Raw genomic sequence first — 70,871 nt, forward strand, 5'->3', positions numbered from 1 at the left:
ACATCATTTGAACTCCTGAATCAAGTCATACCTGAAACCAGACTACCCCTACACTCTTCAAAAAAGCCCCTTTTAGTTTAATCCAGCTTAAAGAGGGTTTTCTGTTTAGTTGTGTCTTTTCTTCCTTCTTTGAACTTCACCTTTTAAGCCTGATGTCCTTAGGCATCATTATTTTAATATTTATTGAATTATCCAGAATTGAATGGTCTAAACTGTCTTTTGTTTAGTTTTTAGAACTTCATAACCCTTTTTTGAGCAGTCTTCCCCTTTAGGGGCTTATGCCACGAATCATTTGTATCATTCACCAAATTTGTCTATAATTCCCATCTTTTTTAGAGCATTTAAAATCTCTTTCTAAGTCAGTGCTTTTCACCTGTGGATTGACTCTGGTGGACTCTTCTGCGGCTGCTCTGTTTCTCTGAGAGACAGACAGACAGACAGACAGACAGAGAATAGATCAGAATACAAATAGTTGGTCAGCCTTCTCTGAGGCAGGAAATCCTGCCAGGTACATATGTCATCACACTTGATCTTATAATAACCCCATCAGAGAAATATTTAAATGTTCATCTTACAGGTGAAGACAGAAGTCACTTGCCCAAGATCACTCCAAAGGTAAGAGAGAGAGCCAGAGGTCAAAAGCAAGTCTGCCTGACCCGAAAGCCTTTCCATTCTTTCTACTACCCCAAAATGCCCCCTCTGGGCTATTTCCTCAGGAAGACACTCTGGGGCACCTCTCAGGGTCAAGTTCTGAGAAGCAGCCCATGTGGGCAGGTGGGAGCTTAAAGAAAGGGTAGGAGGGGTTGATTCAGTTTCCCCAGGGAAGAAGCAAGCAATTTGGGACCCAGAGGGCCCAGATGCCCCAGACGTACACCTCTGGGAATGTGCTGAGCTGTCCCTGCCCTGCCTCTGTGGCGTCCTCCAGACAGCTGTCAGTGTCAGACAAGCTGAGGGACGCAGAGCCTACAGCTGGTACCTTACAGGAATACGGAGGAGACCAGAAAAAAGGGGTCAAATGTGCCTGCTGCCTGCTTTACCCCCACCCTTATCTGTCTCCACACCTGGGACCTGACCATGCAAGAGCCTACCCACCCTGGGTGGATATCAGTCCCTCACTTCCGTTCCCACCCAGAGAGCTGAATGAAGCCCTTGGCTGGACATCCCCAGATGCAGGACAGAGATCACCTTCTAGCCAGCGGCCCAGAACCCAAAGTCTGGCTCTTCACTGTCCTGTTCCAATAGGGAATCTGAGAAAAGCACTGAGGATACCCTTTGCAGGGAGGGGGGTGTTCACTTATTAGAGCGACAGGGCTGCTTCTTTTATTTAATGACAATCGAAGTTGAAGCTCGACAATGAACATTTGTTTCTTTAGTCCCAAGGATGCCTTTGTCAGCCAACAGTAACACATCCCGGAATGCCCAAGGCAGATGGGCCTTGGACCCTCCTGTCTGTCCCAACTTCTCATCCACCTCCTGAAACACTGCATCCAGGCCCCCACCAAAAGAAGCCTCTCTCATCACGCTCATGCCAATAACCATAAAATGACTCCCTTCTATGGGACATCTAGTATACCAGGCAGTTTACATATGTTATCTGTAACGTGAACACCAGCCCTTAGATGGTGGGTGGGACTGTCCTCATTTTACATATGAAGAAACTGAGGCTCAGAGAAACTAAGAGATTCTAAATCATATGGGTGGCCAGTAGGAAAGTCGGGACTTGGCTCCAGGTTGGCCAACCCTCCCCTTTCTGTTGTTGCACACTGCCACTGGAGGGGTCACAAATATATACTCTCATACCAACTAGGTCCCTGGAGCCAGGCACAGACATGCAGTGGATGGGTGGGTGGTCCGCGCCCTATAAGCCCCTCCGGTCACCTGCCGTGTTACACACATAGATGTCAGTCTGCCCCCCTAGACAGGGAACACCTCTAAGAGCCATGTCTAACCTCCCTCCCATCACATGACCCCACATTCCCTACATGGTGCTTCAAGTAGGGACGTAGGGACATCTGCCTTATTTGTGACTGTGCAGCATTCATCCTTGGAAAAGCTTCTCGTTTGGGGAAATTCCCTGTCGGTTCTGCCTTCCCAAGTCTATTTCAGAACTCGGTTCCCAGGCTCCCTTGCAGCAAGGACACAGGTGCAAGGCGGGGGCTCTGCCCTGAGAGTCCCCAGTTCAGAACTGAAGCCTGGGCAGCCACAGGCACAGACTTCTGTGTTGTGGTCCAGCTCTCCGGGTGGCCTCAGTTACAAGGCCAACTTCCGGGGGCAGAAGAGACCAAGGTTGCAGCGAAATAGGCTCCTGGGCTGTGGCTGCCTTCATTTAACCCATGGAGCCAGATGGGCAGCACAAGCCTGAGTCCCTCTGGGAGCCTCACCTCAAGTGTGTTGCTCCCGCCCGCCCAGTGACTCTGTGCATGATCCCATGTAGTTTCATAAATCCCTTTTCTGCTTAAACCAGCAGGAGTGGGTTCCAACGTTGCAACTGAGTAAATGCTTGGCAAAGAAACATTTAAAAACCACCCATCAGGGAACCTGGGTGGCTCAGTCAGTTAAATGCCTGCCTTCGGCTCAAGTCATGATCTCAGGGTTCTGGGATTGAGCCCTGTGTCTGGCTCCCCACTGAGTGGGGAGTCTGCTTCTCCCTCTCCCTCTGCCCCTCCCCCCCACTCATGTTCTCACTCACTCACTCTGCGCTCTCTCTCTCAAATAAATGAATCAAAAATCTTTAAAAATAAAAAATAAAATAAAACCACCCTTCACCCTGGAGGCTGCACGGTGCACTGGCCCCTCCTCCTCTCTCTGCATCCTCGCTAGATGCCCAGGTCCCTCTGCAGCCCGTGGTTTTGTGGCGCCTGGCACATGAGAGACCCAAGGAAATTAGCTACTGATTGCTGTATTGCTCCTACTTACTGCGTCCCAGGATCCCGTGAGCTGCTTTCTGAATTTCCCATCCATTAAGTTCTGTTCATGTGCCAGGCTCTGCTAGAGGGCTTTACAATCATTAGCTCATCTCATCTTCAGAGCGCCTTGTAAGGTGGGTAATATCCTCAGCATCTTGCAGATGACTAAACTGAGGCTTGGTGACATGAAGTGGCTTGTCCAAGGTCACAGTCTGAAGCAGCAGGGTCAGGCTTGTACCCAGGACCGCCTGACTCCAGAACCCGCACATCCTACCCACTCTACTCCACCATGCCAAGGGTGGCTGAGGGGTGGGCATCTGGCCTTAGGAAGTCCGGGTGCCAGCAGGGGAACCTGGCCAGCTCCTGAAAGCCCGACTGGAGCTGCACAGGTTAGAGGCCCCGATGCTCTGATTCAAAACAAGAAGACTTAAAGCTAATATTCTTTTCTCTCTTAAAAGCAAATGCTACAAAGAATCTCTGACCACCTATATATATATACAATGGAATATTATGCAGCCATCGAAAGGAATGAGATCTTGCCATTTGCAACCACGTGGATGGAACTGGAGGGTGTTATGCTGAGCGAAATAAGTCAATCAGAGAAAGACGTGTATCATATGGCCTCACTGATATGAGGAATTCTTAATCTCAGGAAACAAACTGAGGGTTGCTGGAGTGGGGGTGGGGTGGGAGAAATGGGGTGGCTGGGTGATAGACATTGGGGAGGGTATGTGCTATGGTGAGCGCTGTGAATTGTGCAAGACTGTTGAATCACAGATCTGTACCTCTGAAACAGATAATGCAATATATGTTAAGAAAAAAAAAGAAGAAGAAGAAGATAGCAGGAGGGGAAGAATGAAGGGGGGAAATCGGAGGGGGAGACGAACCATGAGAGACGATGGACTCTGAAAAACAAACTGAGGGTTCTAGAGGGGAGGGGGGTGGGGGGCTGGGTTAGCCTGGTGATAGGTATTAAATAGGGCACGTTCTGTGTGGAGCACTGGGTGTTATACACAATGAATCATGGAACACTACATCACAAACTAATGATGTAATGTATGGTGATTAACATAACAATAAAAATTTAAAGAAAAAAAAAGAATCTCTGACCACCTGCGGCTCTTGTCTGAGGCCACACAATGGTTTGGACATTCCCACTCTCAAAGGCTCTCTCAAACTCAAGAGGCTCAGAGCAACAACGATCTTTGTTTTTGCTGGAGAAGCTGGACCAAGGGCCGATGGTCCCCATGTCGGACCGACTGCATCCCCCCCAGAAGCGCATATATTGAAATCAAATCCCCAGTGTGATGGCTTTTGGGGGTGATTAAGTCATAAGAGTGAAGCCCTCAGGAATGGGATGAGTGCCCTTGTAGGAACAGACCGGAGAGCTGGCTCACCCTCTTTCTCATGCCACATGAGGATACGACCAGACGTGAGCAGTCTCACCAGAACCCGACCTGAACTCGGACTGACAGCCTCCTGAACTCTGAGGAATACATTTCTGTTATTTATAAGCATTTATGGCATTTTGTTATAGCAGCCCAAACTAAAACAGCCCCCCCGCCACCCCCATCCTCAGGTCTTCTCCCCACGACCTTCACCTTTCAGGGAGGGATTGCTGGGCAGGAAGGGCAACACAGGTAGGGAGCGCCTCCCACTGGATAAATCTCATGTGTTCTGACGGCTGGTGGTCCCCAAAGACCGGGGTCGGAGAGAGAGGTAAGGACAGGAAGGGCTGCAAATGTTCTTTACAACATGCGGAACCTGTTCTGACACAGGGTCTATTTGAGGAGGGGTGAAGCTCTGCTCAAGGCTTGTTAGTGTGAACACAGACTGGGCCCTGGAGAGACACAAAGGAGATGTCAGGGATGTGTGCCCTCTGCATGCAAAGGCCAAGGTTAAAGCGCCTTCCGGCTTGTAAACTGGAGACCATGGGCTGAATCCATCTTCTGTGTTTTGTTTGGCTGGCAAAGTGCTTCCCCACCCCCTCAAAAAATTATTTTTAAATAATTTTCTAAATTATTTCTTTTAATTAAGAGATTTCAAGGTCTAGTGAGCCCCGGGGCTTGATTAGTACTTGGTCCTTTAAGAGTAGGAAGTGTGAGGACTTAGGCAATTTACGCATGCATATACACCTTTACCAGAAACTCCCTCCTGGACAGAGATTCAAGAGAAATTGTCATGCAGATCTGGAAGGAGAGGGTGAGGCTCTCTGCTGTGGGGCTGTTCAAGGGATGGGACAGGGAGAGGGGATGTTTGGAAGCAAACTAGGCTTCCATTGCTGAGGGATGAATAAATGTGGTAGACACAGCAATTAGAATCAACAGCCTGGCTAGATCTCTAAAAACATAAAATGCTGAGAGGGGGGAGAAAATAGAATTAGGTTTTTAGCACAATACTATCTACATAAATTAAAATCCATGCACATAATATAATATAGGTTTCATAAAATCATAAAAATAAGAGCAAGTATATTGATCATATCTGGTGCAGAGGAAGGAGCCAGCAATGGAACAGGGAAGTCATAAAGAAATCCACTCAGATCTCCCTGCATGGGCCAAAGATGCACATCGGTAATCGAGAAGTGGGTTTAAATCACTTCTGAGTTTCCTGAGATTGAACCCCAAAAGTCTGGATGGAGGTTCATCCCTTAGGGGCCAGGGGAGAGGGACTAAAGACTAAAAGAAGGGCCCTAATATTTCTCCATAGGAGTGGCCAACAATGCGCCCAGACTCCCTGTACCATGCTGCCAAGGACCTCATTCCTTCCTTCCTAAGGATAAGATTCACCTCACAGCTGTCTCATTCATCGGCCCTGCTTTTGGCAAGCTCGTGGCCTGATGAGTCTGGAAAGTGATCAGGTGCATACCAGAGCATCTAACGCAGCTCCCAGAGTCAGCAAGCCTTACCAGGAGAGGTGACAGCCCAGCAGACTCGAACAAAAGCATAGGCTCACTGAGCAATTCTGTCTGTGATTTGCCCCGGGGGACTATGGGCAGGTCCCTTCCCAATCTGAGCTTGTAATCAATGGAAAAAGAAGACTGAGCTCTAAATTGATGGGCAAGCGGGGGGGGGGGGGGGGTTGCTAAATTGTAGGGTTCCCTGGACGTACCTAAGGAGCCACTATAATATCCCACGTGACCCAGCAAGGCTCCAGGCCCGCATCCCAGCCTCAGTTTACTTTTTGTGATGACCACAGAGATGCGCAGTCCAGGTCCCCCTTCAAGGAAGGGTGTGGTGCCCTTGCTGCCCGCAGTGCCCCTTCAGCATCCACGTCAGCTGCACAGAGCCATCATCAGAGGACATGCCCTTGCCAGGATGGCCCACCTCCAGCAACTGACCAAGGAGGCGGGTGGAGAAAAGCCTCTGCCATCCCAGCCCTTCAGAGAGCTATGCTGGACCACCATCAGCAGCAAAGCCCCCTTGGGGTGAGCCTGGGCTGTCCCAGCCTGACTTCCCCCTCTGCTGCATTCTGCTTCCTCCCCTCCCTTCCAAACAGTCCCCATCCCACAGACCCTCCTAGATCAACACCTGGCACACTAAACTTTTCTCAGAGCCTGCTTCCTGGAGAAGCCAGCCTGAAACACTATTTGATATAGTAAAATCTGCCAATAAAGTACCCAACACAAGAATATCAATGTTATTTGGTATCGGCCAGTGGTTATTAGTCCACTGCCAAAAAAATAACAAACATCAGAACCAGCAGACGAAATCCCCCTGGAGCCACCACAGCTGGTGAGAACAGCCAGAGTTTCCGTCATCACACGCCCCTGCCCGATGGGGCACAGCTGCAAAACCCTGAGCTGAGTACCACCCGGAGTAGGTGTTTCTGAACTGCTAGATAATAGTTTTAGTGTTATTTTCTCTAATAAGCTCTCTTGGGTATTTCCTAGTGGTTTCATTTCTTAATTACTCTCACTCGGTGCAGAATTATTGATTTATGTACACAGTTCGATTTTTTTTTCTTTTTTCTGCTTCAGGATATTGTTTTCTATGATAGTCAGGTTTACATGAAAAACTAACGTGGTCACAGCCCCCTGAGCCCCCAGGGCCTGACAGGATTTGTTGTTAAAAAATAAATAAATAAATAAAAGAAAAAGGAAAAAAAAGAGAAACCAGTCAGGAAGGTGAGAGGGAAATAGTAACATCAATCCTCACTAATTGAGCACTTACTGCATGCAGGAGTTGAGCTGAGAGCTTGACAAAGTATAAGCTCACAAATATCTCCATGTAATACCATCAGATGGAAGAAGAAGATTGAGCTCTAAATTGGCAGAGGAGGTGGGTGGGGGGAGTTGCTAAATTGTGGACTTCTATGGATGTACCCGAGGAGCCACTCCAATATCCAGATGTTGAGGAACAACATCTGGCACTATGTTGGGCCAGGCATGGCTAAGGAGGTGTTTTGTCACCTGGACCACCTGGACACCTGTGTCAGCAGCCAGCTGCAGAGCACTGTGATCCCCACTGTGGACAAGGGGTCCTTGGACTTACAAAAGCAGTTCATGTTCCTGGGGTCCTGGAAGCTACAAATAGCAATCCTATGAGATGGGTCCTTAATAATCCCACCGAACGCATGTAAAGACTGAAGCTCAGTATAGTTGAATGACTCGCCCAAGCTCCCAGGGCTAGAAAGTGGCGGAGCCAAGACTTGAACCCGCATCCTTCTGACTCCCAAGCTCAGACACAAGGCCCACACCAGCCGCACCTATCAAGTTACACTCCAAAACTCTGGAGGCCGAACTCAGGTTCTAGCTGCCAATTGTGCAAGGGGTGAGGTAAGTTGTAGCCTGTGGGCCTAGAAGAAAGGCCAGCTAAAACCGACCGTGATCAGAGAGTATGGCCTTCTGGTGAATTCACCCTGGGAGAGACCCTGAGGCTTTATATGAAGTGTGGGAGCCAGGTATTTGAGAGACCCCTGGTCAAGGGTGTGTCCCCAGCAGCTCTGAGTGCAGAGGTCCCATGATCCAGAAGGCTAGGTCAGCCCCTGAGGGCCCCAACCCCATCTACCCACCATCATAATTTTGCCCCAAAGAGGAGGGGCAGCTCTGTCATGGAAGCCCATCCCTAACTCAGGACAGCCCTGCTCCTGCCAGCAGTAGGGTTGCCACAGCAACCATTGGCGGCAGCTGGGTTTTCACTAAAGAAGAGGGAGGAAGATGGGAGGAGGGAGAGGGGAGCAAGGAAAGTTTTGGAGGGTGTTGTGATTAGCCTTGTTCTCTCCCCTGTGTTCCCCCGTGAGGGGGAGAAGGGCCCGAGTCAGTTCAGAGAATTGGGAGCACAGAGGGTTACCACAAGACTTCCCAGGTACCTCACACTTGGGCACACAGAGAAAGTGGTCAAATTTGCACAGTGCATTGGGGTAAACTGGAGGTAACTTGGGAGCATCTATAGGAAACCAGGTGGAAAAACTTATTCCATTTTCTTTATATTATATAATTCTGATAAAAGTACGATGGAATAAGGAGAATATTAAATATTGAATATGTATAAAACTTTCCAATAAAATCTTTTCAAAAAATTTAATGAGAACCTTGAGCTTTCTTCCATGAACATTTTTTTTTTAATTTCAGGCTTTACATGTGAAATGCCATACGTAATTCTGGGTGGGGCTTTCTAATGAGGATCTCTTGAAATTCTTGGAAGTGACTATTGACAGGAAACTTTTGTTCACACAGTACATGATAAAAAAATGTAAAAGCATTTTATAACTTCAAAAATGTATAACACTTGAAATTATATTAAGAGAATCTAACAGCTCTTCCTTTTCTTTCTTTGACAAATGTACTGTTGAAATTTCTTGTGATGATGTGAATGGATTATGAACACAAACATTTCATACGAAGTATTTCAAAATAATGATGAAGTTCTAATTTGTCAAGTGTGCATGTATTATTGGAACTCTCTCTTTGCAGCAAACATGGATGCCACTAAAAGAACAAATCACCTGCAAATGGGCTTAAGTCACTACCTTACATAAAGACAGGGGTTTGGAGCCTTCTCCCAGAGCAGCTCTACCCTGGAGATCCTGCCCAGCCTCGTTATCTCCCCCTTCATAACTTCGCCTGCATTAGACTGGGCACTGGGCTTCCAGGAATGTGAACTTCTCTTATAAGTCCAAGGACCCCTTGTCTATAGGGGGGATCATAGTGCTCTGCAGCTGGCTGCTGATACAGGTGTCCAGGTTGTCCCAGTGACGAAACACCTCCTTAGCCATGCCCAACCCAACATGGTGCCAGATGTTGTTCCTCAGCATGAAGCCTACTGGAACCACAGTGCCTGCTCTGCTTCCCTCTGGGAGACCAGGATGCCTGGGCCCTATCTGGTTAAGGGGACCAATCATCCCAGTTTGCCTGGGACTGAGAGGTTTCCAGGGATGTGGTTTTTTTCAGCGCAAAAATTGGGAAAGCTCCAAGCAAACCGAAATGAGTTCGTCATCCTACAGGGCCACCTGAAGGCTATAAAAATCATTTTCTCACTGCAAGCCTATAATCCATTCTCTGCACACACACACACACACACACACACACACACACACACACACACACACACTGGAGAGCTCTGGGTTAGAGCAGTATTTCTCAAACATTCATGTGCATATGAATAACCTGGGGAGCTTATCAAAAATGAAGATCCTGAATCAGTAGTCTGGGTGGGGCCCAAGATCTACACTTCTTTTTTAAAAAATATTTTATTTTTGGCGGAGCAAGATGGCGGAGGAGTAGGAGACCTGGATTTCGTCTGGTCTCAGGAATTCAGCTGAATAGGGATCAAACCATTCCGAACACCTACGAACTCAACAGGAGACCGAAGAAGAGAGTAGCAACAACTCTCTGAACAGAGAAGCGACCACTTACTGGAAGGTAGGACGTGCGGAGAAGTGAATCCGAGGCGATATTCGGGAGGATAGACGGCGGGGGAGGGGGCCTCCGTCGGCCGCTTCTGGCAAGTGATAGAACCGCGGAGCACAAAATCGGAACTTTTAGAAGTTGGCTCCGCTGAGGGACGTCGCTTCAGTGGCTAAGCAGAGGGTGGAACCCTCGCCGGACAGTGTGATCTCAGGATCCTCGGGGTCAAGAAAGACCGAGGGTGCCTGAGTGCATTAGAGCTCCCAGGTATCGGAGCGGGGAAGCCGGCTGCAGAGACGGAGCCGAGGCGCGGGCTCTCAGCTCGGGGTTGCCATAAACTGTGATCCGCGGCACAGTCGGGCCACTGCTCCTCCAGCAGGGACCCAACAAGCGGCAGATCTGGGGAGACTCCCCTTCCTCCCCCGGGAGGAGCGGCGCGGGAGCACACTGCAGGGATCTGCTGGGTTTGGAGACTCCACACAGGTCGGGAGCCAGAGATAGAAACTCTCAGTCAAAGGCCGGGTGAGCACGGAGAGCGGCCAGAGACCGGGGACACAGGAGTGACTGCTTTTCTCTGGGGGCGCACTGAGGAGCGGGGCCCCGAGTTCTCGCCTCCTCCGAGCAGAGATTAGGAGGCCACCATTTTCACTCTCGTCCTCCAAAGCTATACGGAGAGCTTGCAGGGAACCAAAGCTCCTGAGAGCAAACCCGAGCAGATTGCTTAGCCCGGACCGATAAGGGTGAGGCAATTCCGCCTCCGGCAAAGACATTTGGGAACCATGGCAACAGGCCCCTCCCCCAGAAGATCAGCACGAACAGCCAGCAAGCCAAGACCAAGTTTACCGATCAAGGAGAACGGGAGAACTCCAGCGCTAAGGGAATACTGCACATAGAATTCATGGCTTTTTTACCATGATTCATTCAGTTTTTCAAAGTTAATTTTTTTAACTGTTTTTTTTTTGAATTTTTCTTTTTCCATTTTTCAACCAACATCTTATCAATCCCTTTTTTAAAAAAAATTTTTTTTTTATTTTTCTTTTTTAGAGTCATATTTTATCCCTTCATAGTAGTTACCCTTATTTTTGGCATATATATATAAGTTGTTCTCTCTTTAAAATTTTGAGATACAGTTTCTTCTAACAGATCAAAATATACCCTAAATCACTGGTGTATGGCTTTGTTCTAGTCTCCTGCCTGATCACATTCTCTCCCTTTTTTTTTTAAATCTTCTTTCTTTTTTCAAACAACTTCTTATCTTATCAATTCCTTTTATAAAATCTTTTATAATTTTCATCTTTACAGTCATCTTTCATCCCTTCATTGTATCAACCCTTATTTTGTACATATATAAGTCTTTCTTCCTTTAAAATTTTAGGAGGCACTTTCTTCTAACAGACCAAAATACGCCCAAAATCCAGTGTGTGGCACTAGCCTGATCATATTTGATCATATTCTGTTTTTTTTGTTTTGTTCTGTTTTTGTTTGTTTTTATCTTTTTCTTTATCTTTTTTTTTCTCCTCTTTCTTTTTTCTTTCTTTCCCTTTCTTTTCCCCTGGTTTGAGGTCTTTTCTGATTTGTATAGAGTATATTTGCTGGGGACATTGTTAACCTGTTAGCATTTTGTTCTCATTCATCTATTCTCCTCTGGACAAAATGACAAGACGAAAAAAATACCCTCAGCAAAAAGAACAAGAGGTAGTACCGTCTGCCAGAGACCTACTCAATACGGGTATTAGTAGGATGTCGGACCTAGAGTTCAGAATCATGACTTTAAAGATATTAGCTGGGCTTGAAAAAAGCGTGGAAGTTATTAGAGAAACCCTTTCTGGAGAAATAAAAGAACTAAAATCTAACCAAGTCAAGATCAAAAAAGCTATTAATGAGGTGCAATCAAAAATGGGGGCACTAACTGCTAGGATAAATGAGGCAGAAGAGAGAATCAGGGATATAGAAGACCAAATGATGGAAAATAAAGAGGTTGAGAAAGAGAGAGAGAAACAACTACAGGATCACGAGGGCAGAATTTGAGAGATAAGCGATACGATAAGATGAAACAACATTAGAATAATTGGGATCCCAGAAGAAGAAGAAAGAGAGAGAGGGGCAGAAGGTATATTGGAGCAAATTATAGCAGAAAACTTCCCTAATTTGGGGAAGGAAACAGGCATCAAAATCCAGGAGGCACAGAGAACCCCTCTCAAAATCAATAAAAATAGATCAACACCCCGACATCTAATAGTAAAACTTATGAGTCTCAGAGACAAAGAGAAAATCCTGAAAGCAGCTCGGGAGAAGAGATATGTAACCTACAATGGTAGAAACATTAGATTGGCAACAGACCTATCCACAGAGACCTGGCAGGCCAGAAAGGACGGGCATGATATCTTCAGAGCACTAAACGAGAAAAATATGCAGCCAAGAATACTATATCCAGCTAGGCTGTCATTGAAAATAGAAGGAGAGATAAAAAGCTTCCAGAACAAACAAAAACTAAAGGAATTTGCAAACACGAAACCAGCCCTCCAAGAAATATCGAAAGGGGTCCTCTAAGCAAAGAGAGAGCCTAAAAGCAGCATAGATCAGAAAGGAACACAGACAATATACAGTCACAGTCACCTTACAGGCAATACAATGGCACTAAATTCGTATCTTTCAATAGTTACTCTGAATGTAAATGGGCTAAATGCCCCAATCAAAAGACACAGGTTATCAGATTGGATTAAAAAACAAGACCCATCAATATGCTGTCTGCAAGAGACTCATTTTAGACCCAAAGACACCCCACATTGAAAGTGAGGGGGTGGAAAACCATTTACCATGCTAATGGACACAAAAAGAAAGCTGGGTGGCAATCCTTATATCAGACAAATTAGATTTTAAAACAAAGCCTGTAATAAGAGATGAAGAAGGACACTATATCCTACTTAAAGGGTCTATCCAACAAGAAGATCTAACAATTGTAAATATCTATGCCCCTAACATGGGAGCAGCCAATTTTATAAGGAAATTAATAGCAAAATCAAAGAAACACATTGACAACAATACAATAATAGTGGGGGACTTTAACACCCCCCTGACTGAAATGGACAGATCATCAAAGCAAAAGATCAACAAGGAAATAAAGACTTTAAATGAAACACTGGACCAAATGGACTTCACAGACATATTCAGAACATTCCATCCCAAAGCAACGGAATACACATTCTTATCGAGTGCCCATGGAACATTCTCCAGAATTGATCACATCCTAGGTCACAAATCAGGTCTCAACGGATACCAAAAGATTGGGATTATTCCCTGCATATTTTCAGACCACAGTGCTTTGAAACTAGAACTCAATCACAAGAGGAAAGTCGGAAAGAACTCAAATACATGGAGGCTAAAGAGCATCCTACTAAAGAATGAATGGGTCAACCAGGAAATTAAAGAAGAATTAAAAAAATCCATGGAAACCAATGAAAATGAAAACACAACTGTTCGAAATCTTTGGGATACAGCAAAGGCAGTCCTGAGAGGAAAGTATATAGCAATACAAGCCTTTCTCAAGAAACAAGAAAGGTCTCAAATACACAACCTAACACTATACCTAAAGGAGCTGGAGAAAGAACAGCAAATAAAGCCTAAACCCAGCAGGAGAAGAGAAATAATAAAGATCAGAGCAGAAATCAATGAACTAGAAACCAAAAGAACAGTAGAACAGATCAACGAAACTAGGAGCTGGTTCTTTGAAAGAATTAACAAGATTGATAAACCCCTGGCCAGACTGATCAAAAAGAAAAGAGAAATGACCCAAATCAACAAAATCATGAATGAAAGAGGAGAGATCACAACCAACACCAAAGAAATACAAACAATTATAAGAACATATGATGAGCAACTCTATGCCAGCAAATTAGATAACCTGGAAGAAATTGATGCATTCCTAGAAATGTATCAACTACCAAAATTGAACCAGGAAGAAATAGAAAACCTGAACAGACCTATAACCACTAAGGAAATTGAAGCAGTCATCAAAAATCTCCCAAGAAACAAAAGCCCGGGGCCAGATGGCTTCCCAGGGGAATTCTACCAAACATTTAAAGAAGAACTAATACCTATTCTTCTGAAACTGTTGCAAAAAATAGAAGTGGAGGGAAGACTTCCAAACTCGTTTTATGAGGCTACCATTACCTTGATCCCAAAACCAGACAAAGACCCCATCAAAAAGGAGAATTACAGACCAATATCCTTGATGAACACGGATGCAAAAATTCTCACCAAAATACCAGCCAATAGGATCCAACAGTACATTAAAAGGATTATTCACCACGACCAAGTGGGATTTATCCCTGGGCTGCAAGGTTGGTTCAACATCCACCAATCAATCAACATGATACAATACATTAACAAAAGAAAGAACAAGAATCATATGATCCTCTCAATAGATGCAGAAAAAGCATTTGACAAAGTCCAGCATCCTTTCTTGATCAAAACTCTTCAGAGTATAGGGATAGAGGGTACATACCTCAATATCATAAAAGCCATCTATGAAAAACCTACAGCGAATATCATTCTCAATGGGGAAAAGCTGAGAGCTTTTCCCCTAAGTTCAGGAACGCGGCAGGGATGTCCACTATCACCACTGCTATTCAACATAGTATTAGAAGTCCTAGCCACAGCAATCAGACAACAAAAAGAAATCAAAGGCATCCAAATCGGCAAAGAGGAAGTCAAACTCTCACTCTTTGCAGATGATATGATACTGTATGTGGAAAACCCAAAAGACTCCACCCCAAAACTGCTAAAACCCATACAGGAATTCAGTAAAGTAGCAGGATATAAAATCAGTGCACAGAAATTAGTGGCATTCCTATACACCAACAACAAGACAGAAGAGAGACAAATTAAGGAGTCGATCCCATCTACAATTGCACCCAAAACCATAAGATACCTAGGAATAAATTTAACCAAGGAGGCAAAGGATCTGTACTCAGAAAACTATAAAATACTCATGAAAGAAATTGAAGAAGACACAAAGAAATGGAAAAATGTTCCATGCTCATGCATTGGAAGAACAAACATTGTGAAGATGTCAATGCTACCTAGAGCAATCTACACATTCAATGCAATCCCCATCAAAATACCATCCACTTTTTTCAAAGAAATGGAACAAATAATCCTAAAATTTGTATGGAACCAGAAGAGACCCCAGATAGCCAGAGGAATATTGAAAAAGAAAAGCAAAGCCGGTGGCATCACAATTCCGGACTTCCAGCTCTATTACAAAGCTGTCATCATCAAGACAGTATGGTACTGGCACAAAAACAGACACATAGATCAATGGAACAGAATAGAGAGCCCAGAAATGGACCCTCAACTCTATGGTCAACTCATCTTTGACAAAGCAGGAAAGAATGTCCAATGGCAAAAAGACAGTATCTTCAACAAATGGTGTTGGGAAAATTGGACAGCCACGTGCAGAAGAATGAAACTGGACCATTTCCTTACACCACACACAAAAATAGACTCCAAATGGTTGAAAGACCTAAACGTGAGACAGAAGTCCATCAAAATCCTAAAGGAGAACACAGGCAGCAACCTCTTCGACCTCAGCCGCAGCAACTTCTTCCTAGAAACATCACCAAAGGCAAGGGAAGCAAGGGCAAAAATGAACTATTGGGATTTCATCAAGATAAAAAGCTTTTGCACAGCAAAAGAAACAGTCCACAAAACCAAAAGACAACCGACAGAATGGGAGAAAATATTTGCAAATGACATATCAGATAAAAGGCTAGTATCCAAAATCTATAAAGAACTTATCCAACTCAACACCCAAAGAACAAATAATCCAATCAAGAAATGGGCCGAAGACATGAACAGACATTTTTCCAAAGAAGACATCCAAATGGCCAACAGACACATGAAAAAGTGCTCAACATCGCTCGGCATCAGGGAAATCCAAATCAAAACCTCAATGAGATACCACCTCACACCAGTCAGAATGGCTAAAATTAGTAAGTCTGGAAACGACAGATGTTGGTGGGGATGCGGAGAAAGGGGAACCCTCCTACACTGTTGGTGGGAATGCAAGCTGGTGCAACCCCTCTGGAAAACAGTATGGAGGTTCCTCAAACAGTTGAAAATAGAACTACCATATGATCCAGCAATTGCACTACTGGGTATTTACCACAAAGATACAAATGTAGGGATCCGAAGGGGTACGTGCACCCCAATGTTTATAGCAGCAATGTCCACAATAGCCAAACTGTGGAAAGAGTCAAGATATCCATCCACAGATGAATAGATAAAGAAGAAGTGGTATATATACACAATGGAATATTATGCAGCCATCAAAAGGAATGAGATCTTGCCATTTGCAACAATGTGGATGGAACTGAAGGGTGTTATGCTGAGTGAAATAAGTCAATCAGAGAAAGGCATGTATCATATGACCTCACTGATATGAGGAATTCTTAATCTCAGGAAACAAACTGAGGGTTGCTGGAGTGGTGGGGGGTGGGAGAGAGGGGGTGGCTGGGTGATAGACACTGGGGAGGGTATGTGATATGGTGAGTGCTGTGAATTGTGCAAGACTGTTGAATCACAGATCTGTACCTCTGAAACAAATAATGCAATATATGTTAAGGAAAAAAAAAGAGGAAGAAGATAGCAGGAAGGGAAGAATGAAGGGGAGTAAGTTGGAGGGGGAGACGAACCATGAGAGATGATGGACTCTGAAAAACAAACTGAGGGTTCTAGAGGGGAGGGTGGTGGGGGGATGGGTTAGCCTGGTGATGGGTATTAAAGAGGGCACATTCTGCATGGAGCACTGGTTGTTATGCACAAACAATGAATCATGGAACACTACATCAAAAGCTAATGATGTAATGTATGGTGATTAACATAACAATAAAAAATTTTAAAAAATATTTTATTTTTAAGTAATCTCTGCACCCAATGTAGGGCCCAAACTCACAATCCTGAGACCAAGAGTCACATGCTCCACCAACTGAGCCAGTCAGGCACCCAAAGTCTACATTTCAAACAAGTGCCCAGGTGATGTAGAGGCCGCTGGTACGTGGACCACACTTTGAACTGCAAGAGCTTAGATCACAACACTAAAACCACAGGCAAAACTCCATCACTCTGAGAGGATATTTGCAGCCAGCAGCCCCAGAAGAACCAGCAAGAGAGCAGAGACAGGCCATTGAAACCCCTCCCCACCATTTGAAAACCAACCATTCCCAAAGACCCACAGATTTGGAAAATTGTTCTATGCATTAGACAAGTGTCATTTATGAGGGCAGATTTCCCATTACGCCTAGACCTCTCTGAGTCAAGATCTGTTGACACCTGCTGGCATGGGTCATTACAGAGAGTTTCAGGCAATGGTGAATTCATTAGGCAAGGTCCCTGACCTCATGGTGTTTCCAAGATGGCTAATGAACCATTCATGCAACCAAAGCTGTGTGCACATCTTCATTCATTCCCATGTTCACTCATTTATTTGCCAAATACTGCCTGAGAACCTATGTTCTAGGTACTGAAGAAGGATACTAAGTGTGACCCCAGTATAGCAGTTTGGGGTAATACAAAATGCTAGATACATGGGATGACCCTCCCATTTGAAAACAACTAAAATATCTGTTATAAAATAAGAAAAATCTTCTTCAATGTAAAATAAGCTGGCAAGAAAGTAAATAATGCACAAGGCAAAAAATGCAGGGAATGAAGGCAAGAACCAAAAACGTAAGGAGAGTGGCAGCTGTGTTTGCCCAGAGAGCATTCACTGAACCCTGAGAAACACAACTTTGGTTTCTCTGGTGTCCCAGGGCTAAGATGACAGAGCCCAGGGTCTGCCCAAGGTGGAGAGTCTGATAGGAGTTCCTCCTCTCAAATAGCTGAGACTTCCAAGGGTTACCCTCTCAGGCTAAGGACAGATGAGAAATACCAACAATCCCCTCCTTCATGGGGACCCGGAGAAGAATGGACTGTCTTAAAACTGAGCCCTAAGTAGCAAGTGGAAAAAGTACTACTGAGAATTTGGAAACCTCAGGCATCCCTTACAAAAGTTTATAACCTGAATTCACACAACCTGGGTGGTCCCCAAACTCCACAAACCAAGAATTTTATTTACCATGGTTGCTGACAGTAAGTGGCCCCAGTGGCCTAGCAGATGCAAAAAAATGAAAACAAATATTCTTTGGAAGAATTCTCTGCAATCCCAGGTCTCACAAATTTCCATAAATAGAAATCCAAGGAAAAATGCACAAACCACAGTACAGAACTAACCAAATACACAAGGAAACAAGGCATTCTGACCGAGAGCCAACAGAAACAACTGACAACAGAACAAACTTGCAAGGGTTTCAGGTACTGGACTTATCATACAACTTGTAAAATAATTATGTGCGCTATTTTTTAAAGAAATAAAAAATAATCTTGAAAATATGTTCAGGGAGCAAGAAACAGGAAGGAATGACTAAGCAGACTTGAAGAAGAAACAAAGTTAACATCTAGAAATGAGAAGTATTACAACTGTAATCAACTACTGGGTGTGCACGCTTAACTACAAATTAGACACAGCTGAAGAGAGAATGGGTGAACTGGAAAACAATTAACAAAAAAAAAAAAAAACTACCCATGATTAAGCACAAGATGTAAAAAGATAGGAAATTAAAGGGAAAAATAAGAATGAAGGCTAGAGTGAGTACATGTAACATATGGCTAATTAGAATTCCAGAAGGAGAAATGCAAGAGAATGAAGCAGAGGCGATATTTTTAAAACTAATAGCTGAGAACTTTTCAGAACTAATGAAAGACATCAGGTTCAAAAGCCCAATGAATCCAAGTAGATTAAATCAAAAGAGATGCCTACACTTAGGTTCATCATAGTAAAACTTCAAACTCCGAAGTTAATGAGAAGGATTTTTTTTTTTTTAAGTCAGAAATAAAATACTGATTGTCCTTAAAAGGAGCAACACTAGGTGATGGCTGGTTCTCATCTGTAGCAATGGAAACCAGAAGAAAATTAAATGTCATTTTTTAACATGCTGAGAAAATAAATAAATGCCAACCCAAAATTTCATACCCCAAGAAGATATCTTGAAAGATCAAGTGTTAAAGACATTTTCAAATATACAAAAATTGAGAATTTGCCACTAGCAGACCCTGTATAATGGAAAAAAAGAAATTCCAGAAAGAAGTTCTAAGAGGAAAGAAGAAGTGATGTGGGTAAATCTAATCAAATATTGACTAGCTTAAATTATATAAAAAGTAACGTATCAAAAGACTTTTTTAAATACAGAATTAAAATACATGACAAGGGACTTCTCCTTCTGCTCACGAAGGATTAAACTGCTTCAGGATTTTCCCTATTACCATAAACAATTAGGAAAATATACCAAAAGGTGGGGGTGGGGAGAGAGAGAAACAAATGTTTTCAGATATTGGAAAAACAAATAGCATGGGACTATGCCCCAAAAGAAAAGAAACAAATGAGATGTGCACTATGACTGTCCCAGCAAACTTTCTGGAAACAGTTTGCAGATTGCAGTTAGCAGACAGGTAATGCAAACAAAGTTCAATGGTGTCACTGAGTTGAATAGATGGATATCAAGGTTTAAGGAAATCAGTGTGGCTAAAATTTGTGAAGCAGCCTGCCAGAGAATAGGGACATGCACAGAGAAAGAAAGAGAGAGACATCCAGAGAGCTGCAGTGGGGTTCTCTTTGAATCTTGGAATGAGTACTGTTCTGTATATGCATAGAGTGAAACTCCGTAAGGTCAAGAAAAAAACACTGGAAAGTAGCAGACTACATAAGTCCAGGAACCCACACAGAGAGGGGAATAGTTCATGTTCCCACTATGCAGAGTGGAAACAATTCACAATACATGGGACATTGGATAGGATCCTTAGAAGGGTCACAAGTTAGTAGTTGGCACTAAAGTACCTCTGCTTTGGGGCCATCATAATAAAGCTTAAAATTATCCCTTGAAAGGATCAGAAGGATCCCCAGTAACTTAATTTTGTGCCAGGAAAAAAACAAAAAAAAAAAATCCAATACTCTATAAAGGAATCCACCCAAATCCAGCATTTGACACAGAAAATGCATAATGTCCATATGTCAGTTTATTGCTTCTTAGCTCTAAATACACCCTTCATTGTGCTGCTTTACGATACTGGAGCTGGACCCTGAATACTTGGTACTATGCTAGATTTTGTCTTTAAAGGATGCTGAGGCAGGTGGGGAGGTGTCACTGCAAGATCATTGCTGAGAAAGGAGTTTCTCTTCCTGGTTCTGGTGTAGTTTATCCCCATGGCTGTCAAGCTGTTTAGGAGGCCTAGTGGCACTCGTTCCCCAACAAGTTCTCCAAACACCTAATAGACCACTTCCTGAACCAGCACTGGCCCCCTGGAACCCTGGCCTCCTGTTGACCTGACAGGTGGATCCTGCAGACCAGGTAGGACCCAGCTTCCTCTTCTAATGAGTGTTTCAGCCTTCAAGTATGTTGCTGAAATGGAAATCTCTGGCATAACTCTCTGGCAAGTTTCTTCTCCATTGGCAGGCTGTGTGTTCATATGGCAGAGACACCCTCTCCAACAAGGTCTGACTCAAAGGGGGCAGGGCTGGAGATGTCTCTTTCAAGTTCTTCATTTCTTCCTGTCAACACTCCCTCGGCCCTAGAGGAAGGGCTTCCTGCATTCGTTATTCCTATATTCCTTAGAGTCCTCCTTTACCCCTTGTAGTAATTAACCACATTGGACTAGTTAATAATTACTTGTATTAAATTATCCCTGTTCAAATTACTGATGAGATTTCTGTCTTTACCTGGCCCTTGACTGATATATCCAGCATGCAATCAAAAATTACTAAGCTTACGGAAAAGCTAGCATTGAGTAAATATGATCACAACCAGGAGAAAAAGAAATTAATTAATAAAAATGACCCAGAAATGGCTGAGAGCATAGAATTCGTCATCAAGGACTTTAAAACATTATAAATTATACACAAATGTTCAAAGATTTAAAGGAGAACATGGACACAATGAGGACATAGAATGGAAATTTATAAAATAAAAGGACCCAAGGGCCACAGGGTGATGAAAAATACAAATCTGAAATGAAAAAAATATGCTGGATGGGATTAACAGTAGATTAGATACTGCAGGAAATAAGATTAGACAACTTGAGAAGGTAGCATTAAAAACCATCCAAATTAGGCACAGAGAGGAAAAAGGCTAGTGGGGGGAAATGAACTTATATCAGTCATCCATGAGACAATGTCAGGGTGCCTTACAAATGTATCATCAGAGTCTTGGAAAGGGCAAGACAGAAAAAAATATTTGAAGAAAAAAAATCGCTGAAACTTTTCCAGGTTTGGTGAAAATTATACACCCACAAATCAAGAAGTTCCATGAACCCCAAGCAGAATAAAGATAAACATACCAAAGCACATCATGATCAAAACTCCTGAAAAGCAGTGACAAAGAGAAAATCTTAAAAGTGGTCAGAGAAAAGAGATATTGTATACAAAGGGGAAAAAATTAAAAATTATGGAAGACTTCTCACAGAAAGAATACAAGGCAAAAAAGAATGAATCAAAATCTTTGAAAACAACCTACTTAGAATTCTAAAGCCAACAAAAATCTCTTGCAAAAATAAAGACTTTCAAACAAAATCTGGGAGAATTTATAATCAGTCAGCCTCCACAGGAAAAAAAAAAATTAAATTAAAAGTTCTTCACGGGGGCGCCTGGGTGGCTCAGTCCATTAAGCGTCTCCCTTTGGCTCAGGTCGTGATCCTGGGGTCCTGGGATGGTGCCCTGCGTCAGGCTCCTTGCTCAGCAGGGAGTCTGCTTCTCCTCTCCCACTGCCCCTCCCTCTGCTGTGTGCTCTCTCTCGCTCTGTCTCTCAAATAAAGAAAATCTTTTAAAAAATAATAAATAAATAAATAAAATGAAAGTTCTTCAGGCCAAAGGAAAATGATACCAAGTGGAAATTTGGATTTGTACAGGGGAATGAAGAACTCTCAACAATAAAAGAGAAACAGACCATTGGTACATTCAACATGAATGAATCTCAACCGTCACCTAAGTGAAAGAAGCTAGACACAAAAGGCTATATATTGTATGATTCCATTTACACAAAATTCAATAAAAGATAAAACTATAATGACAGCAATAGTTCAATCGTTGCCCAGGGCTAAGAATGGAGAAAGTAGATAGGCTACAAGTGGGCACAAGGGAAATTTGGGGTTGATAAAGAGGTTTTATATCTACAGTGTGATCATGATTACCCAACTACACATTTGTCAAAACTTATCAAGTGGTTTTTCCACCAGTCTGAATGTATGAACTGTCATGCACACTAGTTGCATGAAATAAAATCTTTCCTAATTAAAAAAGAAAAAGAACTTACCAAGCAGTATACTTAAAATGAGTGAAGTTTAGGGGCATCTGGGTGGTTCAGTTGGTTCAGCATCTTCCTTTGGCTCAGGTCATGATCCCAGAGTCCTGGGATCGAGTCCCACATCAGGCTCCCTGCTCTGTGGGGAGCCTGCTTCTCCCTCTCCCTCTCCCTCCGTGGTTCCCCCTGCTTGTGCTTCCTCTCTCTCTCTGTCTTTCTCTCAAATAAATAAATAAAATCTTTTTAAAAAAGAAAAATGAGTGAAGTTTATTGTGTGCAAATGATAACCTAATAAAGTTGATGATTTAGAGAAAAAAAAACAGAAGACCATATATAATGCTTTAGCTTTAAAAATGCATCACAACAACCACAGAGAAGTTTAAAAGAAGGCCAGTGGAATTAAAGCGTATTTAAGGGATTAAGTGTGTTCTTCGAGAGAATGGTAAAGATATTGATTAACTTTAGATTTGGATAAACAGAGAAAAGAATTTGTTATTTCTAAGGTTACCATTAAAGGAATAGAAATGAATATGTAATTTCTAATCAGTGCAGGGGAAAAGATGTAATAGATAAAATATATATATACTAATGAAAAGGAGAGGTAAAAAGCATATAATGGGTGAGACAAACAGGAAGCACAAAATAATATGGTAGCTATAAATTCAAACACATCAGCAATTGCAAGACATGTATATGGTCTGAAAGCGAGAACCATAAATTAAACAAATTCTAACCAAGAAGGCAGGTGTTGCTATATTGACATCAGACAAAATGGACTTTAAGGCAAAAGCATTGCCGGGTAAACATGAACACTTCATGATGATAAAAGGTACCCAGAAATACATAACAATTTTAGAATTGTATGCATTTAGGGGCACCTGGGTGGCTCAGTCAGTTAAGCGTCTGACTCTTGATTTCAGCTCAGATCGTTATCCCAGGGTCTCAAGATCAAGCCCCGTGTTGGGCTCTGCTCTGAGCATGGGTAGCCCGCTTGAGATTCTCTCCCTCTGCCCCTCCCCCTGCTTGTGCACACGCTCACTCTAAATAAATAAATAAAATCTTAGAATTGTATGCATTTAAAAATCATAAAGAAAAAAATGACAGAACTTATGTGGAAATAAATCCATAATCATAGGATGAAATCATTAACAAACCTTTCTCAGTAATCACTTGAATAAACAGAATTTTTTTTTCAATCAAGAAAGGCATTTTGCCAATCTGTTTAACCTGACTAAATGGACATATGTAACCTACACTGCCGATTACTACAGAAGATACATTCTTTTTGATCATTGCCCCCATGCCAGAGCTGGGGTACTGAGGCTCAGGGTAAATTTCTGATTTGTCCAAGATGCAGTCTCCAGTTGAGTCTCCTGTCACGTAAATCCCTAATTTTCTGCTTTTCCTGGATGGTTCAAAATGCCTCCTGCTCCCCTCGGGGCAAAGGCTTGGTCTCAAAGCCATATCCGGCTTCCCAAAGCCAGCTCAAGGCCAGGGTGACCTTGCTGAAGGCTGAGGTGTTACCAAAGAAGGAAGAAGGCAGGAAGCAATACCGGAAGAAGGCATTGTTGCCTGCGGCTGTGATGCTGATGTTTGCCAGAGGAGGAAGCCTCCAACGGTCGGGTGTGGTTGGCTGGCTTTTCCCAGCCCCACTCCAGGATGCTCGAAAATTCAAGCTTAAGAAAACATTATAACCTTCATCGCTTGGAGACAGCGGGCTTCCCCGGGTCTTCAAGAGGAAGAAGATGTTCTGGGCCCCCATGCTAAAAATGATCCTTTGTGAATGGGAAAAGAGCATGAATGCAGATACCCTAAAGGGGGCAGAAAGGTCAAGTCCATCTAACCTAGAGGTGGTGGCTAAGCAGCTGGTTTGGAGCCACCCCAGGAAGCCATTTCCCCAGGAAGTGAGATGATCTTGGGACTATGGCCCAAGATGGCAGTTCAACTCATTCAACTTCTACTCCTGAGAGCTACTCCCCCAAGGGTGCCTGGAGTCTTCAGGTACCGTCTTGCAGGTATGCCAGTTGTCCCTATGCTTGCCAGTCCATGGGCATTTCTGGTTGTCCTCCCATTTCTCTCCCTCGAATTAGCCCTCAGTTCTAGGCCTTGGCTGATAAGAGAACAGCATCAGCTGCCATGTCATGTCATTCCGGTGTAACTTCGTGCACTGGCAACACTTCAGATTAGGAGAGCTTACCAAGCACACGTGGGTGGCTCAGTCAGTTAAGCATCTACCTTTGGTTCTGGTCACGATCCCAGGAGCCTGGGATTGAGCCCCGCATCAGGTTCCCTGCTCAGTGGGGAGCCTGCTTCTCCCTCCGCCCCTTCCCCCTGCTCGTGCTCTGTCTCAGATGCGTGTGTGCACACTCTCTCTCTCAAATAAACAAATTAAATATTTTAAAAATAAATAAATAAATAAATTTAAAAAAATAAATAGAGAAGCTTACCAAAAAAAGCATTTGTTCAGCACATGTTCATTGAGCAGCTATCATATTCCAGGCACGTTGCTGGGGACTGTGGGCAAAACGGTAATGACGATAATGCTGTTGATGAGGATGATGATGACCCGATGCCATAACAGCCAGCATTTCCTGAGCACCCCCTGTGTGTCAAGCACCATGCTCTGCACTTAAAAGCGCTACCTTATGCAGTCTTCTGAGTAGCCCTCTGAGGCAGGTATTGGAATGATTATCTCTGTATACATAAGGACGAGGGGGCTCAGAAAGGTTAAGTGATGTGCACAAGGTCACACAGCAAGTAGGGGCAAAGATGGGACCGGAACCTGGAAACTCACTTTTGATCACAATGGTCCCCAAGATGAGTACGACCCAACTGCAAATACAAGTCATCTGCAGTTTCACCTCCTGGAAACAAACAGCACAAGTAGAGAGGAGATGGGCAGGTGGGCAGATCCGAGGTTTCAACGGAGCACTTTGGGACTCTGTGAAGGCTTGCTGGTTGTCTGTATGTGCCCTGAGCAGGCAGGCTGCAAGCCCCCGGACCAGCCAGGTCCTCAACGTTGGCATTAGCTCCCCAGCTGCACACACACACACACACACACACACACACACACACACACACACACGAAGCCCACCCCAGTGACCACTCAGCGCACGGCTTCAGCCAGACTCCCTGATGGGTCCCAACCTTGACCACCTGCCTGTGAAGATCTGATTCCAACCTGTTTTCCAGCCCTCAGGAAATAGGAAAGCATGTGTGTTCTCAATATGTCTGTAAAGTGCTTCTCCCATATCTTTTCCTTCCCAAAAAGGAGAGCCATTCAGCAGGGAGAAATTCTTCCCCGGGGAGGGACAGGGGTTTGTCCCGGACAGTACCCTCTGGTATGATAAGAAGTGGAGCCCAGGGAGCTCCCAAGAGCACCAGGGAAGTGGGACCAGGAAGCTGGAGTGCTGTTGGCAAGAAGAAAATCGAGTGAGCAGGTGGGAACACACAAACAGAGGAAACCTGCAATGAAAAGAATCGACAGGACGGACCGGAGCGTGGGGACGAGACCAGGAAATAACTCCTTAGGATCTAAGCCATCAAAGCACTACACACAGAAGAAGTGGGGCAGGGCCAGTCTTGCCTACGTGGTGCTCTGACCACCATTTCCTGGCTGGGAAAAGGTGCCTCTGTGTCAGCAGGAAAGCCACTGGAGAGGTGTGACTAATAGGAAGGGAAGCATGCTTTGTAAACTGTAAAATTCTATACATGTGTTTATTCACTGGTATTCTCCTCCAGAGCGTTTACCTTGGAAACTCTAACAAGTGGCCAGGCAGGTGAGGCACCGCAGCAAAGAAACAGGGAAGTCAATGCGGAATTAGAAAGAACTGTTGGCTGTGGTTAGGCCGGGGGCAGGGGAGAAATGGTGGACATTGAGTCCTGGGACAAAATTCAGCTCAACCCCCCATAAGTTTTCTTCTTTGCTGGGGAGGAGAGGCGGAGGGAGAGGGAGAGAGAGAATCTCAGGCAGGCCCCATGCCCAGCGTGGAGCCCGACACGGGGCTTGATCTCACGTCCCCTGAGCAGAAATCAGGAGTCAGACACCTAACCCACTGAGCCACCCAGGCGCCCTTCAAATCCCCGTAACTTTTCAGAACAGCCTGGGAGGGCATGAGCTGCCTCAGGTCTCATCCAGATCCCTAAGAGGCCTTGCCCACTTCTTCAAGAAGGTCCCAGGCGAGTGAGCAAGTGGGGAGTACCTGTTTCATTCACTCTTTCATCCATTCAACCAGTGTTTATTCGGCACCTATTATGTGCCAGGTCCTGTAATAAAAGGTGTGATTACAACTGTGGTAAATGCTATAAAGGAGATGTACATGGTGCCATCAGGGCTATAAGCCGGATATACAAATATGAGATATAGAATCAGTTATATAAGGGCCTATACTCGGGACAACAGAACTAATCTGAAGTGTTGATAATTAAGCTGAGATCCAAAGGATGGGTGGTTATTAATCAGGCAAAGAGGGCAGTAAGAGTGACACAGGCATAAGGAACGGTCTGGTCTGTGCTAAGGCCCCCGTGGGACATGAGAATGGCATTAGCTTTTGTCGTATAACAAGTCACTCCAAAACATAGTGGCTTGAAACAACAACCACTTTTTTTTTTTAACCCACCATTTAGTGGGTCAGAAATTTGGGTTGAGTTCAGCCAGGCAGTTCCAACAATTCAGGTCATATCATATTGCGGCTGATCTTGGCTAGGACTCACTCATGTGTCTGAGTCAGTTGCCAAGTCAGGGAAGAACTGAATGACCTTGCCTGGGGAGCTTCAGTTCTTCACTTTATGGTCTGCATTCCCCAGCAAGCTATGCTGGGCTTCCTTCACATGCAGCAAAAGGCTTCCACCAGGCAAGCCAAAAAGGACAGCCTCCAAAGGTGCGTTCCGTGTCTCCAGACCCACCACACTTGCTGTTGTCACACTGGCCAAAGCAAGGCACGGGGCTAAGCCCAGAGTCGGGTGTGAACAAATTAGGGGCTATAACCATAACAATCTACCTCAGTGTGCTCAAGGAATTGAAAGAAAGAGGAAGACAAGAGAGTGAAGAGTGAAGAGCCTGGTGTGGGTGAAGCTGGGAGTGGGGGAGCCAGACACGCAGGACCTCCAAAAGGAAAGGAGTCTTGGAGTCTAGGAGTTCGGTCCTGAAAGCAGACAAACCCTCTGTCATGTGTAGCTGATCATCATAAATAAATCCCGTGAAGACGGAACTGCCCTGGGTGAACTAGTAAAATGGACTTTCCAAGCTTGAGAAGCTGGAGACAGGATGTGGAGCACGGTCTACCCCTCTTCCTGCCTGCAGCCCCCACTGCTGTAAATGCCTCATGCCTTCTCACCTCTGTTCCTTGGCACCTGCTCCCCACTCAGCAGTAAACAATCTTCCCACACCCCGTGTAAGGCCAGAGCCCACCTCTCCAAGACTGGCTTCAGCTAGCACCACCTCAAAGCAGCCCTCCCTGACTTCTCTAAGCCCCCAAGACCAAAGATACATCAAATGACACCGTGAGGCCTAGGGGAAAAGCCTGTGACTTATTAGAGTGGCCTTGTGGTTTCTAGGATCAAGTTTGTATGGGGCCCAGGCCTGCCTGTGTGGCACACACCTGGGGGCACCGTGCTTCACCAATGCGGTAACCATCTTTTTATCTGTTTGCCTCCCACGAGACAGTCTTTCTTGAAAGAGTATCCATAACCGCAGGGCCTGTACACAGAAGAGTCAGAAATACTTGAACGAGTGATCCGACCCCTCAACAGGACTTGCCTCTAAAGCCCCAGTCAATGTTATTAATGCCATCTGTCATGGCAGTTGAGGTGCCAGCCCCAGTGTCTCCCAGTTCCACCGCGAAGCCACCCGCCCAAGGGAGAGAAGCCTCCCAGCTCTAGGATAGTCTGAGGCAGGGCAGTGGGCAAGTAAAGAGAAGGGACCTCCCTGGGAGACAAGTACCACAGCACCATTTACTATAACAGGGGAAGAACCCGACCTGCCGTGACGTCCATTGGAGGCCTTCCCCGGGTACTAGGACAACTAGCCAGGAGCACTGAGGGAGCGATCACCTGAGCACCGATGCCAGGAAGCCAATTTATAGGTTGGCTCATTCACCACAGGCTGGAGAAGCAGAGCCGGTGAACCAGGGGCTGAGAGCACCAGGCCCCGCCCACCAGTCCTGACCGACTTTTCGAAACTCTTCTTGAAGCGCGCGGGTGTAACTCACACTGACTCCCTTTTGCAGAGAGGAAATCTGAAGTCCAGGGAGATAAGCCTTTGACTCATGGGCCCCTTCAGACGTCATGGCCCCCCAGGTAGCCGACTACATTTCCCAGCCTCCCTTGGGGTTACATGCGGCCCTGCTGACCAGGTTCCAGCCAATGAGAAGTGAGTGGAAGTGACCTCTCTAACTTTGGGGGTTTGCTCACAAATGGCAGAGCTGTGCCCTCCTTCCTTGTTCTTCCCCTTCCCGTTGCCTAGTGAACCGTCTTGGACAACACAGGGAAGAGCAAAACCTCAGAATAATGGAGCAGCAACAAGATGGAAAGAGCCTCGGCCCCTCATATCCGGGCACACAATCCCGGGGCCACCGTATCGGCCCTGACCGGCTTAAGGCAGCACACCCTGTTGAGTTTGGAGGAAACAACATAGCCTGTCTTGATGAAGCTACTTTTATCCCAGCTAGCTGCTACGGCTGCTAAATCCATATCCTCCTGCCTCACAGAATATAGCCCCGGGAGTGTTTCCTCAGGAAGCCCAGGACCACTGGGACTGCTTGATCCCAGGGGCTCTCATTGTCCCAGGACAACAGAGCTGTGACCTCCACCCCAGGGACCAGCTCTTTTCTTGAAATAGCCAGGGAAGTTGCTCGCTTGGAGGAAGCTGCTAGACTGCCAAGGATGGGAAGGGGAACAGCACAGCTGGTATCCTGCCAGGGTAGATACCAATACACCTGCACTACTGGGTACAATGCTGAAATACTTCTGGGCCAGTTGACCAGCAGCCACTGCCCTGAGCCACCCCACCCCAGGAACGGCCCCCCTCCCGAGCCATCCAGGCCCCAGACTCAGCAATTAGAGGGGCAACACCTGGCACAGGAAGGGGTCACCAGGACTTCATCCCGACCTCTGGACGTTGCGTCAGCAAGCCACACTGCGTGTTAAATATTTTGAACATCACCCCTGGCTATAAGGTGCCTGATCTCCACCACCTGAGTGCAAATGAACCACTGAACTCAGTGTTGACAGTGATAGGGTGACATGAGTTCTAAAAGCTAGAGACTGGCCACTGAATCACCACTTCCACCTCCTTCTCTCTTGTCCCCCAAACCAGAAACGCTTGGCTCCACCCAGGCCTGCCCTCGCCCCTTCAGAATGTCCTACCATCACGCCCAGATATTATTGCACTCTTTTATTTACAGAAAACACAGATAAAGCATTTCAATGTTCATTTAGCAAACTGATCCACTCTTTTTCTTTTTGGCACAAAGAAATATCACAGATGGACCCCAAGATCAATCAGAAACCCTTAAGATTTATCAGCCATCACTGGTCCAGGGGCAGCCACAAGACTCAGACAGGCAGACAGACAGCATTGCCACAGACTGGAAAAAATAAACAAGGTCCACATTCACCTCACAGTAAAAACCTGCTCACCGGCAGGCAAGGGCAGGCCGGGGTGGGCGTTGGGGAGGGGGAGTGGGGGGCAGATTCTCTGCTCCAAGGGGGGCAGGAAGCAGGATGGGGGGGGATTAGACACCATTCATAAATTAGAGGTGACCTTTTTGTTTTTAACCTCTTACCTTGTGGAAGTAAGACAGTGCAAAACTACCATACCCTGACCACTGGGCCACTGGAAATGCTGCCGAAGTTCCATGGTTTGGGGGTATCTCTCCTCGTGGGCGCCCGTGTGTGTGCATGTGTGTGTATGTGAATGTGTGAGTGTGGTGCTTGTAAACATTGTCACCATCCACGCAGAGACCCAAAAGCCGTGTGTCTGAATGGGGTGAGCTGGGGGCTCTACCCCGCTTCATGCCCCCTCCGCCCCAGTGATTCCTGTCCAAGACATAGTGCAAATTTCAGAGACAAAAAGAGGCAGAAGAAAGTGGAGGGGGGACGGGGCCTGTTGGGGGTGGGGAGGGGGAGGCAGGAAGGACACAAAGACCGGGCGGGAGAGAGAGGGGGAAATAAGGCAACAGTTAAAAAGGGTCCATTTTATCAAAACCGACACCATGTGCCCCTCACCCCCACCCACGGAGCCCTCGTCACAAGAAAGGGCGGAAGTCCCGCTCCTCCACCAGACTGATGGAGGGGTTCTTGAGCTCCTCCTCCGACGTGGCCATCTTGTAGCCCAGCTGCGCCAGCACCCGCTGGCAAGCGTTCTGGGCGAAGGCCACAATGTCGTAGGAGAGGCGGAAGCGCCACTTCTCGGCCGTGGCCGCCGAGTTTCGCACGGTGCCGTATTTGTGCTTGCCCAAGGTGGGGTCACCCCGCGTGTTGTTCTGGATCCAGCGGGCCACATGGCTGTCCAGGGGGATCCCCAGGAAACCGTAGATCTCCTCGGTCTTCTTCATGGGGTTCCTGGCCAGGTCCTCGTAACGCACCAACATGTACTTGCCCTTGAGCCACGGGGGCCGCATGAGGCCGGTGGACACGGAGTTGGAGAAGTCCTCGCACACCGTGGTCAGCTGCGTCACATCCAGGTTGTAGGGCTTCCTCCCAGTGCCGTACCAGAGCCGCCAGAGGCGGTACGTGTCGCGGAACGTCTCGCTGCGGGAGGCCAGGATGCCACGCGGGTCTCGGACCAGCTGGATGACCTTGAGGTTTAACCGGGGGTCTTCAACCAGGGCCCGCAGGTCGTTAACCTCAGGCACCCGCACCGTCTTGATGGCCACGTGGCTGCGCTCGCGACAGGCCTCGGCGGCCACCGTCAAATTCAACAGACCACACTTGCGCACGCAGTCCCCCTCCTCCAGCACCAGTTCGGGGGAGCCCGGGGGGTCGCACACGGGCCGGGAGCACAGCACCCTGCTGGCCCCGCGGCGGAAGATCCTGTCGGTGGTGTGGTTGACGGGCGGCGGCTTGATGTAGTTCTCCAGGAAGTAGAGGTCACAGTCATAGAGGCTCCTCAGGAGGTCACGGCTGGCGCCCAGCATGACCCGCCGGTCCGCGGGGCTCTTGCCCTGGGTAAAGCGGGGGATGAGCGTGTTCTGGACGTGGTAGAGGGGCTCGAACAGGTAGAAGACGTCCAGGTGCTGGTTGAAGAGCTGGCCCACGAAGGAGGAGCCGCTGCGCGTGGTGGCCAGGATGAGGATGTGGGTCTTGCGGGAGGCGTTGTAGGCAAAGGTGGGGCCCTCCTCGCAAAGCCGCTCGGCCAGCCCCGCCTCCGCCAGCCCCGGGCAGGTGTGAAAGGACTTGGCGGTGAAGGTGCGGATGGCGGTGTACTGTATGGCGATGGAGGCCAGGGCAAGGAGGAGGACGGCCTTCCAGGAACATTGCATGGCTGGGCACCTTCATGGGGCTGCTTCTCCACCATGCGAGGTCTGCGGGCAAAGGTGGGCGGCCGTCAGGGAGCAGCCTGCGGCGGGGTGCATCACCGGGCCAGGGGCCCCAGCCGGCTCCCTTGGACGGGCTGGCCTCCAGGGGGTCCCCAGACCTCCGGGATTCCCTGCCCGATGCTCACACATGCGACTAAGGACCGAGGAGCTTCTCAGCTAGACTTTACATTCTCTGGGGACTCCTGGGAGCTTCCGGGGACCGAACAAATTGACTCCCCACATGCAGAGTTTAACAAATGCTGCAGGGGACTTCCATCATGAACCCGGAGTTCCTTAGTGGGGCCCCACTGTGCAAGAAGCTAACTTCCCCAGCTCGCACACTCAGGGGCCCAGCAGTTCCTGCCTGGAGTCATTCTCCTGCCACTGCCTATCACCCCTGCCAGCACCTCTGGGGCCCATCTGCATCTTCCACTCCCACGAGCAGGCACCGGGTTCCCCACTGGGCATCTTTTCTCCATCCCCTGCCCACCCCAGGAGGAAAAAGAGCTCCTGTCAGATGCACACTATGAGGATCCATGCACTGGGCCACGAGAGGGGGACAACTTGTCAAGCCCACCACCCCAACTTAGGGGTGTAGGTGACCAGTTACCCAGATGAGGACTTCTGGGACCCCCACGGTCAACGAGAGTCAACTGGCCCAGAGCAGAGAAAGGTCCAGGGGCTGCTGAAAAGCATCCTTTCCCAGGCCCCAGGCACCCTCCAGGTTTGCTCCTGGCCACTGGGGCAAGGGGCAGGCGTGGGGCAGATGACCCCCACTGACAGCAGAGTGAACTGGCTCCTGGGGGGGGGGAGGGGCCCACCCCAGCTAGTCCTCAAGGGCCTCCACCGTTCAGCTCTCAGCTCTCTGCCCGCAGAGCAGAATCTGCCACATGTGACCCAGCAATGGCCCCAGAGAACCAGGCAGGGTGGAGAGAAGATGAGGGGGTAGAGCAGAAGGGGCATCTCAAGGAATGGAGAAAGCAAAGGTAGGGGCAGGGCAGGAGGGCAGGGCAGGACACCAGGGAAGGTCCAGAGCAAGGTGCCAGCCTGAGCATCTGGAAGTCGCCCCCAAGAGAGGCTGGCTCAGCTCCCGGGCCCTGGAGGAGGGCTGGGGCTGCTCCCAGAGCAAAGGCAGGAAGGGCTCTACCACTCACCAAAGAGGGGCTGCTCCGAGCTGGGGAGTCCGCAGCTGCCAGGTCTCCTGGCCTAGCCGGCAGTCCCAGCCTATGCAGAGGCCCTGTGAGCAACAGACTGTAGAGAGAGAGACAGGGGAAGCGTTCTGGGGCGGGGGGGAGGTCGATGTGTCAACATCGCCCTTCCCACCCCTTCCCTCCTATGTCCTGTGTCCTCACAGACTGCACCCCCCCCCCGGGCCGGCTGACAAGGGCCCTGGTTGCTCTCCCAGACCTATCACTGATTCAGAGCTCCGGCTATCCCAGGGCCACCTTTTATCCCCTGGGATCTGGCCCCCTGACTCCTGAGCCCTCCACCCACCTCCCCCACCCCCTACCCATCCCTTCCTGGCAAGTCCGAGTCCCTCACACCAGGACCCAGTGGCAGGGAGCTGGCAAGCCTACACCCCCAGCTGACCAAAGAGTGGGTACCCCACACAGGAACCACCCCGGGGAGGACCCCCCACCCCGCCATCCAAGGGAGTTGCAGAGAAACCTACTGGCCACAAATACCTTGAGGCCTCCCTAGCTCGGTTCAGCTCTGGTGACCAGACTGACCCAACCAGACACAGTGCTCAGCACCCAACTGTGGAACGGTATCAGAGTCAAAGTTATTCCAGAAAACTAGGCCAGAGCACAGCCCCGACTGGCTCTGCATTTCAAATCAACAGAGCAGCCTGACCCTTCAAAATTTGACTTTTTCAGTGACTCCCCAAGAGGGGTTCGGTGGAAGTCAACAAGGCAGGGGGGCTCACCCCAGACCTCCAGGTGGAAATGGCAGCTCCGTCTAGATAGCCCAGACACCGAGGCCCACTCGGAAGGGACAGCTGGGGCGGGAGGCTCTTCTTCCAACCACACCAGAGAGGAGAGCGGCTACCTAAAACTCAAAGCAAAAGTGGACCAGGGAGCGTTCCTGACTTCGATGCTGTCCGCGGATTCTAAGTTAAAACACCAAGACTGTAGCATTTTTTCGGTTAGCATCCATCGAGTACTTCCTAAGCCCTTTACCTGCATTCGCTCATTTATTCCTCACAGGAGCTTCATGTGGAAGCCAGGATTAGCTCCATTTCACAGGCAAGGAAGCTGAGGCACAGAGAGTGGGGTGACCTGCCTGAGCTCACGTGCTTCGTTTAACGCACATCTCACAGGTTCCCCAGAGCCCACGCTCTTTCCCTCTGAGGAGATTTGACCTTGTTCCTCCAGCTTACATGCACTTGGTCTTCAAACATGCATTCAATTAATGTCCCGGGCCCATGTGTAAATCGGCAAGAGAGAGACCGGGTATTACAAGGGTACAGACGATCTGTAATGTAACACTTACAGATCCTTCCCTTTGCCGTCTCGCCTTGTTGATCACGGTCTTGTTGATCAAGGCTCATGGCTGAGGGGATAAACTTGTGCTTTGTGAATATTCTTCCCACATCCCGCTATTTGGCGTGACTCCTTTGGGGGAGCGGTTCGTGGATCCTCACTTCCCAAACCCACTGTGCTGCCTAGCTCAGCCAACTCCGAACACCACGCCATTCCTTACAGCCTCCTCTGGGAGGTCAGGGTCCTCACTCCCATTTTTTAGATGGAGAAATTGGGACTCACAGACTAAGCAAATGTGCAGAAGCAAATAAGGAATAGCAGAGACTCGAATCCCTCTATGTCAGACTCTTAGGCCAGTGCTCTGGCCCCTTTACCATCAGCTTAGCAAAGAAAAAACAGAGCTGAAGCAGTCTGGTTGCCTCTGGGAGGGGCTCAGAGCTTGAGCTGAGATGACAGTGAGCCAGCTGAGGCTCTGGATCCTAGGAGTCCTATTTTAAGTCTGAAACTCCACTCAGTACCTATAGGGAAGAGTACCATGTCACCAGGTGGCAGTAAATATGGGAAGGCCACAGTCTAGACTCTTGGTAACCTCCAGTGTGATCAGAGAAAACCACAGCCCTGACCACACCCCATCCCACCCCTACCTCACCCCAGGGCCACAGAGAATGCTGACTTCATCAAAAGGCTTCAGTGAGGTGCCCAGAGAAAACTGCCTCTCTGCATTAAGTTAGATTCTCCTGCAAAATGCGGGCTCACCCTGCCTAAGTGCCCCAAGACAAATGCCCCTAAAGACAGGTAGGGAATACCATGAATAATAGTGTAGGTAATATTTTAAAGTTATTTAAGTAAGGGTCTACAGTTGCAACGCCCTAATGCACATCATTAGGATGGACTCTTTTTGTATTTATTCGTAAAGATCTGTCAGGTATCGAGCATGACCCAGGCACTGTTCTAGGAATTATGGCGGGGGAGGGGGGAAACATGAAGGAACAAACACTTACTGGGCATTCATGATGTTTATCCCAGGGGGGATCACAGATTAGGGTACAAGGTGGAGTGAAAAACACCTCTCGCCCTCACACTAACCCTGTGTGGTTGATGTTGTCATATCCCCATTTTACAGATAAGGAAGCTGAGGCTCTGCAAGGTTAGATGAATCTCCCCAGCTCACGCTCCTAGTGAGGGGTACAGCCAGGATTCCAGCCCAGGCAGTGTGCTCTGGAGCCCATGCTTGAATCCTCCTCCTTGACCCATTACATTTAATCCCCTTTGGTCTCCACCAAGACGGGAAACAGAAGGCTGAAAGAGATTTCACTTAACTCAAAGATTCTGGTACCAAAAGGAGAATTCACCCATCCAGGGGAGCATTTAAGTTTCTCTCCCTGCCACCTCTCCCCACCCCAACCCAGAGAAACTTTTAAGGCCAGGATTCGAAACTGCTGCCTTGGCTAATAAATCAGGAGTAACTGAAGGATCTCGATGGTATAAATCCCTAAGAAAGTGGGACTCGGGTTCACAAGGTACAGTCTGAGCATCCACGAGGGGACTGTGTTCAAAGGCCCAGCCAAGGCCATCCCCCTGCCTCCCAGGAGGGCAAAGCGAGGGCATGGGAACAGGAAGATGAAGAAAGTCAGACCCTCCTAGAAATGCACCCCCTCTCCTGCCAACCTGGCAGAGCTGGGCTCAGGACTGGCCAAGCTTCCTTGGTATGCTGGAGGCATCTGCCCTGGAAACCAGAGACCCCAAGGCCAGGTCCACTGTTCCCAGGGGAGCTCTGTCCACTGCCAGGAACTCTTCAATGCCCTTGTCCTCCAAGCCAGACTGCAAGCCCCACGGCCCCTCCCTGGGCTTTGAGCAGCCTTTGGCATGACCTTCCTCCATCTCTGGGTAGTCAACATCCAGACAAGCCTTAGACAGAGGAGCCCGGAATCTGTAACTTGTGTTTGGAAGGCCAGGGAGTTGGTGAACTCCCAGCAGAAACCTCAGACTTCAGTGTCAGCCACCTTCAGATCAGGGAACAGGGTGGGAGTGAAAAACACCTCCCCACTGGAGAAGTGGAATTCAGACCTCAGGGCTCAAGCCATGGAACCACACCCACCCAGGTATCACTTAGCAGGTGTGTGGACCTGGATTCACTAGTGGTCTCTGAGCCTCATTTCCCGACCCATAAAATGCATATAACCATAGTAGCGGTTGCAAGAATTTAAAGAATTTGAAGCATTTAGTCAATGCCAGGCATAGAATATGGCACAGCCTCATGCTTGGGACATGGGCTCTGGCAAAAGCCCCATTGATGGCCAGGTTTCTGAATCTCTCTGGGTCTCTGTTTTCTCACCTGAAAAGTGGGGATCATTTTAACATTGTGAGGACTCACATTTAACATTGTGAGGACTAATTAACACAGTGCCCGGCATAAAGTAGGCACTCGATAAATGTACATGACTGTTATCATCATTAAATGTCTTGTCCGCTTTGTGTCTCGCGTAAGCACCTGAGAACAGATCTTAGTGACTCTGACGGTGAGACAGACACTCTCCCTGGCTGCGGTGCCCAGACCTCTGCCTGGCAGGCCTATGCTCACTGCCCCTTCTTCCTTCCGCTCCTCTCCCAGCCTGAGAACTTTCTGTGGCTGAGCCACCGCAGCGGCTTGCCTGCTGCCCTCTAGTGGCCACAGCCTGCAGTACAGCCTCTTAACCCTGCGTTCTTGGCTGGGTTCGGAATTCGGGGCCTCTAGCTGTGGCCTCGTGTGAGGATTCAGCCAGCGGAGGTGATGTTGCAGGATGCCTTGAGGTGTGGTGATGACACCCCCACCCGAGCTGTGGCCTCTGCTCTGCGCGCCCTCTCTTCTTTACCCACACACCAAGAGGCAAGCAGCAACATGCAGCCTCACCTCATCCAGAGGGCCTGTCCTCCCAGTCTCATTCCTCATCCCAGAGGAAGGAACACTGAACTTAGTATCACAGGCAGGAATGGCCTCTGCTTTCCCTGGCTGGGTGACCTCGGACTCATCCCCTGGCCCCTCTGTGCCTCGATATTTCCACAGATCCAGCTACTCTAAGGGCCTCCGAGCTCTGATTGCTGGGGTTCTCTGGTCCCAGGAAGGCGCCATGCTCCACTTTCAGAGTCAGGACCCCGCCTCACTGCTGGCAGGGGGATGCTCCTTCGGGAGCGGGAAAGCCCCAGTCATCCTCCAAGAAGATAGCTGGGCTAGCAGCTGGACCCCATCCCCTCGGCCCAGTCCACGGCGGCCCCCGTGGGGCCTAAGAGCCAAGGGGCTCCGCCTTCTGCTGAGTTAGCCTCCCCTCCCCAGCCCCAGCTTCCACTCTATAAAACCCCCTCCAACCCAGAGCTGTGGCTTTGGCCTTTTCTGGGCCACAGGCCCCTTGGAGAGACATGGTCCCTCTTTCCAGAAAGATTCATTTGTATCCACAACTTTATACACAATCAGAAGGCTCCTGGACCCCCTAAAGCCCACCCATGGGCACCTCAGAGGCTTCAACCCCTTTACGAGCAGTATTCTCCCCTGCTCTAGGATTTTCTTTTCAACTGACCATACCCGGGAAGCCTCCACAGATTTGTATACACTGAATGCAGAGCCATCGCCTGAGATAAAAAAGCTAGAGCCAGAAAACACATGTGCAAGGGTAGGTTGCTACTTCTTGTTTTTAAAAAGGAGATGCATGTGCGGGGGAGTATTGATATACATGCAAATACAACCACTGATCTGGTAACCCCAGCTGCCCCGGCGGGAGGGGCAAGGAGGGGCAAGGAGGCCGCACTGGGAGGAAGGCAGCTCACACTGAGCCTCTCAGTCCCATTTGAGTTTATTAACTTTCTGCGAGAGAGCAAAGCCACCCCATCCATGCAAGACCCGGAGGTGGGGCACTGAAATCACACTGGCAACTCACTGTGCCTCCCAGTCTGCCCCCCAGGGCACTGCCAGCCTGCTCTCCCCTCCCCCACTTCTGAGGCACCAGGGTCAGAGTCACTACCTTTCGGCCACAATTGGGCTCTGTCTGCTCAGGCAGGCAGCGAAGGGTAGCAATCAGTGGGTGCTGCCGAGAAAGGGCAGGAGATGAAAAAGAGGGAGACCTCCCAGGGGACGTGGGGCTTTGGAGAGGAACGGAAGCCTGAGCTGGGGAAATGACTCCCTTCCCCACTTTTTCTTCCTAGAAACAGCTTGTGGAACTCTGAGGAGATGGGAGCGCAAAGAATAAAGATCGTGAACATGAGATTTCCAACCAGCCTCAGGAGCCAGTACGGAGCGGCCTCGCGGAGCCCCAGGAACTGGAACAAGGGGCAGGGGAAACAGGACAGGGAGGAAGGAGTTGGCAAACAGGCCTCTGGTAGAGACTGCAGAAAGGAAGTGCTTAATCCCTGGGTCTGCGGTAAGCGGTAGCCAAGGCTGACCCACCAGAGATGTTTGTTTAGTTAAAGCGAAAACATATAAAACAGCAAGGCTGTTTTTTTGCTTCCTTAACAAAAAAAAAAAAGTGAGGTCGTGAAATGAGGCAAGTGAAAAACAAGGGTATGCAAGTCTGAAAGAACTAGAAGCCAGATTAGCATACAAGAACTGAGACACTTCTGGGCTACCCAGATGGATCAGAGCTACCCGGTGGCCAACGGGAAAAGGGAAATATTTCATTTCATGTTTCATAGGATCCATGAGATGAGAATTACACCATCTGCTCAAGAGATGCCCAGCTACTCCTGGTACTGAATCCAGCAAAAGATTTCTCCTGAGGTATCTCCTAGAGAGAGCCCTGAGTACAGCGGCCATTCTCAAGAGCTTGTACCTAATAAGCCCGAGGACAAGCTTCATGGGGCTGTGTTCCAGAACATCCTTCAAGGTGAGTGTTATGCCAGCACATAATTCAGCCAGTGCAACCTTCCAGGGAAGGAGTTCCCATGGGGTCCGGAATCAGCCTCTGTGGTCTGGGTCAGCCCAGGGGAGATAGGAGGTAATAGTACTTCCCTTTGGGGTGATGTCCCCACAAGTTGAAACACTGGGAGGCCTGCGGACCTTCTCCCCAGAATCTGCACCAACACAAACAGGGTGTTTGTATACAGTCTTTCGAGTCCCCGGGCCCTGTACCTGCCCACGGACCCCATAGGCAGAACCCATAGTTCCTTCAGGCACCTTGAGTGCAGCAAGTTCTCACAGTCGGGGTTCCAGAAAGTGACTGACTGTCCACCAACTTTTCACCCTCAGCAGAGAAACTCAGCTGCCTCTTCGGAGCTCTGGTATCTCCAGAGCAGATCCCTCTGATGTCCACACATAATGACATTGGAGACCCCCCCTTGGGTGCCTCAAGCGTCCTTGAAAAGTTACCCACAGGTGTAACTGGGTGGTGGTTGGGCACCCTAGCTGTGGGGCCGGACAGGCCTGGGTTTGAACCCCACTGCTAGGGCTTGAGAGCTACAAGACCCTGAGCGAGGCACTTAACCTCTGTAGACCTCAGTTGCCCTTAACTGTGAAACGGGAAAGATAGTCACAGAATCTTCCAAACATCTGGATTATGAGACAGAAAGCCAAGAAACATCAAGAGCCTAGCACAGTGCTGGGCACAGAGCAAGTGCTCATTAAGTAAGAACCAGTAAGAACCAGGAGTGTGATTTCCAAGGGCTACTCAAGCCTACAGACCAGCTGTAATGGCCTGAAAATGTTTAAGGAAGTTAAAACAGATGCCCCAGCCTCCTCCACCGAAGCTCGCACAGCCTGTGTGGTTGGAGACACTTGCTGTCGGGGTGGCAGAGACTGCCTCGCGGTCCTGCTGCGGGCCCAGCGGGTTGGCGGGGTCCTGGCCCGACCCGAGGAAAGTTTTCCCCAGCAGTGGGGAGAGTGACTGACCTCCTGGCACAGGGCCCCAGTGTGCCCGGTGCCTCACAGAGAAGGAGGAGGGATGAGTCAGAGGGGCCTGTGGTAGGCGGACCCTTCTGCCCCGACACTGGGCGGAAAGGCCCCGGTTTCCTGTCCCCCACCCCCCCACCTCCCTGCCACCACCCCTCCTCAGCAGCCACAGCCAGAGTCGGAATAGTACCGAGGCTCCACCCCCCGGATACCGGGGCTTCGGCCCATCCTCCCAGATTCAAGGATGGGAAACCTCCAACAGGAGCTAAAGCACAAGCAGCTGCTGCTGGAGGGGCTGGCAGGGGGGCCGTCTGTCCCCAGACGCTGGAGTCTCCAGCCTCCTCCCCAGCTGGCCCCTGGGGAGGAGGTCTGAGCATGGGAGAGGCTCACCTGAGCCTCTCACACGGTATGGAGGGGGCTGTGGGAGCCCATACCCAGAGATGACCCCAGTCCTGGCTCACCTCAAGTGGGTGCTACCCGCAGGTACCACTGCCATCCTCCACAGGTGAGGAGCGAGCGGTGAGGCACGGACAAATGAGGGGGTTGATCTAGGTGTGTGCAGCTGGTCTGTGGTGGGGTCCAGATTCGAGCTCAGCTCTAAGGACCCCCAAGCTCTGGCCCTAACCACAATACATAAGCTCCCAGGCCATGCCCGCGAGTAAGAGCATCATCCTGCACCTGGAGACTAGGGCAGGGACAGGGTGTGCCAGGACCAAGATGTCCGCCAGGGTCCCGGGCATCCACCCTGACCCAGACCTGGGCTCACCCAACACCAGTTGACCGTCTCTAAGGATCAGGTACCTGGGGTGTCAGCTGGAGGGATGGGGGCTGCCTAAGGCCCTGCCTGCCTGATTCCCTGGCACCCCAAACGGGTCTGTGCCACCTCACCACTTCCCAGGGGGCTCTCCCTCCCCAGCTGAAGGACAAAAAGGAAGATTATCAGGAAGACTGGAAGAGGTAATGGGTGTGGACACGGCTGGTGCAGTATCTCCCGGCTAGGCAAGGAGAGGGAAGTGTGAGTATTCTCTTGGCCAGAAAGCCCAGGAACGTCCAAATCCTATGTAGCCAAGAGGATGCCAAAGAATGTCTTTATTCCCGCCTGGCCTGAAATGGTCTAGAATGGGGTTTAGGGTTTGGGCTCAAGACCAGGATAAGGTCTCCCTGCTCCCTAAGCCTAGAACTTACCAGTAGCCCACAGCTAGTCGCATGGATGCCCCTGTGCCAGGATGCTGGTGAGGCTCACCCTGTCACCCTTCTGTCTCCTGGACGAGAAGTGTAGGGAGAGCCACCCAATGGGAGCCATCCATCTGAAATCGGGTGAGTGTCTCTGCCCCCACATCAACAGGGACCTTGATAGGACATAATGGCTGCTCGCTGAAGGCCTAGCCCCATGTGATGAACCTTTTGTGCCCCACTTTATTGGACCCTCTCTCCAAGCTTGGGAGTCAGAACTACAGCCGGATCCATGACACAGGTGACAGACAGAGGCTCCCAGAAGTTAAGTGACTTGCTCCAACAGCTCAGAAGTGGCAGGGTGGGGAACTAGACTCAGGCTATGGGGCATTGGGTGTGAGGTCCTCAACCTCTCCCAGGTTCTCCCTGAAGGCTTCCGCTCCTTCGCCCTCTGACCGCCTAAAACCCTCTGTCTGAACCACCCCAATTAGCTCTCCTGACCCTATACTTATGCCATGAGTGGTTAGGAGCAACAAAGCAGCAGGCGAAACCCAGACCTTGGGTCCTGGACAGCCTTACCCTCTCTGATCCCCAGGTACCCGGGGAGGGGAGCCCACACCACCTCCCAGGGCCGGGGAGGGGCTTAAATGAGCTCTGAGCATAGTGCCTGGTTCAAGGCAATCACTCAATTAATGATACCTTCAGAATGCTGGCTGCAGACTTGTCTGTCTGTCTTGCTCATCTGCCTGCAGAATCCCTGAGGGAGAGCAGCAGGCCCTCCATCCATCCCCACCCTCGCTACCCAGCCTGGGGCCTGCAGCACACGGCCAGGACTCGATGGGCACGAAAACACTCACTGCCCCCAGCAGAGACCTGGAGAAGGGAAGAGCTGTGCCCCACCCCCCCATCCCAGAGGAGGAGCCGAGCTCTCCCCACAATTCCCAGCTCCCAGCCTTCCAGCTCTAATCAAGGAGCAAACACAAAGAGGGAATCTCTAAACATTTAGAAAACGCGGGAACTCTGTGCCCCCACGTGGCGCCGTGGGGATTTATAAAGAACAAATCATGCCTGACAAACTTGATAGCTTTCTTGATAGAATTACAAGACCGGTAGATGAAGGAAATGCAGGCAAGGTAATATATCTTGATTTTTAGCAAAGCATTTGATACAGCGCCTCAAGTAATCTTACAAAATTAATTCAAACAGACTTGGCCCTAAGCACTTGTCATGGGGCCGAAAGCAGGAGGGGGTAGGTCCCAAGGGTCCTGAGCGAAGGAGGCGAGCCCAGGGGGAAGGGGCTGCAGGACAGAGTCTGGGAGTGGGGGCAGGGCTGCCCAGACCCGGCACTGGGTCAGATCTTATCCGACATCTTCATTAATGATCCTGAGAGAGGGAGTAAACAGTCCGTTAATGAAATTTGCAGAGGATATTAAATTGGAAGGTGTTGTGAACACCAATGAGGACAGCAAAGCGGTCCAGAGAGACCTGGCGGGGGAAGAACCTTGGCAGGAAACTGCTATTTGGTGGGGGTGGGATGGGGTGGGGTGGATGTGTGGGCTGGGCAGCACCTGGGGCCACCCAGAGAGCCAGGGAAGAGGGAAGGGCATCCCCAGTACTGGGGTGGAGCTGGGAGCAGCCGCGGCTAGCCGGGGTGCGGGTCACGGGAGCAAACCACAATCTTGGTTTTCCCATCTGTAAAACAGAAGAAAGGGCTGGTAGATATGGAGGGGTCTCAGACAGCTGGTCGTGATGGGGCGTGAGGGAGGGAGCTCAGAGCTGAAGCCCACCTTACAGGAGGGGAGCAAGGGTTATCTGCAGGCCAGGGAGAGGATGGTGGCAAGGCAGAGAAGGGCTGGTGAGGGAGACTGGCTGAGCCATCCCTAGTGCCCCCAATGTCCCCGAGCCAGGGCTCTGACACTGCTGGGGCAGGTGCTGCGGGGTAAGGGGGCCCCCTCTCCCAGCTGGCTGGACAATGACACATCCGCTGGGGGCTCCGGCTAGAGCCCCGAGCTGTCCAGACTCGCAGGGTGTGCTGGGAACACTTCGGCAATAGAAGTTCTAACCTGGAGGATGGAGTGCGGGAAGGCAGGGTCTGTTTTCTTTCTGGAGAGTTCCTGATCCCACTTTCATCAGGAAGTTGGGGCCTCGCCAAAATCAGGAAGAGCTGCCCCACCCCAGACTCTTCTCTCTCTCCTCAGAGCCTGGACCTGTCCTGCCCCTCTCCCTCTGGCCCGATCCCAAGGAGGCTGAGGCAGAAAGCTGCCCATCCATCTGGACTTGGAGAATTTGTTCCCACAAGGCTCCTAGACAGGTGGGGTTTGAACAGGAGCCAGGCCTCCCTAGCACGGTGACGGGCCCTCAGCAACCTAAATAAATGCTTTGTGGGAGGAAGAAGTGGATGGCTGGTTCCCAGCCGGGGCAGCTGGGGGAGGCTCTTCCAAAGCAAGAGGCCAGCCCTGCCTGATGTCAAGACCACGTGCCCAAGAGGATAGACCCAGGTGACCACACAGGCGGTGCTCCTTCCAACCCCCTGAGTTAATAATAATGACACTTACTGAACATTCGCTATGGCTCCGTTATGAGTGAGCTCCTCATATCAACATATTTAACCTTCACAGCCCCCCCCCCCAAGAGGTAGGTGCTCTTTCCTCCCCATTTCACAGAGGAGGAAAGTGAGGCATAGGGCGGCAGCGATGAGCCTGGACACCTAGCCAGGAGGCCCATGCAGAAGTAGCAGTCTGCCAAGAGCCGCAAAGGAAGCTGAGCAGCTCCCGATGGGGGGACCCCAGTGTGGGGAGCGGCAGCCCCTCCTGCAGTGACCCCAGAGCCTTGCCCAGCCTCTCCCGGCCCCCATCAAAGGGAGTTGGCCCAACTCCTGCCACACTTGTGGAGCCCGATTTTACTATATGTTTCTCTTCTCCCCCACCACTGCTGCGCTACCCGAGTCCTTAGAACAAGTCTGTTTCCATGGAAACCATACAGTGACTCAGGGCTTCGGGACCTTCTCTGAACCAGATTATGAATATCGAATGCTTCCTCCCCGCACCAATGCAGAGTGAGTTAGAAAAGTAAAAAGAGAGCCACAGTGGGCAAAGGGAAGGAGACAGGGGCGTAGGCAAGGGGGACCCAGACGGGTACAAGCCTGCCCCCCACCCATGAAAACCAGCCTTCTGGGCCCCTCTGCAGACTCAGGGGAGCACAGATGTACATCTGTGTGTGTCTGCAGCCAGCAAACACGACCCCTACATCAGCACCATGAGCACCACCCTTCCTCGGGAACTAAGACCCTGTGGGTGGGGGACAGGGAGGTAAGGGGGATCTGCATCCTTCCTACTTGGGGCGTGAATGTGGCAGAGGTAGCTGAGAGGCCAGGGAGGAGGAAAGCTGTCTGCAAGAGGAGCTTGACTTCCAACGTCGAGGAGGAAACCTCTGGCCAAAAGCACTGCAATATTTAGCAAAGAGGGAAATTTGGATTTTCAGGGGGAAGTGTGTTTCTGCTTTGAGATGAGGAGGCTGTTAAGTATATGTGCCAGGAGGGGGGCGTGACCAGGATTTCAAAGCCCCAGCAGGGTTGTGTGGATCATTAGCAGAGACTTCCTCCCCGTTGCCCCCACCCTGGCCTGGCCTAGGGCAGCTCACCTGCCCCAGTGGAGACATAGCAGGGAAATGAAAGTTTGTAGTGCCAGGCTCCTGGCCTCCCACAGGGGGCTAAGGCCCAAGGGCAGCAAATCCACCCCCTCCTTTCGCCAGCTGTCCCTGAAGACCCAGGAAGGAGGGGAAGAGAACAGGTTGGCGGCTTGATACCTCCCTGGTGAATCCAATGTGTGAGTCATGTCGGTGAGAACACTTGGAAAAAAGAAACAGGGTCATGGTGATGCCTGTGAGTGTCCCCAGTTGCTGAGGACTGGAGCCTTGGAACCGCCTGCCCAGGTAAGGTCTCTGCCTAAGACAGCCAGCCCCATCGTAAGGGATCCAGAAAGCCCCAAAGATGGGTACCTGGTACCATAGCCCCCACCAGCTTTCCTCTTAATACCTACAGTTCCTTTGGCTTGCCAAAGCAGCTACTTTCCCAGCCAGGGGGCCTGCCCCCTGCCCCTAATCCTAGGTCCCCTCCGCTCCCTGCCCTACCAGCCCTCCAAAAGATGCAGGGCTCAAGGCTGTCCTTCTTAGGAGCCTCCTGCTTAGGAACAGTGTTCAAGTCCGTCGGAAGGAAACCTGCAGCAGAGGTGAGGAACCTAATCCTGGGAACCCGCAGGTCTGGGATGGGGGAGGGGGCACCCTGGGGCATGGCAAATCAGGCCAAGGTGCCACCCTAGGACGATCCTCAGGTCTTACCTTTTAACCCCTAACATCCTGGCCAGGGCTACTCAGGGCTATTACTGTGAAAGCAAGCATTGGGTTCCTGGAGCCTGGGAGGGGCTGCTCCGGGGTGCAACCCAGAGAAGAGCAGAAGGGTAGTTCTGCCTTCCCGTAGGGGTCTCTGCACCATCCATCCGGCTCAACGGTGAGTGATTGGTGCGGGCTCGGAGCCGGGCCAGGGGCAGGAAGCCAGGGGCAGCCCCCTGCCTCCGGGCGCAGCCCTGGTTTGGAAAGTTGGTGCAGGCGTGGGACCTCAGGGTCTCGAGGCGCCTCAGCAGCCCCGAGCCGGGCAGACTGTGGGACGCTGAGCCCCGGGCAGCCCTCGAGTGCGCTCCGCAGCAGCGGGGAGCGGGGCGCCTCGGGGCCGCCGCGCGTCTCAAGTTTGCTGCCCTCGCCGAATGGGGGCGGGGAGGTCTGGGGGGTCGCGGCGTTCACCCGCCACCCGCCCCGGGGAGCCCTTCCTGCGCCCAAAGCGCTGCTGGCCTCCACCCCCGCCTCCCCGGCCCGCACCGCCGGCAGCGACTGTCCTCGAGCGGAGGGGCGTCTCCCACCGCGCCCGCGCCCCTCCCGCTGCTGCGGCGAGGGTCTGCTCCCGCCCGCCCGGGGCCCGCCGGGCCCGGCCGATACCTGGTGAGGGGCGCACCGGGAGCCGCTGTAGCGCCCAGCGCCGGCTCCATCCTCGGGTCTGGAGTCAGGCTCGCCGGGGGCCGGCGGGTGGCGGCGGCGACATCGGCGGCGGCATCCTCCGCCTTCCGCGCCCTCCTCCTCGGCCTCCCTCCTCCCTCCTCTTCCACCGCCTCCGCGCGCCCCTCACGGGCCCCTCTTCATGGCCCGGGGGCGCGAGCCCGGGACGGCCCGGCCAGACCAGAGCGTTCTCCCGGGCAGGGCGCGGGACTGGGGACCCGGGCGCGAGGGCCCGAGGGGCGCCGGGCCAGGGGCCGGGACCCAGCGCGCCGCAGCCCCGGGCGCCGGAGGAGAGCAGCAGCCGCAGGCGCCGGAGCCTCTCGCCGAGCGCCCGCCCGCCGGCCCGCCCGCCTTGCGACCCGAGCGCGGAGCGGCGGCGGCGACGGCGGCGGCTATAGCGCCGAGCGAGCGGCTGGAGCTGCGGTCCGGGCTCCACCCCCCCGAAGCCGCCCGCCCCTCGGCTGCCGCCCGCCCCCTGCTCTTCCCCACCCCTCCAGCGCGCGCCCTCCCGCTCCCCGCGCCGCCCCGCGCGGCCCCAGCCTCCAGCGCTCCGGACGCCCCTCCGCAGGCCGGCTCCCGAGCCAACCCCCACCCCCGACCCCACCCCCGCCTGGAGGGAGCCACACCCACACCCCGGGGTTCAGGGGGTAGGCTAGCGAGGGCGGGGGCTGCCCACTGACACCTCTTCCCATACCCTCCCAGCCCTCCCACCGAGGGCGCTCACGGAGGACCTTCGGCCTGAGTGCCCCCCAGGAAGTCCGGCTGGAGCCCCAACCTGGCCCCGGGCCCAGATGTCCTCTACCCCGTCCCCAGCCAGCACAACGGAGGGACTCCAGAACCCAGAACGGGAGCCATCCACCTTTCGGTGCCAACACCCCCAATACACACCCCTAGCCCGTTACCCTCCACCTTTACCTCGCAGATGTGGAAATGAATCATCTGCCCTGCTCCAGTTGTGCCTCTTGGGAAGGGTCTGGGGGTGGCTTGGGGGGGGCAACCCTAGGTGGATTTGCTGGGGACAGTCTCCCGGCCAGTCCCACCCCCTTCCCACCAAACTGCCGCGGGCACTCCTAGGTGGAAATGTGCAGCCACTGCAGCCCTTCCGGAGGGGAGGTCTGCGCTCACAGCCAGAGCCAGTTCTTCGTTCTTTGCACAAATATTGACTGAGCATCTCCCGAAGGCCAGGCCTACATGGGCACCAGGGACTCATTGGTGACAAGACAAACGACCCCTGGCCTCTCCGGAGTGGAAGGGAGAAGCAGGGGAAGCAGGCCGAGAACCACGTGATCAGCAGCCCCTGGGCTGGAGAGCAGGGCAGAGAATCCCAGTTCTGCCCCTACGGAGGCCTGTTTCCTCATCTGCAGAGGGGTAGGTGGTTGTACCAACAACCCCGTGCTGCTCCTCAGCTGCGACCAAACAATTATCTTCTCAGGCCGGGAAAGGCAGTCAGCTTCCATCTGCACCCATATCTGAATCTCGGATTTCCAGCTGTAGCCTCTCCATCAGTCCCGGACTCGCCCCAGAGCCACGGAGGGTTTGAAAACTCCAGGTAGCCGGGGAAAGCCTTGGCACCTGTTTCCTGGTCCGGATGATGGAGATCCTGGTCCTCACCTCCTGGGACCAGATGGTAAGATGCATGTAAGCACTCAGCACAGTGTGTGGCACATGGCGAGTGCTTAATAGGTGCACCCTGTTGTTACTGTTACCGGCTGGTGGGTGTTCAGGGTAGCCGTCACTCACTCACTCACCCAGGGGATCATGGGGGCCCTTTACTTCTCTGGGGGACCCAGGACTCAGACCATCGAGAAACTCTCTCCACCTAGAACCAGATGGTAGGAAGGCCCCCGCCCCTAGGATCCCACCAGACCAAGGGTCATTTGTCTTGGTCACAATTGCAAATTCTTAATTGTAAATCCGCCCCCCCAGCCCATCCACCTCGAGTCTGGCAGTGGATCCCCATCAAGCCGGGGTGTGACCCAGTGTGATCCCTGATCATCTCTGGTGTGTTTTCCTGCCCTGCCTCTGCCCCACCTGCCCTCCACCCACCACAGCCAGGAGGATGGCGGTTCCGGTCCTCCAACCCGATTTCAAGGTGACTAGATCCGCTTCCCAGCCGGCCCCCCACAGAGTGACAGTGCTCTGGGATGGCTCACAAGAGTGCTGACCTTCCAGAAGCAAGGACTTTGTGTTTCAAAATTCCATTTGTCGCTCTGTAGAAAACCAGCCTCTAACAGCGCAGAGCTGAGCCATCAGAACCTGCACTTTCACCCAAAGCTAATCCCTCCCTGAGACTTCGTTCGGCCTGACAAGAATAGTCAGGGTTTAGAGAACACCTCTATCTCACACTCTCAGATCCAGCCCCTCATTTTTCAAATTCTGGTGTATTTCAGGTGGAAAGGAGGGAAATGTACATCTGGCTGACATGAAAAGATTGGTGTGGTTGTAATGTAAAGACAGAGTGGAATTTGGAATTCTTTTTTTTTTTTTTAGATTTTATTTATTTATCTGACAGATGGAGAGACAGCGAGAGAGGGAACACAAGCAGGGGGAGAGGGAGAAGCAGGCTTCCCACTGAGCAGGGAGCCCGATGCAGGGCTCGATCCCAGGACCCTGGGATCATGACCTGAGACGAAGGCAGACGCTTAACGACTGAGCCACCCAGGCGCCCCTGGAATTCTTTTTTTTTTTTTTTAAGAATATTTAAACTCTGAAAATAAACATAGGTCCTGGTCCCAGGAACACCAAGATTCTGTTTCCAGTTTCCTGAAATCTCCCAATTAATAACAAGCATGTGTGTTTCATGTGCACCTACTCTGCGCACTGTACTGTGGCAAGTGACATGGTGGGGGACCGGGGGGCGGGGGGGGAGGAAGAGGCAGAAAACAAAAGCAAAGACCTTTGCTTGGGGAATTGGGATCCCAGACAGTGAAGTGGGAAAGAACCTTTGTGGCCAATGTGATCAAGTGCACAATAGGTAGCCTTGGAAGTCAGAGGAAGATGGAGCCTTGGGGAGTTGTTCAGGGAGAGCTTCCTGGAGGAGGCAGCAGTTAAACTGAGGCTTGAGGGATGGATAGGGTATAAAAAAGCAAAAGAGCAGGAGAGCCTGTGAGAAGCAGCAGTAGCCAGACGGCTTATTTGTGTGATAATAGAAAGGTTAATATTAGTGGCTAATGTTTGAGGTCTTACCTCGTTCCAGCTGTGCTGTTTGCTTTGTGTGGATTATTTTGTTTAACCTTCAAAACAACCCTAGGAAGGAGGTGTTCCCATTCCCACTTTACAGATGAGGAAACTGAGGGCCAAAGAGTTTAAGCAGCTTGCCCAGGTTTGCAGAGCTGATGAGCAATGGAGCGAGCCATCTGGCCACGCACACTCACCCTCTGCCGGGCCTCAGTCAGCCAGCCCAGCTAGTCGGGGTGCCCGCAGGGAAGAGCAGGAGGAGAGGGCCTTCAGAAGCCCCCAGCCCCCAGAGGGGTTTTCCTGAAACAGAGCCCCCAGGCCCTCCTGGAGAATTCTAATATGAAGCATGCTCTTTCCTCTCCTCAGCATGCGGGCACCTGGGTGTCTGGAAATTGGTTAAGGGATTTGGGGGCTCAAGATTTCAGCTTTTTAATATCTCTTGCCGGTCCGTCTGGTGGCAGTCTGTGCCACCCACCTTGTGATTTCGGTCTATTCTGGGAGATTGATGGCCCAGGCTTTGATTTAAGATGTGCCGCCGCGGTCCTCAATTTCCCGTCTCACTGGTGACGCTGACAAGGCAGCGAACCCCGGGGAGGATGGCTCCTGGCTCTTCCCAGACTGCAGGCCTGAGAGCCCGCGGCACCTGTAGAGAAAGTTCTGACCAGAAAATCTGGGTAGAGGCGGGCAGGCCCAGTGGACCTGTCCTCTGGAGCCTCAGTTTCCCCACAGATGAAACGGAGGGCCTGCTGCTGAGGAGGCCCGTTCGGGACAGTGGAGGAGCCCTCGGAGGCGAGCTTACCCAACTCCCTCATTTCATAGATGAGCAAACTGAGACCAAGAGAAGTTAAGTGACTTACCTTAATTTCCTATGGCCACGCAGGAAGTCAGTTGAGCCTTCAGTTGGGTCTCCTACTTTTCGAAGAATACGTCTCTTGTATACCTCTTCTTATCCCCTACTTCTACCCTGCTCTGGATGAGTTCCTCTTCTGGATAAATCAAGGGACCTGAGCTTTTTGGGGGTTGAAATAAAACAAATGTTTGAGGATCTTACCGCGGGCCAGGCACTGGACTGGTCCCTCAGATATATGTGATCCCAGTTTTTCCTCATAAGATCCCCGCGCATCCCTGGGCACAGAGGTCGCCAGGCCTTGCCGGCTCTTGGATTCAGAAAACCACATCATTTTGGCAAAAATTCCGGAATTCCTGTTCTTGCCCTTTCTTGCCCAATCAAGTCCTCAGCTGAAGCCCCTCGAGAAGCCACCCCAGTGGCCCACCTTCCGGGGTTTCTGTGAATCCCTCAGAAGAGTAGAGTATTGCTCCTAGACCAGCCTATGTGCTGCAGCTACCACTGGTCATCTGTCGAGTTTGTCTGCTCTTGCTCTAGAACTTGCCGGAAGCCACAAGGTGTTGCCCTACCTCCCGGATGAGAACCCTGGTGGGGAAGCTAATGTCCAGGCGAAGGGGTGACTCCTGATGCCCCCAGAGCCCCAGACCTTGGGTGGCCAGAGGCGAGGAGAGCAGCATCTTCCCCAACACAGGAGTCCGAGGTCCCCAGGGCCAGGAAGCACAGCTGCGTAGGCCCCAGAACCTCTCGACCAAGAGACTGTCCTGCTGGTGACTGCACCGTCCAACCACTGGCCTCGAAGGCAGGCTAAGGGGCCAGAGAGGAGGACACCGTTCCCTCCTTACTCTTTCTCTTCTTGGAGCCACTCCCAACAGACAGTCCCTCTCCTTCTCCAGTTACAGAACCAAATGGCCCCAGTAAATTAGAGGATGTCAACAAATCTTGGTGGAGGGGAGGAAACAGGGACACTAAGTGACTTCCTTCTGGTAAATAGCCAAGCCACAGCATAGCTGTTGCCCAGACCACCCTGGCCAGCCCAGGGCTCTGGCCCTTCTGGGCCTAGTGGTTGGGAAGCAGGAATGGTCCGTGTTGGTCCTCAGCCAATCCCCCAGGCTCCGTCATCCTTCCTCTGGCCTCACATAGTCCAGCCCTGGTCTTGCCAAGGCCAGTCTCATCCAAGTCCCCCAAAGTTTCCGGGGAGGAAGGAGAAGTCAGAGAAGGCCAGATGTCCACTTCCTGCTGAGGGAGGAGCCTGCTCCAGCTGCCTTCTGAAGAAGAGGTCCAGCATAGATGTTGACCTTCCCTAAGCCACTCCACAGGCCATTGCCACACTCACCCCTGGAGGCCCAGGCTGAGGAGAATCAGGTGGCGCTATTAGAATCCAACTCTTGCCCCAGTGCTTCCCAGAGCCTGCCTGCTGGGGAAGCAGAGACATGGCCACAGGGCCTGTGTTCATCTGGAAACTTCTGCCTCAGGTTCCCCTCACCCCAACCCCCCACCGGGTACCCCACCGGAGACACCCAGCCACAGAGCTATGAGGAGATGGACAGACTGACTAAAGGCAAACAAGGCCTGAGGAGTCTGTGTCTGATCTAAAAATAGGGTACAGGGAATATCTCACAGGCCCTGGGACTGGGAAAGGTGGCGAGAGTTGGGGGCAGATAGTACAGGACCATGGGCTGCAATTAAAACTCACGTCCTCAAAAACTAATGATGTAATGTGTGGTGATTAACATAACAATAAAAAATTAAAAAAAAATAAAACTCACATCCTGGGTAATTCCCAAGCCTCTTTTGGGGTGTTTCCATGGCAAGGGAGGCTGGCCCAGAGACAGGATCCTGGGAGGGCTGGGCTCCCTCCCCCGCTCCTGCCCACAGTAGCCTCAGCCCCTGGATCAGACAGTTCAGACCGGGTGCATGGTCCCGCTGAGAACTGGCAAGGCACAGGTAGAGACCTAAGCTCTGTGAGGCAGGTGCCCAAGCTGGCAGGGATCAGAAGGAGGAGCAACTAATGGTGTGTGCTGGGACTTTGGGAGGCCACCAGGAATCTGGCCCACACTCTAGGGACATGGGCTGCCCAGAGCAGCCAGGAACTCCAATCTGGGGACTTACCTGGGGCAGGAGGAAATCAAGCCCCTAGGAAGTCTGGATCTTTGTCTGGTAAACCCTTGTCCCCACCCTCTAGGTTCCCCCCACCCCCTCACTCGCCTCCAGGCCAGCCCCTCCTTGTTCTGCCTCCTGTCCCCATACCCCTCCCCTGCTCTCATCCTGCAACCCCTCATTACCTCTTGCTCATGGGGGCTCACCTCATGTTGGCCCCCAAGGCAAACCCCCTCCCCGGGCCAGGCTGGTGCTGAGAAAGTAGGAAGCCCTTCTGGTACATTGCCTGCTGGCAGATGGTGAGGAGTAGGGAAAGAGTGAGCCCTGCACCAGATCTCACAGGCAGCATTAAAGGGCATAAGGTCAAGAGATAGGTGCCAAGACCATCACTTCTAAGGAATCTGGGAGAAGCTCCTCAGGTAGGTGGACAGACTCATCTTGTGTGCCAGCACACAGAAGTCCTGCACTAGGGAGTCCGGCCCAAAGGCAAACACATTCCTAAGTCCTGGACCAGTTTCTGGGGTGTGAGCCACCTAGCAGCAGAGGCCTGCTTCTAGGTGGTTCCCTACAGGCCAGTTTATCCCCCAGACCCTCAGGCTCCCCACGTTCATGCACACCAGAAGGGAAAAAGGAATAAGTAAGCATTCAGTGCCTACTTCCCTTTTCTCACCTTATCCCCATTCCTCATCTGCCCCCAGCCTCTCAGAGCCAAGGTCACCGTGTACGTCTGCAGGTGCCCCAGGCCCTGGCATTCCGGTCAGGAGGCCAAGTAGAGAACGGGAGGCATCCTCTGGGCTCCCCCACCCACCCAGACCTGGATCAAACCAAGGCTCTTTCCCTCCTCCCTCTGGGAAAGGAGGGGAAGTGGGTGTCCTGCCAGGTGTGGTCAGCCGTTGGTCAGGGGCCCATGGGCACCTCCCACTGGACAGCCCAGCCCTGGTCAGTGCCGTACAGGCTGGCTCAGAGAACTCAGCCCTGGAACAATGGAGCCATTCACACAGCCTGGCCTTTGCACAATGACCCTCTTGGTCTATCTCCGTGGCTAGACGATGTGTGAGTGAGGAGGAGGGTGTAGGAGTGAGTGAGTGTGTGTGTGTGTGTGTGTGTGTGTGTGAGAGAGAGAGAGAGTGTGTGTGTGTGTGTGTGTGTGAAGGTAACTGGAGAGCCCAGGCAGAGGTAGAAGAAAGAATACTGACCAGGGACTTAAATAAACCTGACATCCTTCCCTTGTTGGACAATTATTGTGCCGGGCAAGTGAGTCAGTTCCAACGTTGTGCCCATTTTAAAGATAAGGAACCTGAAGTGAGGTTGAGAAGTTAGAAGTCAGAATAATGAGAACGTCTAGCCAGGGGTATTGACTGGGAAGCGGCACAAGGGAACTTTTGGGGTAATGGAAAGTACTCTGTTTGGGTGGCGGTCACCTGGGTATATACATATGTAAACATGCATTGCACTGTCCACTGAAGATTTGTGCAGTTTGCTCTATGTAAATTATATTTCATTTTTTAAAAATGACAGTATATCCACAGAAGGGAGTATTACCCAGCCATAATTAAAGACTAAGGAAGCTCTTTGTATACTAATATAGATTCCAAGATAGACTGTTAGATGAAAAAGAGCGACGTGGAAAACATGATTTTCCAGATAGTGTGCAAACACGTCTTAAAATACTCTCTATTCATATCTGCTCTTGTGTGTTTAGATCATCTCTGGAGAGACACACAGAAACCGTGACTGCCTCGGGGAAAAGAAGTCACACTGCTGGACCGGTGGGAGGAAGACCTTCCATGATAAACCCTTTCCTTAACCCATGGGAGTGTACCACTTCTTCAAATTCAAACACCAAGCAAAATTAAAACAAATGATACAAGAGCACCAGAGTTGCTGATTCCTGAGCCACCATGCCCACTGCTTCAGTGTGTTTAATTCCAAAGTCAAACTCCAAACATTCCAAAGACCCCTCCCCTCCCCTCCTCTTCTCCAGCCTGCCTCCCCGCCTCCAACCCTGCCAGACTGCATCGGGCTGTGGCTGCCCCGCTAGGAAAAGCTCATAGCTAGGCTCCACCAAGGACCATCCAGAACCTTCTGTGGCTTGAGAGTCAGGCAGGCCGGCCCGGCCGAGCTGGAGCTGCAGAGGGGCCACTAACGTCACAGAGTCCAGCCCCCCGACCGCCCCCTGAAGGAAGTTGGGGGCTGCAGGCTTGCCCTCCAGCCGAGGGCAACTGTCCAGGTCCCCACGCAGCCCCCTCTCCTAGCTCTGCTGTCACGGCCTCGTGGGCTCCCCTCCACAGCGTCTCCAGGCAAACTCAGGCCTGAAGACACAGGCCAAGGAGGCCAACAGGTGCAGCCCAAACCCTGCCGGGCTGGGTTGGAGAAGGGCGGCGAGAGGCAAGGCAGCCTTCCACCGAGAAATGCAGGGCTGGAGCTCACTGCAGCTGAGAGGGTGCTTCTCAAAAAGTGCCTGGGTTCAAATCCCAGCTCCACTATCCCCTGGCCATGGGACCTCAGATCAGTCACTTTGTCCCGTTGTGCCTCTGTGTCCTCATCTACGAAATGAAAAACAATGCCTCCGCCCCATCAGGATGACTGTGGGGGAATGAGATGCTGAGGAACCTCAGCCCTGAGCCTGTAGCAAAGTAGGTGGGTCTTAAAAAGTGACTGCTCCCTCCCACTGAGTAGCATCTTCTGAGCAGAGCCTGTATAAATATTCATAAAGTGTTTCCCAGACAGGGTGACCTAGAGGGAGGACCTGCCCCTCCCTGCCGGGGCTCCGAGTCCCTCCTGGGATCCCCCCTGCACAAGGGTTGTCCAGAAAGCGGAAAGGTGCAGTCAGGGAGGGCCCCAGGAGGTCGAGGGCTTTGGAAACCTGGTTTCTAGATCTCGGGGGCCAAGAGGCAGGAAGGCTCATGGGGCACTGGGGCCATCTTCAGGTCTCCAAGAGTTACCACAGGGAAGAAAACAAAGACAAAAGTGTGGGAGTTTGGGCAGGACAGGTGTAGGCCAGTGTCTCAGTGGTGTCACCTACCTGGTTTTCTTTACCTTACCAGATGCTCTGTGTTTCCGGGCCTTCAGGGCCGACACACACCCCGCCACCACAGTGGACCCCGGAGGCTAGGACTGACCTGGGCAGGTCTAGCCTGAAAGCTGAGTGGCTCTGGGCAAGTCACTGGATCATGGAGCCCCATTTTCCTTACCTGTCCGGATTACACAGATGGCCCGCCTGCCTCTCTCCTGGGTTTCATCCCTGTAAGGTGCCCGAGTAGTAGGACCAGCCAGGCGGCAGCCCTGTCCTGAGCGAGCTCACATTCCAGTGTGGTGGAGGTGGGGCAGAAACAAGCCAGAAAGGGAGGCACCAGGCCACACGATGACAAAAGGTAGAAATAAGGGGAGTGGGGAGGGGGTAAATACACTGGAACACAGAGGAAGAGGTTCATTCTGCTAAGAAAGGGGGTCCCCAAGTTCCCTGGAGCAGGTCTGCTCTGAGCATCACATCGGTGGCTCACCGCATCCTTCGTAGCCACAGGAGAAAGGTAGGACAAATAGTAACACCTCTGTTTTACTGATAAGCGTGCCTTGGCTCCTAGAGGGCAGCGGGTTCATCACAGAGATGGGTGCCCAGAGTCTCTGCTCCCAGGGCAGTCTGATCCCCAGCACTCCTGTGGCCACTCTGTCCACCCACTTCCCCCGTCACTGGCCAGGCTCAGCCTCCTCTGTATGGGTAAGAAACTTCCCATGACCAGAGGTCATTCCTTGGCAGGTGAGAGCTGTAGACAGTTCCTTCTCTGGGGTGAAAGAATCTCTAAAAACAGCCCTGCTTCTCATCCTTAGCCACTCCCCTGCTCAAATCCACACCAGAAATGCTGTGTCCAAAAGACCCCCGGAGTGCCTAACCCCTGGAGGCTCTCGCTAGGTCTAAGCATCCCCCTAGAGCCTGAGAGGCAGGTGGGGAAACACCCAGAGTTATTGCAACCAGCCCATCTGGTTTCCTGGGCGTTCCAGAAAAAAAATAAAATAAAAAATTTCCCCTGGAGGTGAGTTTTCTCTGTCCCTCTCCGAAGTGGATCAACTGTTCTTGCTCAGCCATTCTCCAAGTAAGCACAGAATACATCTGTCCAAGAAGGGTCTCTTCACATTAATGATTAGCTCCTCACTCTCTCGAAGAAAGACATCTTTTTAAAGGGCAAAATCTGCCAACCGCAGCCTGCAGGGCCCTGAGCCAGGCTGTGGAAACAGGAAAGAGACACACTCTGGGGTACAGAGCTCCGTGCCCTGCTCCTGGGGTCAGAGAACAAGCAAGGACTGTCAGAAAGAGGGCCCCACTGGCCTACTGGCTGGCACGTGAGTGTGGAGAGGTTAGGGCCCCCCCAGGCCCGGGATCTAGCTCCTGCCACAGAGGGAGGATGTTGAGGCAAAGGGGAGACCCACAGAAAGAACATTGAAATAGGGTCCCTGGGAAAGGTTGTTGAGGTACAGACACCTGCTTCAACCCACTGAGCAGGTGGAAACTTAAGTCAAGGCGCTACTAACAGAAAAATTGCTGTTCTTCTTTCCATTGGCCCCTACTGACACTCCCTATCATCCAGGGATATACTGGGGGTAGGAAGGGTGTCTGTTAGGCTATGAGAACAACCTTCTGACTGGGACTCAGAACAAGACACCAAAAAGTAGCGAAGAAGCAACTTTCACCCAAGACCCCTCAGCTTGGTCCAGAGCCCTTCCCAGAAAAGTGTTCCAAGGCAATCCGGGCTGGAGGCAGGGGGATGACCTAGCTGGCCTTTAGAGAGTGTTCCCCTTGGTTAGGAAGCCCTCCCCCTCCCCACAGAGAAGCAGGTGCTGGTCCTTCTCACCCCCTGTCCGGACCTCCATTTTAAAAGGGGATAGTAATAATATATACGTCCTTGGGTTGTTGAGAGGAGTAAGAGAAATAATTGTATTAAACAAAGCATTTAACAAAGTAGCAAGCACATAGCAGATACTCAATAAATGCTAGTTGTTATCATTATTAGCTTTACTAGTTGACTTTAAGACCACCTGAAAAGCGTCCTTCTGCCCCCTCCTTCCCCATTTTCCCCCCTCCCCCTTATTGGCTCCTCCACCAATGACATGTCTGCTCAAACTTGGAAACAAACAAACAGACGAAAAATCTGGGCTTTTAGAATGGGGACTTCAGGCCTTGCCTAGAGATGTGCAAGGCCTTTCGAGCCAGAAGTGGAGAGTGAAGGAGATGGGGGGAAAGAGGGAGCCTGGCTGGGTCCCCAGGGACAGCTGCCGCCAGCGGCCAGTAAGGGCCAGACCCTGCAGAGCAGGTGCTGAGCGATCACTGCCGGGCTCAGACGGGTGTCTGTGAGAGAGACTGCAAAGAGAGACTAGGCCAAGCCAGGTGAGAGGGAGGCACCCATGGAGGCCCGCTACCGCACTGCATAAGGAGGCTCTTGGTCAAAGTCTGTCCCCCTGGGAGGGAAAACGAAAAGAAATGAACCTCGACAAGGGGGGAACATGTTAAGGTCATGCAGAGAGAACTGTGAGCACCTTCTTCGTGGGGCCAGAGAATGAGGGGTCTCGTGGTAAAAGTGCAACCTGGAAGGACTTTCCCAGAGCCTCTCGGCCAATTCCAGCTCTCATCCCTTCCACTCCAGACCCCCCCTTCCCGCAGGAGGCAGGGGGCTGAGCTCTCAGGGCACACTCCTTCAGGCAGAGCAAACTGCCTGCTGTCTGGCTGGCCCTCATTCTGGTGCTCTGGGACAGCACAGGGACCCCAGGGCCTATGGATGGGCTGACAGTTCCCCCAGAAGGCCAAATCCCAAGTCCCACTTAACCTGCTAAGCAGCCCAGGGATCAGAAGAAACCACAGGGAAGCCCTCATGTTCCACCTGCCTTTTTAAAATACTGGCTTGAGCACTCTGGCTTTCAGCGGTGACCCTGGCACCTGTTCTGACCCTGAGCTAACCTTGACACAACCCCCAGAGTGGCCCTTCGGTCAGGGCTGAGTCTGGGCTGGCCCGCTGCTCTCCCACACCACCTCCTGCTCCAAGCCACCCCTGCCTCATGTACTCCAGGCACCACAGCCTGGCCTGAGATGCCTTGCCACGGTCCCTACCTCTCTCTCATCTGTCTGGAGGGCCACTTCCAGCTTTGATGTCTGGCTTCAGGTCCCCTACCCTGCCAGCCTTTTGCCCCAACTCCCTCCTGGGAAAGTGGAATTCATGATACTTCTCACACTCTGGTGAGTGTACCATTTTGCCCCTTTAAATGTCTATGCACCTGTGTCTCCCACTAGACAAGGAGTGCTTTGAGGTCACGGCCCTAGAGTAACTCCTTTTTTTTTTTTTTTGAAAGATTATTTATTTATGTATTTATTTGAAGGAGAGGGAGAGCACAGAAGGAGAGGGAGAGGGAGAAGCAGACTCCCCGCCGAGCAGGGAGCCCGATGCGGGGCTCCATCCCAGGACTCCGGGGTCCTGACCTGAGCCGAAGGCAGATAGCGTAACCCCTCATCTCTGGAAACCCAGGACCTAGTTCAGGCCCCGCCTCATGGGAGGCCACCACCAAGCTGCCAAATGACTTGCAGAAATTGACCTCAGAATGAGGGGTCCACATGACCTGGTCAGTGCATTCCCCCAACCGACCCCAAAGCAGGACACTTGGGAACTCAAATCCTGGTCTTGAACCAGCACACCCTCCCATCCGTCCATCCTTCAGTGCACTGAGAAGCCCAGCCTGACCCTTGGAGGGGGAGAAAGCCTCCTGTCCCAGGGACAGAGCCCTGCACACAGGACTGCAAACAAGTCTGTCTGATGATTCACCACTACATCCACTGCCCCCTTCGTTTCAGGGAGCTAGGAAAGACTCAGCCCCAAATGCCAGCATCTGTGTTACTGTCCTTCTGAGGCTCCAGCTACACCCACACAAGCTACAGTTCTCCAAATGGTACTCACTCACCCACACTGCCGCCCACCCCCTGGGGCTAGGCCGGCCTGCTGGGCTGGACCTCTGACCTGGGCGGGGCGGGGAGGGGGGGGCTTGCTGCCCTGAGCTGATCTGGATTGGTACACTTTGCCCAGAACCAGAAGCCCGCAGAGAAAAGCAGGGCGGGAGCAAGGACAAGGTTCTTACAAGGAGGGGGGTTTCCAAGGTCAAGATGTGGGAATGACGCTGGGGTGAAACCCAACAGAACACCAAGGGTGCCCCACATGTTCACAGATGGCTTTCCCAAGAAGAGTCTCAGCTGCGGCTCTGGGATTCCCAGATGTCCTGTCTAAAGGAGACAGAGAAAACAGCTATGGCCTCTGCCCTGAGGTTGCACAGGGATGCCCAAGGGAGAAAGGGAGAGGAGCCCAGCAAGTGGAGGATGGCAGCGTGACCTGGCAAAGCTCAGGAGACCTAAGTGGAGACAAACTGAGAAGGACCCTGTGTTCAGGCAGGAAGTGGGCACTGTTTTTTTCTGGATGGATCATTCACATATTCGACACAGAGGAAGTGCCCAGGGAGGGGTCACAATCCCAGCCCCAGCGGCGGGGGGGGGGGGTCATTGTCCAAGGGGACAGGCGATAACCTAGAGGGGACCATCCTGTGCTTCAGGAGGGCAGAAGCTGGGACACGAATCTTGCTATGCTTTTGGCAAAGAATACACAGGCACTGGAGGCTGACTCGGGGCAGAGGCTGAGACCGGGGTTTTCCAGGGACTGATGTCAAGTAGGAGGAAGATTCCGTAAGAGCAATAGAAAGAAGTTTGCTTTTATCAAACACCTGTAATGGCCAAACATCCTCAGTTCATCTGCACGGAAACCCTCCATTCCCAGTGAGGGGAATGGACGAGCCGCCTTTATTTTATTAAAGTTTATAAAGAGCTGTTCGTACCTAACACACGTTCAACCTCACTAGATCTCTGTGAGGAAGGCCCCAGTTCCCTTATTTTCAGGATGTTTAAACTGAGGCTCTGTGAGGCATAAAGTAGCTTCTCCAAGACCAAACTGTGTGGTGTCACACCCAGGACACTTTGCTGCCCTCTTGTACATTGTGATGAATGACCAGGCTAAGGTTGTAGAGGAGGAGACAGTGGGCTGAGCATTGTAAGTCACAGGGGGAGAGTGGGCTCCTGCCCTTGCATTCAAAAAGCCAACTGCGGGCACCCTGGGGAAGGCCAGCAGACAAGACCTTGTGCCCAAGTTGCTGATCAGTCAATAAGGGGCTCTAGCAGAGGGCGCTTGGCCTTGATGCACTCGAAAAGGAGTTATCAAGAAAGATGAGAGACCATCCCCTCCTTCTCTCTAGGGGCAGATCACCGCCAGCACTGGCTTCACTTCCAGGGCCACAAAGTGAGCACCGCCCCTGTCATCCAACAGGTGCCTGGGTCAGGCACTTGAAGGGCAAGACATGGTGGACGGGTCATTGTGGGGGAGGGCTCAGACAGTATGATCAAGGGCAAGGAGGCAACAGGAAAACTTGACTTCTCACGGCCCCCCAGCCGAGGGTCCGGGCAGGAGGTGGAAGAAAAGAAAAATCCAAGCTATGGTTGGAATGATAAAGACGAGGAGATGAAGAGAGGAAGACCCTGAAGATGCATCTCACAGCTCCCGAGAGAATGACGGATGGTGACAGAGCGCGCTGGGCAGACAGGCCAGTGGCTGGGAGGCCCGGTGGGGGGTGGAGCAGCGTGGGAGCCCAGCCAGACACTCAGGGCCAGCAAGCTGGGCCTGAGCCCCACTTCCACTGCCCCAGGACGGCTTGGTCTCACGTCCACCGGCCTGCTGTCCATCTTAGGTCTCCTGAGCTTTGCCAGGTCACGCTGCCCAGCCCCACTGGGAGCCCTCCCTGCTCTTGTCCTGGCTAAAGGAGCCAGAGAAAACAGCTATGGCCTCTGCCCTGAGGCTGCACGGGGATGCCCAAGGGAGAAAGGGAGAGGAGCCCAGCAAGTGGAGGATGGCAGTGGGCCTCCCTTAAACTTGAGAGGTGAAAAATCCGGAATAGCTCAGAAAATAAGCCAGACCAATGCTTCCCACCATGCGTTCCACTCAATAGGTATTACCAGAAATAAAAGATCCTATGGCCAGAGAAGTTTCAGAAAAGCAGAATTAAGCAGGTTTTTATAGCAAGACTTCTCAGAGCCTTTAATGGGCTCCAATGCGTGGCCAGTCTCCAAGAGGGAGAGAGAGTCTGCAGGCTTTCTTGAACTGTTCTGACCGAGGAACCCTTTCATCACAGAGATTTCTCAGGGCCAGTGTTCTGTGGAATGTGCTTTGGAAAACACAGGATGGAACTGAGCGATCCAGTTTCCAAGCTGAGTGTTTCAGCAATCAGGTGAGACAGACAGACTTCCCGCCGAATGGCAGACAAGGGGCAGCCCGCCCTGCCATCCCCGGGGCTCTTTCGAGGATCAAAGGCAACATGTAAAGCCCCTTTTAAATGACAGCTCTACAAACTTAGGGGCCTAAAGAGCAAACTCCTCCCGGAGGGAGGGAAGACGCACTTTGCAGTATGATTTGATGTGGAAATCCCTCTTCACAGACAACATTTAAAAGAACTTATCTGTTGTTAAAGCAAGAAACACCTATGTGAGATAAAGACGAGACAAGGTAAGAAAAGCAAAGACGAGAAAGAGCTGTGGCGTGTGCCGCCAAGGCAGGGAAGGAGGCTGACAGGAGCCAGGAGCCCCGCGTCTGGAGCTGCGGCCAAGGTCAAGTCCCTCCTCCCTCTTCCTTTGTACACACGGGAGTGGAGAGAGACAACCTCTGAGACCCTCCCAGCCCTCAGGTCAGAACTGAAGTCCTTGATGCTGCTTTGGGGAGTCCATCTCCAGGTGAACACCAGCAAGGCACTGGGGGGGTGGGGAGGCCAAGAGGGGACAAAGCTGTGCCCAAGCAGAAGCCCCACAGGACTAGCCAGAGAAGCCAGATCTGTCCCTGATATGAACCTGGCTATGAAACTGGAGGGCGAGCTACAAATCAGACACCAGGTAAACGCAGAGAGCACCAGAGCAGCCCCTCCGCCCATCTCTACAATGCCCAGCCTGTTCAAGCTTCCGCCTCTTCCCACCGGCTGCAGGTCTGGCGAAGGTAAAGGGGCAGGTGGGGCCAAGTTTCGGTCTGGTTTGCTGGAGCTGCCCTTTGAGGGAAAGTGGTCCTCAAGAGTACAAGATGTCGCAGCGCCAGGTGGGATGGACCAGGGAGCAAACGGCGTGCGCTCGGAGTCTGCAGGGTCGAGGGATGTCGCACGCCTGCTTGTGCGGAGGGCACCCTTCAGCCCCGCTCGTTCTGCTTTTACTGTTCTTCACGAGAAGGTTCATTGTCTATTGGCTGCCAATCCTACAATGAACTGCTCAGGAGGCCGGGGAACCATCATAAAGAGCGCTCCATCTGTTTTACATAACAAAGTAGCAGTCTGAACTCGAGCCCTGTGCTGAAGTGTGTGTGTGTGTGTGTGTGTGTGTGTACGCATGCACACGCACATACAAGCATGTTTGGTAGAGAGACTGATTCTGCAGCCCGAAGCTTATACCAGGAACATGAACATGTGGCAACGAGGTCAGGACACAGGCTGTGATTTCCTGGCACTCGATGACCATGTCTGGGGACACCAGGGGTGCTGGCAGGGTCTAGGACTCTGAATGTGCACAGACTCTATCTGACCACATGGTCTGCGACAGGGTCTCCCGGGGTGTAGGGACACTCTTCTCTGTACAACGAGGGGAAACAGGAGACTGGGAGGGTCTGCTTGTGATCCAAGGCTGTACATCTGTCTCCCCATAAACCTCCGAGTATCTGAGGGCCACCAGCTTGGTGGTGTGTAAGAGCCCTCTGTGAATCTATAGCCCATGAAAGGAGGGTGTGCGCTTGTGAATGCACAGACACATGTACACACACACACTTGTGTATTTGAGTGTGTTAGTGGCAGCAGCCTAGGATTCTGAGTCTACCTCTGTACCCATTCATTCTAAGAGTTTGTCCTTATTGCTTCCCCTTAAATGGGAGGGGTGGACCAAACCGCTGGAGCTCTGCAGGCTGATCCCACAAAGTGGGGGTGGATGCAGAGCCACCAGAGAAACACTGCCACAGCAGCCTCCCCTGGTGGCAAGACCTCCAGTTCTCCCCGGGGGGAGGGCAGAGCTCTGTGAGATTTCATCGACTGCCCATGAAATGCTCAGGACAAACACGGCCCTCATCTGCTCAGCCCCAGCAAAGGGAACTGAGTTTGAGGGTGAAAGGGCTGGGCATAGGAGTTGAAATTTCAGAGCCACAGTCCTGGCCCGAGACCTGGGATCAGCTCCTGGCAGGGTCCGATAGGCAAATGGCCCTGTTCCAGGCTGGTTTCCTGGCTACAGGGCATTAACCCCATGCCAGCCAGAAAAGCTGACCTGGCTCACCATGCTGAGTTCCCTGCACCACCCACATGCGGGAACCACCTGTCTTGGAGGCTGGAGGAGGCTCTGCACCTTAAAAGAAAGAAAAGCTGAACTGTAAGCATCCTGAGCGCCCCTCCAACCAGCCCTCTTTTGAGGCCATGATGAAGGGGGTGTCCTCCAAGGGACTCTTCAACTACCTTTCTCTCTCTCTCTCTTTTTTTTTTTTTGGTCAGAAAGAGTTTAATTGAGTCTCCTTAGGGAGATGCTGCTCCATCTAATTCAGTTCTTAATTAACCCAGCACACCCCAAAGAGGCTGCAGAACTACTCATAAATTAAATATGAAAAGCATTATTTATCTAGGAACAGTCTTCTAATGTCTCTGACTTTGACGTTTATAGTTACTAATGAAGACGGATCTGGAGGGAGAGGAGGTGGAGAGGAGGTACACGACTGCCCTGGGAGAAAGTGAAGCCCGGGGGCTTTGTGAGGGTCTTGCAGGGCAGGGGGAGAGGAGTCAGCTCAGTCCCAGGGAGTGTGCTTCCCCGCACCCAGGCTCTGCTTCTCCAGATTTCAGGGAGGTGGGGGAGGATCCGGACAGGCTCAGGGGTCCTGAGGGTTGTTGGGACAGGTCCCTCTTCCACTAGCTGCCAGACCACTCTCGCTGCCCCATTTTTCACTCCCAGTCTAATTACCTTGGCCTTGACTCAACTTGAACCACCGCTGAGCCACTCTACTCCTTGTTCCAACCCTGCCTCCCTCCTATCCCTCCAGAGCCCTGGGTGCTGGGCCACTGGAAATTAATTGCTGGCTGAGGCCACACCTCCAGTATGTGAGTCCTTTCTCTCCCTCCAGATGGCCAGAAGTCACCACCGGGAGCCTCTCGCCTTGGCTTTCAAGGAGCAAAATGATGCCTCTTTCTCTAGGTACTTGCATAGAACCAAAGAAGAAGCCAAAAGTCATCTGGAGCTCAGAGAGTCTGGAACAGGAAGTTGTAATCTGGTTATCACTTCTCTGCCATTGCCCCCGACCCCATAAATCACTGAAGAGCGAGCCTTGGGCATCATGCCTTGCTCATCTTTATAAACCAAGTCCAATGCCTGGCATGAAAGTGGCACAAATGTTTTATAGCACTGTTGATTTTTCAAGAGCAGAGGAAGGAAAGGGAGAAGGAGCAACCAAAAGCAAGACCAACAGGTGAGAAATAGTGTAATTATTCTTGCTGTTGTTGTCACATCAATTCTTCCAGAAAGGCAGCTCTGTGAGTTCCCTTCCTTCTCAAACACCGCCCCTCTTGTCCGGTAAGAGCTGCACCCTGCAGTCTCCATGGTCCCAAATCAGTCCAGGAGTAGAAGTTCAACTTCCCATTCTTGGAAAACAACCGGAAAGAGGGTCCCAGTTTGGGATTTGCTCTCTCTGGAGTGCTATCTTCATCTTCCCCACCAATGAATCTGTCTGTCTTCCTTTCAGCCCCTTCGGCCTCAGAGAAAAAGGAGTGATGGTAAGTTCTCAGTCTGCCAGGTAACAGGCATCTCCTTAAGAGGCTAAAATCCCTTCATTTCCTTACCCAGCTGCTAATTTTAAGGGCATCTGCTGAGTCACACATTGAGTAAACACAATGAGGAACACCACACATAGGTTCTGTCTTCCTGAAGCTTCCAGATCAATCGAGGGGGACTTATGGGAAAGAAAAAAAGCCCACTGAGAAGCACCACCGTTGTCCATGACGTGTGTTCTTTTTCACGGCAATGAGTCAATAAACCCAACTCTGTTTGTATGTTGGTGATGGTGTATTAACAGAAATAGAGGTTCAAATGAGATTCAGCTCAAGCTCTCGCTGCCTTGGCCCAGGACCCTGGACTCCATAATAAGGCAAACATCGAGGACTCCTGGATCTCACCGTAGGTAAGGCCCCCCCCCCCCCCGAAGCAACCTCTGTGTGACTGGAAAGCAGGAGGTCCGGGGTGCTTGTATTCTGAAGTAGCCAGGCAAAAACAGCCTTGGAGCCTTGAAAGACCTTATCAAGTACTGTTAACAACTAACACAGCAGGAAAATGCCAAGCTGTTAATCACTGGCTTTGTGTCTCCCTACTTAAAAAGACAGATGTCACCAAACTGGACACCCATTCCACTGGAAGATGTCACACCGAGTGTTCTTATGAAACCTCAAGAAAAAAGCTGCCTGCAGAAAAGGAGAGCTTCTGCCTGAGACAACAGACGGGTTGCTGACCAGAGAAGTGGATAACTGCCACCTGAGACACCAAACAAGATTAATTCGGATTCTTTGGCACCATTTTGTTTTCCTCTACCGCTAATCTTGTATAAGACTATACTACGACCCTCTCTATTAACTAACTAAACGACTTCTTTCTCAACGTGACCTCCCTATCTAAATCCTGTTATTTTTGACCCCCGTGAGGTCTTCTGCCCCTGAAGAAAAAAATAAAACTCCCTTGTGTTTTCCTCAGCCCATAACTACTGCTGACGCTAGGTGACAAACATTTAACAACTGTTCCTTTCAATACTACAGAAGATAGATCTTCTTCCACAAGTCCTTCTGATCCTCCTCCAATTAATCCCAAATTTAAATGTTTAAAAAAATTAGACCTTGGCCCCGGTCAGGAATATGCTTCTGTTTAGGTCATTATAACCCTATAGGGAGAATTTAGCCCATCAGAAATGGAGACTGATATTGGGCATATTCTTGCTGCAATAGTTCGTTCTCTCCAGAGACACTCCATCGTGCTTTGCAAAAGCTGTTTAACTCCGCTCAGGAAAGCTTCCCACCCTGAGGGAAAAAAAAAAAAAAAACCTGGCTATCTCCTGTTGGGATAAATGACATTGCCAATATGGTCTGTGCCCCACCAGGATATTACTTTTTTTGTGGACATCAGGCTTATACCACCTGCCACACGTTAAGTTTTCCTTTTCCAGACAAATCTGAGAGATTTTCAGATGTTTAACATTACCAGCCTTCCAGTGGATCATGTTTCCCTGAAAAGAATGTCCAAAAACTTCCAAAAAGAGACAAACACAAGCTACCTGGGAGGACTGCCAGAGGGGACAGCCGACTCACTCTTCATGCATACTGTGCAAACTGCAATTCCCACAGAAGGGATAATTCAGCTGGAAAAGATAGTCCAAAACCTCCCCCGACCCTAGTAAGATGTCATCAATTTAACAACTGCTGCTCTGGAAGCCAAACCAACCATTTTAAATGGAAATATATTAGCCAGAGTTGTCATGGATGATCACATAGCCCTTAATTTCTTCTTAGATAGCCCAGGGGAATCCACACTACAGCAAACCCTCTGGCTGCACCGTATAAACGCTACAGGCTCAAGTAGAACAGTCTAGAAGTAGGCTAAATGGAAAAAGTCACCCAAATCTCTAGAAAAAAAACAGTTGGGTTTGGGACACATTTTCATTGCCTGGATTTAATAATCTGGGTGCCTGTCCTCAGGGCCAATTACAAGAACCAACAAGAAGTTCTGTTTCTGGTCACTGCCTGTGTTACAGCTGCCAGGTGTATTCTGTGCAATCTCAAAAGCTACTGTGTAGCCTGTGTCACATCAGAAGATTAAGAAACTCTCCCTGCCACAAAGGAGCAGGAGACACTAACTCGGGTCCAACTACAGACTACATTCTCTAAACAACCTCCTAATCAGCAGAATTTTGGCCACGGTGAAGACCTGAATATCACAGATGAATGTCTTGCACACTTACTTTGTCCTTGGCCAAACAAGAGGACCAAGGAAGGGAAAAGTAGCCCCTGACAGGTCCTGACTTGGCACTATCACTCGGCCCTTCATATTTTCCAAGCCCCAGCAACGACCGGACATCCTAATCCAGCTAATATTAGTATAAGTAACTGCTGCTTCCTTCCTAATTATGGTCTGAGTCTCACTTCATTCCCCTTGCCTTCTAGATCAAATCTATTAAGATACCAATCGTAGAATTAACGTGTCTTCTGACTGCATTGAATCTAAAGCAAAGCCCCACTTCCTTAACGCTCTTCCCCAAATCACTTAAACAGTCCCAAATCCTACAATAAGTCCTTTCTAACATCTTCTTACCGAAACTGCCCTTATTCCCCATAAAGCGCCTTTCTCCTTTGTTGCAGTGAGTCAATAAACCAGGTTTGTGTAACCAGAGGTGTGTTTCCGGTGACCTTTGGTTGGAGGGCATGTACACATATATGAGCGACTTGACAAGAGGCAGGTGGTGAGACATGCTCTGAGACGCAGCTTCACTAGAGGGGAAATGCTATTAAGGTAGAGAGGAATCATTAAATACCGTGCCTGAGAAAGGTATCTCGTAAGCATCTCTGGATATGATCACTCATGTTGAGGCAGGAGGAGTTTGCTTTCTGTTTTGTTTTGTTTTGTTTTTTAAGAAGTAGGAGACTAGACTACACTATATGAGGACAATCCAGACCACCAGGAAAACATGTCTGGATCAGCAAGATAATTAGGGACCCAGATAGGAGAAAGAGGAAGACATTGTCAGTGTGGACATTCCTGGACTGGCCACAGAGAGGGAGCCAAGGACAGTGCTTGGAAGGAGTCTGGACATAGGGAAATACCTGGATCCCTTCAGGGAGGGCTTGGGTCATAGATTAGGAAGAGTGTATTGAGCCTGAGTGCTCAGAAGCTCAGTCCCAAGCAGGACTGCCCTCTGCTCTCTCACTGGTTTGACCAGTCTCCTTGGATCAGCTAGTTCATCTCGTAAATGAGCGTGGCAGCCCATCTGCCTCTCCTGGTTGCTCCTTTGTCCCTTGTTGCTGCCAGAGAGGGGACACTCCACCCCACCCTCTTTCTCCCAGGGAGTGACGCGGAGTGAGGCTACAGGGCTCTGTGCTCCCAAAGCAGTAAGTAACAAGGGTACCAAAACCATGCAGAGACATGGAGGAGAGAAAGAGAATGATGAGAAAATGCCAGGACACGGTTTGGGGGAAATCATGCCTTCCATGGTGTCCAGAGAACAAATCGAAATCAACCAGACGAACAGCTCTCCCCTCCAGAAAGACACAAACGCCACCACTCATTGAACACACAGGGCCACAAGGTGCTTCACCTAATTAGACTCATTTGCTGAGCTGTCCTACCTAATGTTCCTTCCGGCCTTCACCTTCACCCTGACAAACACCAAAGACCAATACAGTACCAAAGTGCTCTTGCGCATAATTGTCGAATGACCTTGAAGCAGAAGGAGTGCTCATCTTACAAAGACTTATTTTACAAAATGAGGAAACCGAGGCCTAGCAATGCGACCCAGCCAACCACAGCTGGAATATCCAATCTGGGATCTTTAACTCCAGATCCAGTCATTTGTGTGTTTGTTCCAATCACATCGGCTGTGCTATGGCTTCGAAAACCTGCATGGCCTAGATTGGGATGCGCTTGCCTTCTCTCTGCCATGTGATAGCATGGTTGGAAAACGCTGGGTAAAAAAAAAAAAAAAACAAAAAACTGTAAGTGACAGCCTAGGTAAGCAGTCTACTGGGTGCCCAACGCCTTTGCTATTAAGAAACATGTCAGAAGCTGCACATGGCTTACCCCGACCTAGACTATTATAGTCCAGGACCCGGCTGCCGTTTTCCCTTCCTATAGCATGCATTATGGATACATAATTATGGTAATCAAGAAACTAAATCATTGGGTGGGCCAGAGCCCTTCTCCAGGGATTCTGAGAGTTCTGTTCATTCACACCTTACAGGCATTTAAAACCCTCATAAGCCACACCCAAGCCTGGATTTTTCTCACGCCACAGCTCTATTTCAGGGGCCTTCGATGGCCATGGACCACCTAGCTTTCAGAGTTTATCTTCCAAAGCGCAGTCTGACTACGGCAGAAATTCCCGACTCTCCTAGCTGGGGATAGTTGGAGAACCATCATGGTTTCATTCCTGGATTCTTTTTCAGGAAGTATCTAACAGACCTCAGATTGCATTTCTAGATCATAGTTTCAAAAGCTCAAACTAGGACTCTTTGTCACTGTTCCTAGTATTAGACAGAGCAAAAGCGCTATAGGGACTTTCGGTTAAAAGCACCTTTTAAAATTGAGTTTCGGCCTCCCTCAGTAGAAGCAAGATAATGCCTTCATAGCAACACAAGGAGCTGCTTCCACATTATCTAACTCCCTTCTACCCGTGACCAGGCCCAGCTTGAACTCCTACCCCTTAATAGAATGGGGTCCCACTCTTTTTCAGGGACTGGAGAGGAGTCAGCCCTCAGATATAAAATCACCAGTAGGTAGATTCAACCTCCAGATCCAACCAGCGCATCATCATGGGCCCCATGCATTTCCAGCACCCATTTCACTTCTTAACCTTAGCCAAAGCATGTCCTTTGACTGAGCCTCCATTTTCCCCAACTGTGTGATGGAAGACAAGTTGATCCACAGGATCGCCAGGTTTTCTTCTGTGTCTATGATACTATGATTTGGATTAAGAGGCAGAATGAGAAGCTCAAGGGAGGAAGAACCGCTGGAGATCCTTTCTGTCAGATTGACTCCTGCCATTTAGACCCCTCCTGGCTCCTCCCTGCCCACAGCTGAAGGTAGTTCAAACACTCATCATGACTGGCCTAGATGGCTAAAGTGGTCCCCTCAGAAGCCTGTACCATATGAACCTCCACTCCCCCCACCCCCTCACCCCAACTCCCAACTGAAGGCACCTTTAGCAGCTCCCACTGCCTTCAGAACCTAAGCTCTGGGGAAGGAAGACACACCCTTAAGGATGCGGCCCCTCCTTACCTCGCGTTCATAACTTGCTGTGTTCACTGAGACGCCACGCTCCAGATATTTGCCATTCCCTTTTGATGCCCTCCCTCTTTCTCTCACCCCCTCCACCCTTTGAATATTCCATTGTGTCACCAAGACCCCTCCTTGCCATGCTGCCCCACCTGGTCAATTCCCCATGCATTTTTCAAGGTGAGCCCTGCTCCAACATCTCCTTGCCTGTGAGACCTCCATCAGCACTACCACACACCTCGGTCCCTGACTCCATTCCCATCCCGTGCACTCCCTAGCAGAGCATCCATAAAGGGTCTGGTGATCATGCTACTTTGTAATTCCCTTTGTGTGTCACTGTTTCTAGATAAGGTATACTCCTTGTGCACAAGGAGGCATTTTTCTCAGAGCACACGGCCTGGCACCCAATAAAGATGCGATACGTGTTTGTCAAGGCAATGAATTAGAAAATGAAT

At 50.7% G+C, this 70,871-nt stretch overlaps 1 protein-coding gene and 1 long non-coding RNA gene across 7 annotated transcripts; one reads left to right on the forward strand and one right to left on the reverse strand.

The window, feature by feature from the left end:
* Nucleotides 1-29,517: 29,517 nt before the first annotated feature.
* On the reverse strand, nucleotides 29,518-46,583 carry CHST1 (carbohydrate sulfotransferase 1). 4 transcript variants are annotated; one of them, XM_027578515.2, is made up of 4 exons: nucleotides 46,151-46,583; nucleotides 33,585-33,706; nucleotides 32,812-32,908; nucleotides 29,518-31,663 (listed from the first exon to the last, which is right to left on the reverse strand). In XM_027578515.2, the coding sequence occupies exon 4, from the start codon at nucleotides 31,619-31,621 to the stop codon at nucleotides 30,386-30,388; it is 1,236 nt and encodes a 411-aa protein (XP_027434316.1). In that variant the 5' UTR covers nucleotides 31,622-31,663; nucleotides 32,812-32,908; nucleotides 33,585-33,706; nucleotides 46,151-46,583; the 3' UTR covers nucleotides 29,518-30,385. The 4 variants fall into 4 exon arrangements, with proteins under 4 accessions (XP_027434316.1, XP_027434317.1, XP_027434318.1 ...); XM_027578516.2 differs by lacking the exon at nucleotides 33,585-33,706; XM_027578517.2 differs by lacking the exon at nucleotides 33,585-33,706 and having other exon boundaries at nucleotides 32,812-32,936.
* On the forward strand, nucleotides 40,171-54,180 carry LOC113913963. 3 transcript variants are annotated; one of them, XR_003517322.2, is made up of 4 exons: nucleotides 40,171-45,094; nucleotides 45,296-45,390; nucleotides 47,640-47,834; nucleotides 54,031-54,180. It is a non-coding gene; the product is annotated as an uncharacterized LOC113913963 (long non-coding RNA). The 3 variants fall into 3 exon arrangements; XR_003517321.2 differs by having other exon boundaries at nucleotides 45,335-45,390; XR_004819397.1 differs by having other exon boundaries at nucleotides 40,171-45,390.
* The last annotated feature ends 16,691 nt before the right edge of the window (nucleotides 54,181-70,871 follow it).

The sequence above is a fragment of the Zalophus californianus genome, chromosome 11 (assembly GCF_009762305.2).
Source record: "Zalophus californianus isolate mZalCal1 chromosome 11, mZalCal1.pri.v2, whole genome shotgun sequence".
Taxonomy (NCBI): domain Eukaryota; kingdom Metazoa; phylum Chordata; class Mammalia; order Carnivora; family Otariidae; genus Zalophus; species Zalophus californianus.

What these genes read in the sequence shown, in the direction of transcription:
- CHST1 (XM_027578519.2), bottom strand. Translation starts at nt 31,621, where the DNA reads ATGCAATGTTCCTGGAAGGCCGTCCTCCTCCTTGCCCTGGCCTCCATC.